Raw genomic sequence first — 72,089 nt, forward strand, 5'->3', positions numbered from 1 at the left:
GTGTTGAAAGGAAATAGAGCTCAATTCATTATGTCGTGGAAGGTGAGACCAAAATGAAATTTGTTTTATTTTCTTTTAACTTATTATTTCCTAATTTTAATTAGATTTTAGCAATTCTGTTCTGTATGGTCGTAGTGGCGAGTGCACAGCACCACTACAGCTACAGTCATGGTCATGGACATGATGACCATCATGAAGATGAACACGATCATGGTCCTGCGCATTATGAATTTCATTATTCTGTGAAGGATCCTAAAACGAAGGACATTAAGAGTCAAAAGGAATCTCGTAAGGATCACAAAGTCGAAGGTTATTATGAACTAATCGATTCCGATGGACATCATCGTATTGTGCATTACAAAGCAGACAAAAAGACAGGATTTGAAGCTACGGTTGAACGTAAACCAACCAATATCAAGGTGCCAATTCCCAAGATCTCCTATGAACATCACGATGATCATCACTATGATCACCATGATAACCATCATGATGACCATCACGGAGATAATCACCATCACTATTACTCGCATCATTGAGAACATATTTAGAGAAAGTTTGAATAACCGATCATCTCGTTTTTCACACAACTACACATTTGTACATAATTCATTTTGTAATGGTTAAGTTAAGAAAATATTAAGGATATGAAGCTGTGTTAGAAGTGCACCAGCAGTTCTTCTAATCAACTTTTGAAATCGGTACAAACCGTTCTTTTTGGATTTTTTTGTTTATATATATAGATTTTAAGTGTTAATTTTATATAATAAATTCTTGTGCAGAATTAAACTGTAACACAAATATTTTCTTTTCTATCGATTTTAAGCATAGTTTATAATTATTTAACGCAACTATCTTAAAATATAGACTTTCGATACCTTATTGGATTTACTAGACATGATTTACTATTTTATGTGCACGGTACATTTGATTTGTATTTAATGAAGTTGGAATGTACTATATTTACTATTATATATAAGACACTATGCTGTATTAAATACACAGATCATGCGCGTTTTCTAGTACACACATAAATATATTTCATTATATATTTCATTGGGATATAACACAAAGATATATCATTGGATTTCTTTGAGATAATTTTCTGTGAGTCGGCATATAGTTGGTAATAGGTCGGCCAAAACTTTATGAATGTTCGTCAAGCTGATTCAAAGTGTTCAAAGCTTGAGGATTGTCCGCATAAAAACGAACGTTAGCGACCTCACAAAATCCAATATTAATGTTTTATGTTTGAGGATTGTCTACATAAAAGCGATCCTTACCGACTCCACAAAAAAAGATCCAATGATATTTTATTATTATATTCGTGTTTGTTTTTGTTTTTTAAAGAAGCTTTAAAACATTTTCGCTAACTAACAGAGATGCGAAATCTCTGAATCGACTTATAATAGCATTGCTCTATTAGATTTTTTGCTATAGCTTTATTTTAGTCAGTTTCTGTTGATATTTTTACTTAATTAATTAACATATACCATATTCTGTCAACTTTTACAGTACATCTATGACTTCTTATGGCATCATTATTACTTCAATATTATTTGCGAGGATAGAGTATTTTTATTGTAGATCATTGTGGAATTGTGTCTGAATTGTATTTTAGTCTACAAGAGCGTGTTTCTACTTCTTAATACGACCAGTGCATATATGTACTTATACGATTGTGTGGTGGTCTCTTTCCAATTCTATATCGCCAAATTGTCCATATTTACAAAAGATCGAGCTACAATGCCAATACATGGTTAGTCAAATTACTTTATAGTAATATTTCTACTCTAACAACATGCCTTCAATGAATAGTTTATAGACTTACGAATAAAACAGTACAGCTAAATGATTATTCCATTAAAAAAGTGGAACTCATCTGATACTCTCTACTGATCTTCAAATTAATGGAATATTTTATCTCGGTATTTTGCATTTAATTTGCTTAAATTTTAACTTTATGTGGGATGTGGTGTTATTGCTCCTCAGCATTGGGATATTCTGTCAACCGAATCCTTATACGATAGCCGAAGTTGTTGAGAATTATTTTTATTTTGATCTCCCACACTCTGTTATGGATAATTACGATAGTTAATATAACAATTCTTGCAAGTATGATGTTAGTACTGTACTTTTGTTCAAAGTCCCGAGTAGTATTTTATTTCCCATTTACTTTTCATTGTGCGCATCCACACCCGTATAAACAGGCATCTTTACACAGAACACAAGAGATTCCTTGGAAGTTGTTGTCGTTATAAGCCCAATATAAAATGATATCAATAAAACGGTTGAAGATCGATATAATCTATCTCCCAGATACATATATATATGTTTATATATATGTATATATATATATATATAAATATATATTTATTTGATCCCAGATATAATCATCAAATAAAGCCAAATAGAAAATAGCAAAAGTAGAGCCTATAATGCTACTTATTTGGTTGATTTATCAAGTTGAAACTTTAAGAAACAGTTAATTTAAAATGGATAATATTTCACTAACACTCGAAAAAAACAATTTTTTATTACAGTTTGATCCGCAAAAGAATTTATTATTTATAATTAACTTTCAAAATTTATATACAAAAAAGAAAGCATCGAGAAAATCAGTTTTGTAGCTACAAATAGATAGATCTGTTGTTGGAAAATACTTAACAATTTTCTAATATTTACTAAAAATAGAGAGAAGTGATTATGTACAAATGTGTAGTGGTATTAAGAATAAGACATATTTGACAAAGCCAAATATAACTAATGTGAATAGTAATGATGGTGATCGTTATGATTTTCGTGATGATCGTGATGGTCTTCATGATGTTCATAGGTAATCTTGGGAATTGGTACTTTTATTTTGGTTGGTTTACGTTCAACCGTAGCTTCAAATCCTGTCTTTTTGTCTGCTTTGTAATGCACAATACGATGATGTCCATCGGAGTCGATTAGTTCATAATAACCTTCGACTTTGTGATCCTTACGAGATTCCTTTTGACTTTTAATGTCCTTCGTTTTAGGATCTTTCACAGAATAATGAAATTCATAATGTGCAGGACCATGATCGTGTTCATCTTCGTGATGGTCATCATGTCCATGACCATGACTGTAGCTGTAGTGGTGCTGTGCACTCGCCACTACGACAATGCAGATCAGGAGCGCTAAAACCTAATATTGAAATAAGGATACATTGAGTTAAACGAAAAAATAATTTCATTTTAAACTCACCTTCCACGACATGATGTATTAAACTCCGTTTCTCCGTGTGAAGTGAATTCCTACTCTAACTTGAGTTCAATTTATATAAAAATTTGTTTAAGGTTTCCAGACAAGCCACCAGGTGCCCAAAATTTAAATTAATACTAACGCCTACAAACACAATTAATCCAGTTCAGTGTCTTTAGTATGGATCATACATGCACATACCTTCTCTAATTTACGTATAATAACTTTCAATACTTGTGATTTGAAACATTTGTGAGTTGCACAATGAAATGAAGGTGAAAATTAGATTTAGTGTACCATATGTCTATGTTTAGGTTTTGTCATTTCAGGAGTGCAATCGTATAAGTGCTTAGCATGGGTTACATGTAAGACATGAACTCAAGCTAACAGTGTTCTGCAGCGCTATTTACTTTAGTAACAATTTTTCATGTTTAGCAACTATTTAATTTAAGAAATTTAATTTAAGAAAAATGTCTGTTACTTTGCTGTTTGTTGCTGAAAACTGACGGTTGGATCTTAGTGCATTTGTTGAAATTTGGTGGCTGTCTTTCTCATATAAATTGCTTATAGATACCGAAACAAAAAAAGGATATATTAAAAAGATTTCCTGTTGTTCTTAACTATTTTTTTTACCAATTTTATACGACTACTATATAGAAACTTTAATACGAAATTAAATACAAGAAATGGAAATCCTAATCCCTTTTTTGTTAATCGATATGCTAAAACTGTGATGCTTGGTGTGATGCTTCCTATTTTTGCGGTAAATTGGCAAGGAAAATGCATCAAATAATTTTACCGTCCAGTTATCCAATAAACGTTTCAACTTGATATAAAGTTAAAATTCACTTAGGATCAAGTTATACTTACATAGTTTAGTATGACATAGTCATAGTTATAGTTTCTCAGCGCTAGGTTCGAAGTTGGGCTATATTTGGAAATTAAAATTTCCTGGCAAAATGATACATTTAACTCAAGTACCGAGTCAGAAACTATAGTAATTCTTAAGTGGATTTTAAGTTTATGGAAGATTTGAGATCGTTCTTAAAATTACGTTTGAAATGAAATTTGAGATAACTCTTAGATTAAGCATGAAACAGGCTAGAGTTCATTGCAAGTTAGCACTGGATTCTAAGCTTCTTTCAAAAGTAAATTGAAATTTCCTAGGGATTTTTTGCACTGTATTTATTGACACTTATTTATTGCAATTATTTATTATTTTTCTGTTAAAAGTTCTCAAATTTATTTATTTTATAAAATTTTCACAATGGTAATACCTAATTTATCTTATTTTTACCTAATTTACCCCACTCGATATTCTGGTAAATACCAACATTCGCTGCCATACTAACACAATTTACCATCAATTTACTCGTACTCACACACGGTATTCAATAGATGTAGAAAACATATGATGCTCTACAAATGTTCTAACTAGAGATCCATCGTTTATGAATATGTTCAGAATTACTTATGGAGAATTGCACGTCTATATTTTAATCAATAGGTATCACATCGTAGACACCGAGAGCTTTACTAACTTAGGAAGTATACTATCGGTAGATGGGGATGCTAAAAAGGACATCAATAGCCGCATTCAAAAAGCGCGAGTATCATTTGCTAGATTGCATAACATATGGCGGACGTACAATATACGTACCAATACCAAGGTAAAAATTTTAATTCATGTGTCAAATCGGTATGCCTATATGGATCGGAAACCTGGCTTGCTAACTCCGAAATCGAAAGAACACTGCACATATGTCTGGAATCCTTCTGTTACAAAAGAACTTTAATTTTTTAATTCAAGCCCCTCAATATCTTGTTGTTTTTTCATGGTAATTCGTTTTTAGGGTCGGATCTTAACAATTTCAGTATACTATATTGTTTTATTGTCTTTCTCTAACAATAACTAACTCACAGATCATTTCGCACTGCGACTTATCGATCAAATATCTCGTTTTAAATATTGAAAAAATCTTGTTGCAAGTACTTTATCGAGAATAGAAATCATGAAAAACCTAGGTGCTATCTGTCTCAACAACATGAGTGTCTAAAGAGATATCTCCGGTACCATTGCAAAGACAACACAAATTAGAAACACTTTTTTGAAGACTATTAACAGTGTAAGCGAAACAAATATTATTATATTTGGTTTCAGCTCAAGCTATCTTTAATATTACGAAAATTCATTGGATATATATATAAGCTAATGATAATTGATTGGTTTACGCGATGGTGCCAAAAAGATCAATTAAACGTCTTCTTGATCACTTAAAAAACTCGTTCGAACCATTCTATATGGCTTCTTACAAAGTACTAAATTGTATAAGCGATCACTGATTCAAGATAGATTTAATGGTAAAGAGCAGAATATATCTATAGAGAAATTGAATCTGGAGTGTTCTTTGGAGTATTATCAAAGCATTGAAATATTGTAAGATATTTAAAATTAAAACTGGGAACTCAATAAATCATATGTGGTGAAACTAAGATGAAGTGCGCCACAAATTAAGTTAGGTTATGGTAACAACAAAGATACTTCGGCTTCCGAAACGACAAATGTCGCTAGAGGTCGTGATTAATGTATATGAAAACAGATTTTATACGAAAAAAATAATAAAATACTTGAGACTGAACTTGGATACCAAGACTAATGACAAACGTTGGCGGCCCAACGTAAAGCAACGAAAATTGTTGATATCAACAGTTAACTCGGCCGTACTATACGGAGGCGAAATATAAGCTGATAAGCTGAAAGTAGAACAGAAACATATGACATATGGTACAAATTTGAGCGCCATCTGTCAATTAGTGTGTTTACAGCAGCTGTTAATGTGAGAGTACCTCAAGTGCATTTAGCGATTTTTACTATGAAAAATTCTTATTGTACGCGATTTTTTGACCAGACACTGCACCACTGTCATCGCTCAGACACCATATTCGCCAGATCTGGATCCGTGCGACTTTTTCCTGTTCCCGAAACTCAAATTGCCCCTTCGTGGTTGGTGTTTTGAGTCGATTGAGTCGGTAAAAATAAATTCGCTGTTCCTTCAGCCATAAAAGCCATAACTTCATGGGCCTCCGAAAAGTGTGTGGAAAATTGGGTTAAGCGTTGGCATTGTGTATCGCTTCAGAAGGAGCATATTTTGAAGAAGATAAAATAAATTTGGAATAAAATTTAAATTTGTGTTTTATTTACAAAATCCGAGTACTTTTTGAGCAGAAGGTATCTCTCATAAATTAATTTTTTTAATTGATTAAACTTTAACTGGATGGAGGCTTTCCTCCAATATGCTACACTCATGTATCAAATGGTCGTTTAGAGTAGATCGACAGGTCAAGGCAGCTATTAAAATATATTTTAATTATAAGTGAAAAAAGTTTATACATTTTTCTTACCAAAACGACAATTTATTAAAAAACATGATTTGGAGAGATTAGTATAACTAATTTTCTATAAAAAAAAACAATCAATGAACTACATTAATAACACACAAATATTAATATTGTGTTTAGGAACTTCAAATATTATAGTTTGAAGTCATGAATTATAACAAAATATATTAATTTTATTAAATATTTTTTACAATATTGCAAAAGCACTTGTAACAAGTGTCGTTGGTAGCCCACTATATATTTCGAAAGTGTGACAAGTTTTCTCAAAATCACACATAAAGTATTTATTAAACTCAATATTTTTTTGATCATTAAACCAAAGTTGTAAGACAACATTTTTTAATTTTAATAATTAATTATGTTTTTTAATTTTCTTAAGATAATATCCTTTGAATTTAAATTAAGCATTTCATGTCAATTTCTAATACATGTATGTATGTATACTTGGCTTAAATGTCGTCAAAGTCCAAGAACCTGTAAGAACACAAAATTTCATTGAAGCAAAATACTTATATATTCACGAGCGTAGCCAGCAAGTGGGACATAAAGGCTCCAAGAATTCAATGCTAAAGTGAAAAGAGAATCGTACCGAAATAAATATATATCGGTTTAGCATCATACAATTTAATACCTGGAGTGTATAAATTACATATTCATTGAATATTTCTGTGGGCATGTGTGAATGAAGATCACCCTATTGCAGAAGACCAGTATGAACTATAACAAAACGACAACGAGGAAAGAACAGTCGGCGGACGCCGTGATTCGCGATAGTCATATTCATCTACCAATGTATTTTAATCTTTAATAATTCAATATATTAAATGAAATAGTAAAAGAAGTATTAAGCATCTTTAATATTTACTTTGCACATGTTATACAGACAGTCATATGACTAATGGTCACGACAATTGTATGCTCTTTTAGGTCATAACCAAAAGACATGTATCTGCACAGAGAGGCATATCATACTTGTCAATTGCTGTTATTATTGCTTTGGTAATTTTTTTATTTCTAAATTTAAAATATATTTACTTTTATTTGTATATAAAAATACAAATCCTATTTACTTCTAAAAGGCGCAAATTCTGATATTTTTAACTGAACAACATTATTTGGATCAACATAACGAGGCACACAAGGCCTTGTGACCGTGAACAAATTTAAATCGACATTTCCATAATTCTCTCCTTTTTAAGTTACGTTGAAAACAACAACAATTTTAAATTTGATGTGCCCATGACTTTCTGTATAATTCTATTCTCTAATTCTAATTCTATCTCTAATTCTAGCTCTAATTCTATTTGAGTACTTACAACACTGGATTATTTAGAGATTATTTTGTGGCAGCATACTGTTGAAACCATATATTTTCCACATCCAAATTTTCACTTTCACCCACAATGTACTCATTTTATACACTATATACCATAATTCGCCGACATGTTAGTTGAATTTTGTTGGGACTCAACTATATGCCATAATGTTAATTGAGATAACCACAAATGCTATGCATTAGTTTTAATATTCCTTAAAGTTGTCAGTAAGAACATCAATACTTTAAGCCAAGCATGCGTTTCGATGATGACTAGGTCTTAACATATTTGTTATTCAAATTTTTTAATAGTTTTGCCTATAGTTAGTACAAATATACGATTCTGTCAGCCATTTGTAGTACTTAGTACACAAAATAAACCTTATAATAATAATAATTTATAAAGTATAATAAGTTTTTACAAATTTAACATTTTCAAAAGTTGTGAAATGGACCATATTGTAGAATTACAAGCATATAGCACATAATGCCTCATATAAGACTTCCTCAACCACAGTTGCTGTCTATTTGCAACATCGGTCCATACAATATTATATTTTCGTCTTTGGTCTTATTTTTGTGAAGATATTGGTACTTCTTTATGCCCAATACATAGAACACTTTTACGAAACTGTAGTATGTTTTGGCTTGAGAAACAATTCTCTTGGATGACAAATCAGGTCCACGAAATGAATAATCATTTACTAGCTAACCTTTCATTTAAAGATATGTATAAAACAGAAAAATAACATTGCTTTATCGTTGTGTGTAGTAAAGTTGAATAAGAAAACTTTTTGAGTCTTCGACATTTTCTTCACTGCACTACAAACAATTTGATATGCAGTACAAGAGTACTGCCATAATGGTGTCAACTAATGGTGGTATCATCAATTTAAAACCGTTTAAGTTTGAAAATCATGCAGATGGTTTGAAAGATATATTCTTACGGAAGAGGCAATAAAACTCTGTAAAGTAGGTTCTATACTACTTTTTATTGAAGCAACAGGGCTTAGAGACCTACTCTAAACCCAGAAGAGGGCACAATAGACCCGAAGGTCGCAGTTCCCTTTCCCCTAACAATAATAATAATAATAGTTAGTGTCTATGTTAAAGTTTGTAAGCTATGTTCATTATCTCGAATTTTGTTACATTCCCTCTCTGGCGCCCCTGCTATACCACATACCTAACTAATGAGACCAAATTTTCTGTAATAACGTTTCATACACTATTACAATTATAAGGTTTTGTATTTTTCTTAGATTTTAAGCGTTTGATAAATAATTAAAAAATTAAAAACTAAATAAGCAAAAAATTAACTGATAACACCGTGACCAAGTTCGGGCAAAGTAGGTGCCGCACGATATACATATGTACATATGTATATCGTGCACGCTTACTTCAGCGGGTACTAAGTATAGCACATAGTATAGCATGTCGTCTCCCGGGTTAAGGAACTCGTTTTCGGCGTTCACTCATGTCTGATGTTGCAGTTTTATGCCGCAACAAAAACTAATGCAACATTGGTGTTTTCAGTCTTCTAAACATTTGCATAGTTTGTTTTATTTTTAGACTTTGCTTAAAGCTTTTCATATTTCTGCAACATGCCCAAGCAGTTGTGTACAGAAAACGCAATGATCATAAATTTTTAGCTAATTTAAATTAAGCCAGCCGATTCATTTAACACAAAAAAATAGTATATGAGTATCAAATATATAAATAATTTAGTTAATAGAGATTATTGGGTAGTAGGCAGCTTACAAGGTTGCATACACGCACTAGATGACTAGGACCGCAAAACGAACTTGCGGAATTCTTTATGCATTTATAAAAAAAAATTTTTTTTTTATTTGTAAATTACTGATATTACTTACATTTTTTATGTAAACTAGTTCAATTTTTTTATTAAATTAATTTTGACTAAACTTTTTGTAAACAAAAATTTATGCCGACTAGACACTCTTGCAAATGTTACGTCAACAAACAACTGTGGCTAAATATTTACGAATGTGGCAATCGATAGGCTAAAGAATTGTGGACTTTACACTGTTTATACTTATCGATTATATATATGTTTGTACTGTGTGTACACTTAAGTTCCATTTGTAGGCAGTTACCTTAATGTACATACTCATGTACGTATATATTGATAAATTGTGTAGAAATTAATTCGAATTTCACTGTATCATGACATATTCAGTGTTGGACCACTATTCGAAATTAACCTAATGCCACAAAATAAGTGTAGTTGAGATCGTTAATTACAGAAGTTAAAAAAAAATGTGTTTCTGAAACTATAACTAATTTACCTATACCTTCAGACACAGACACAGGTCTCGCGATTCAAACTAACATAGCACCCGAGGCACATAGCTTTTCAGTGTCCTACTTAAAATATGTTTCAATGTGATATATAAAATAAAATCCTTTTATGACCTTTCGACATTCTTCAGCTATACCTAATTACAGTAAATACAATAAATACTAAATTATTTAAAAATTATTCAAACATTATTCAAAAATGTGATATATAGAATAACATTCTTCTTAATAACATTTTGACATTCTTCAGCTAGTGGGCTTCACTGCATGATAGACCCATTTACTAACTACACCCAATACCTAACTATAGTAAATATTACATTATTTAAAAATTATTCAAACATTATTCAAAAATGTGATATATAGAATAACATTCTTCTTAATAACATTTTGACACTCTTCAGCTAGTAGGTTCCACTGTTTATTAGACTCATTTGATAACTGCATTCAATACATAATTATAGTAAATATTAAATTGTCTAAAAATAATTCAAATATTTTTTATAAAAAAAAAAATAACTGTATGAAATATACAGTTGTGAAAGTGGTACATTGTCCAAGTCGAAGTGTGTAGTGTATAAATTTAATTTTTAATAAAAGTATTTAACTTTAAATAAAATTATTTAATTTTCAAAAAAATATATTTTATTTTTATTTAACAGAAAAATTTATTTACCGAATAGTATTGTAATTTAACAATTAAAAATAAAAAATATAATTAATTAATTCAATTATTCTACAGCTGGGTTACGATTTCGTTTCAATATAAACACAACAAGTGAATTTGTTAATTAAACTTTTACAGCAAATTAACAAAACTCCAGAAAAATGTGCGAACATAAAAAGTCAAGTACGGCTTTGGGTCAGTTGGTTAGGGAGCACTGACTCTAAGCATCCAATTTGGCAGGGCACCTTCAAAAGATTTACGAATTATTAAATACAAGAATTATTTCCAACGCCACTGATAATGAGTATTCACCTCCTTATTTTTATTTATTATTATATTAGTAAACAAAATATTAACACTATTTAATAATTATAAGATATATTATTTCAACTGGTTCGTCCTATTAAGTCATCACTCTTTTATTCTTTGCTTTAGAATGACTCTTTAGATTTTTATGACAAATGATTTAAGTTATTTTTGAAAGATTAATGATTAGATTAACGAATCGAATTATGGTTTCTAAAATTCATATGAATCTTCCAGAAGCATTCTTATCTGCATCCAATAGGATTGGAACTTTTATTTTCTAAAGTACCTAGTAAGTAACTTTAGCTTTTGCGTAGGCGTTTGATGATATTTTAATATGCAATATCTAGATGCGCATTCTGAAGATTTAAAAATGTTAAAAGTTGGCACAGGGTCGTTATATTATTTTTGGGTTTTAACTTGAATATCTTTATTTTCAATCATTAAGTATCAATTTATTAGTGAAATAAACGTTTTTAAACTAAATTTTCATTAAAGGTCCTTTTCAGCGTTATATTTTTTATGAAGAACTAATCTGAACCATACATGAAGTTTGTTTACCAATTTAACTTGTCAACAAGCCTAACAATTTTAGTGCTGTACAGTTTTCTAGTACACCTACATTTCTCCTGTTATGCCGCCAAAATTTTGTTTTGAAGTATCTCGAACTCACAAATGATCTGTCCAGGGATAAACAACATTATCCACCCCTCTTTCCGTATGCCTATAAAGTACTAATTTTAGGAGTATGGAACTTTTAAATGCTCAACCTAAACCGCTAAGTCGTAAGGTTAAATGTTTTTGCAATAAGCCCAATTTGGTCTATATTTAGTTCTGCATTAATAAAAAATATTTTCTTACGCAGTCTTAAGCATTCTTAAGTCCTTTATGATTGTATAAATTATAAACGTATACCTCACGGCAATCACTTTTCTAATATCCTTGTATAATCCAAAACTTAAATTAATCGCATTAACGAATACCTAATTTCACGCCTCTGATGTTATCTCATCCAACTACATGATCACACTTTTGACGTTCATAACACTACCACCATTCTTAAAGATTGAACTCAACCGGTTAGGTACAAGCCTTCGATCCACTTGTTTTTCTTCAATAACTTGCAAGCAGTTTCTTGTATCATCTTACTTTATATCGTAGTTTTGTGACACCTATGCCAAAATCTATACATATTAATCTGCCAATGATTTTTAGAATTCCCCTACCTTATCATCACAACATTCGCACTTAGGCTTCAATGCTAAATGTTAAGCCTGTTAACTTTTATTTTTCTCTTCAATGATGTAATGCGGCTCTCAGAACTTTAACCCCTCCGGTCCAACGGCTGAAATCTTTTTACGCTTTTTATCTGCCGTGAAAAAATATATAAAATAAACGAATTTTTGTATGATAGTCGTAGAGCCAGGACAACAATTTCACAATTCAAATGAGACCAGCTAGGTTTGTGAGTATTTAGTTTCTCTCATTATGATTTTATTCAACAATTTTAAATTTAATATTGATATTTATTATTGTTAGCAGAAAACTGTTTAAAATTTTGTTGAAACATCTGCAGCTTGACAGACTATATGATTTATAAGAATTTATAGGGTTATCACTTTGGTACCTCTTAAAGTACACTTAAATAAAACACTATAAACTTGCAATTTCCATCATATTTTTACTTCAATATATTGTTTGGTACTTGCTATTAGGTTTGAACCTTATAACATCACTAAAATGTTACTCAAGGGACATCTGTAAATAACAAACTCTTTTCTTGATTCTTTTCGATGACTTGTCGGCATGCTGCTGGCAATAGATTAGCAAATAACTTGGTAGATATATATTTTCAAGTGTCAAAAGTTTAAAGAGTTTCCCCATACACACGTTCCTTTGAGTGCCAAATAGCATGATCTATCACCAATTTATATAAACGAAATATAAAATCACATATCCGAAAAATTTCTAGCACAACAAAACTAAACAGAACGTATTGTATACCTTGTAGCACCCTTCTGTTGAAACCACTTACCTTTCACATCCATAACTTCAATTTCACGCCAATTAATTTTAATAATTATATGAGGGTTATAGCGAACAGAATTGATTTTCAAAAAAAGTATGGGCTATATCACTTCCAGATCAAATTCCACACCTTAAAGTTGCTTATTGTGTATGCAATGGTCTTTCGATAGTTACTTGTTAATTTTCACTGCCATAGATAAAATATACCATTTGTTTGTTAACATATACGAAACTCAACTGTCATCCAACTCTTCATAACTATAGTTGAAGGTCTACTAATATACTATATGAATCGTGTAAGAATAGTTGTACGTGTTCAAATTTTTTAAAAACTGACCTTCATTAAAACTTTAAATCTAAGCAAAAAAGAACCTCTCCATTAAAGAATACTATATTAATAATGTATGTTACCTGTGATAGAATCACGTACAGCGGTTCTTGAACTATCCATATTTTAAAATAACAAACCTTAAATGACACATATGAAATGTTGCTTGACAGTTTTGTTTTACATGTGTCATTGAAACAGTGCTCCCAGATCAAGATCAAGAAATGGATAACTTATTATTTATAGAACGTTTTCAAACATATTTCTATATAAATGTTGTGTAAGTTTCAAGTTAATTGTCAATCGCAAAAATTGTACTTTGGTATATTAAAAAATGTTAAAACAATTATAAAAAACAACAAAATTATAAACAATATAAATTATTTTCTCATTACCTTTATTTGTTACTGAGTTTGCTACTGACTCTAAATAATACTCAAACCGTTCAAAGTTCGGGTGTAAAAGAACAACTATCCATCACGACACTTTGTAAGAATTTGGATCGAAACTTCTATAAGGGTCTACTCACTTAAAGGTTATTGTCTGCAAACCAAAAATACGCACATAGTAACAATATTGACTCACTTGACTCAGTTCCTGCTATCCCTTCGTTCCACAACATGTTTTCGTGATGTCATTTACTATTTACCTTCGCACAATTCCTACTCAAGTTTATTTAAGTTTGAAATATTTCACTTAACTTAAATACATATGTATGTATGAAAGGAAACATTATCAACATGCGTGGATAGAAGCAGGAGCTTTGATATGTAACGTATGATGCAATGTTTATCGACAAGCACTAAGAAATTAAATAGATTTTTTCAAATTTGCGCTAAAAAATAAAAATAATATGAACATCTGTTGCAAATATTGATTTCGTGTAGGTAATGCAAAATTTTAAAATACGAAAATAATTTTTTATAATTTATAATTTATAATAATAATTTATGATATAATTTCGAAGTTTTAATACAAATCATTTTGTTATATTAAATTTAATACGAACTAGAACCGAACGAAAACCGAATATAGTCAACCATAAAACTAACATATCTAATCAAAATATTACTTCTATATTTAATTCTAACAAGTACTAAAATTAATTTTACTTTTAATAAATAACTGACAGCACTGAAGAAACCTACTCCAACCATAAAGACTACACTGCTCTGAAATACGAACGCACATGTTCCAAACCCAATATATATGATACTATGTATATGTATATCACTTATTACATATATCACATTTATCACATTTATCACTTATCATGCATTTACTCTAATTTGACTCAAAACCCAAACTAAGATCTGCCTTTTGTTATTTTGCGCCAAATTTTATTAAAAAAAACGTGTGACAATATTATAAAAAAGCACGTGAGAGTTCATAACAATTAGAAGAACCCAAATGTCGTTATAGTGTCGTTTCTCAGTACTATCAAAATTTTATTTTTTAATTAAATTTGGTATAACTTTTAGCGATACTTATTACTTCCGTTTATAAAAATCGTGCCATTGAAACTTTTTTGTTAATCTTGATGAATTTCGTAGAACAGATATAACAATTAAAAAGTTTGAGAGGCCGATACAAATTGCAACTCATACTTCTGACAGTATCGAAATGACTTTCCCAGTATTTGCATTAACTTTCGCATTGCTTACAATAAGTATTAACGATGTTTTGGGTCTAAGACAGCTAACAAGCGCCGATAGCATACCCGACCTTCACCAAAGACAAGACTCAATGTTGACACCAAAATCGAGATTTAACAAAACTCACAATGAGTCTAATATAGAGTGGCCGTCAAGGGAGTTAAGGAATGAAATAAAACAGCATGATGCTGTGACATATGATCTTGGCACTCCAAAATATGAAATATTAAATCCAGATGATTTACCAGAAATAATCACTTCTAATCACCCTAATTATTACGAGTATCTTAAAAAGTACGGACAATTAACACCAGATGATGAAGTACAAATTGCCGCTAAAGAAAATAAAGCTCCAGTGGATAAGAATAAAGACGACAAAAATTCCAATTTATCCTTAACGGATGAATATAATAAAGGAGACATTGGTAAGGAAATTTCGAATACCAAAGTAGAGTTTATTATAGTAAAAACGAAACCATTAAAGATGGAAAGAGACAGAGGTGAAACGTACCCAAGTATTCCTGCAACTAGAAAAACGCTTGTCAAACATGCCAAATATGTGAGAGAAGTGGAAGGTGATGTGAAAAAAAAAGTATTTCAAGATTTGAATAAGCAGAAAAATATTAACAAAAATGACAACCATTTGTTTCTAAAATCCTATGATCAATACAGTGTACAAACACAACAACATAGAACAAAATATCCTCATAAAAAAAATAGGAATCATGACTATATCAGCCAGATGCCATCTTCAAAACTTCCAGTAAGTTATACACAATTCAATCACTACGCACATACTTCAGAATATGACCAACCACCAATAAAACAAGACATAGGAGAAATAAATAAATATAACAACGTCCAAGAGAAAAAAAGCAATATATATTCAGAGATGCCGGAGAACCAGCAAATATCAAATATACCAAATGACACACAAGGTCAACACAAAAAATATGTTCAAAATATGAACTTTAAATTAAAAGAGCAACGAAAACAATATAAAGACATCAAGCCTCATAAACAAAATGTTGAAAAAAAAGAGAGCAGTCATTTTCAGCAAGACGTTTTAAACAATTTTCAATACTTTGGCTTACCTAATCCCGAGAGCGCATCACAGAAATTGGAGAACTACAAATTAATAAAAGATCTACCATCTTTTGGGCACAGCCTAAGTATACTGACTGCAGGTTCTGATGTACCTATATCGCAAGATGTATCTCCAACACAGTTACAAGATAGCGTACACGGGAGTCTTCCAAATAAAATGAATCAACCTGATTTACACGTTTCTTCCAACCTTGGCAATGAACCTGCGACCGTGCTTTCAAACGCTGAAAATCAATATCAAAATCCTTATAATTTAAATGAAAACTATGCTCTTAAGCGTGATGAACAGTATATATCACCTAACCCACTTCTCTCGCAACAAAATCGATTCCTTTGAAACGCTACTGATTGCTACATATATGTTACATATAATAAGTTTACCTGATAAATATCAATAACGAGTGTATGTGTAAATGAATATCGTTGAAGGTGTTCAAATTATATATTTTTAAAATAAAAAAATTTTATGTTTTAATACAATACTTAAAAACTACTTAAATGTGTTAATTTTTTACATATAAAATTAAATTTTCTTATAAAGATTCCCAGACCGCCATAAATGTTTAGTAATTGGGATCCAACTTCATTTTTGATTTTAATTCCAAAACTTTTTTTTTGTTTTTATAGATTTTAAGTGTAATGTCCATGGCATTAATAATATTACTTATATTAACAATAACAATAATAAATAGAAATTCTTGAATTTATCCGTCTAACTTACTTTACTATAACAATATCACTTGCATTCATACTCTCCAAAAGGGATAAACACTCCACTAAATTGTGATTGGATTAGATTAGATTATTTGATATATATTAATTAATTATATATTAAATAATATATATTATTTAATATATAGTATATATAATGTATACTTAATACATACAGCATCAGTACAATGAGAATAGTTCAATAAAAAAGATTTTAAATCTGGGAGAACACCTGAAACCTTCAAGTTACATTTCTTACAATCACAAATCAGTGCCACAACTTTAAGTACTTTATTGATATATGATATAAACAACGAAATATGCATAAATATATAATAGATATTGCTATGAAAAATTCTTTCTATTGGCATACATGCACAAACATATCCGAGTGGATTATCAAATCTGAGGTCTTTGTTTCACATATTCACATATAATATACCTATATACAGAAACACCATGATTATGATGTGGCATTTGGTTTGGAGGTATGATAGGTCAACAGACTTTTGAAAATTGCAATGGTGTGAATTAAGCTGTGGTAATGGATGACATGTTGTCTATATGGGCCGTTGTCACAAGTCACATAACACATCCTAATTTAGTTTTGTTGCGTTAGAAATTTTCCCGATACGTTGTTTTAGGTTTGATTGATGGAAATTGGTCATTGAACATTTGAATGGTTTTATATTTTATACCTAGTGATAAGATCTAAACAATATATTGAAATAAAAATCTGAATAAAGTCTCAATCACGAAGTGTGCTTTATTGACATTATGTTTCAGAATAACATAATGGTGACAAAGTCCAGCACAAATTCCTTCTACCATTTATGCGCAAATGCACAGTTTTTTAATACCAAGAGAAGCTGCTTGTGAATATATTATATATTTTAACCTTTTATTCATAGGTGGAACTTAGGTCTGCATGATTTTAAATACGTGTTTCATCTTGTTTGATCGAGATTTAAGCTACTCGAGATCGAAATTCTTCTAATAATTGTAATTGCGGAGCTATCACTTATGACAAAAAATAACTATTCTAACTATATGTAATATTTCAAGAAATTTGTATTTCGTAAGTGTTTGTTTATAAACTATTTAACCCATTGAAGTTTGTATGTTTTATAGGCAATCAAAATAAGTTTGAGTTGGGCAAAGCAATATTGCTTTCATGATCACAGCCAGAATGTGTGACCGACATAAAATTTCAGAAGAAAATAGGGCTAATGGAGAAATTCGTTCTTATATCCTCTAAAATGTTTTACTTATACCGAAAGTATTAGCATGAGTATTTGCAGTCAATCATAAGTAATAATTGATTATAATTTCCAATGTTATGACTTTTAGAGAGATATTAGAGAGATATAGATTTATTAAAACAAGTTATATATGGATTTTTCTTTTAGTGTTTATTATAAAAAAAAATTCTTTGCATGTGAGTCACCTATTCTTTGCTATTCCCATGGCGTTTCAATTCTAATAATGTTTGTAGTACTATCTACTTCTTCAAGTGCATTATGTTGTTTTGTTTTGTGAAGTAACAAGTTTATTAGTATTATGTAAGCGGGGGGACTGACAAACAAATTTTCAAAAGTTGCATGTTAACTTTGAGTACTGTTTAATCTAATACATATTAAAGTCAGAAGTGTCTATCCTGTGTAAACTTTGAGTACTGTTTAATCTAATACATATTAAGGTCAGAAGTGTACACAGGATAGTATGTTTTAAGTAGGAGAAAGTTAAGGAATATAATGTTATCTCAGCATAAAACTAAGACACACTAACTAAAGAGCCGCTTTTACTGCATTTTAACACTAAAATACTACTTAAATATATATTTTATTCTCTATTTTAAAGAAAGGAAACTTTCTTTAGTTAAATTTATATGTTACTGCTAGACAAGGCTAACTAAACATATCATAATTACCATTTTCTTTAAAAAATCTGGTTTAAAGCACTTTTAAGGTTCCCTCCCCTATAAGCCCCATTAACTACGGTCATGATCAAAGCACAAAATAATATATAATTTTAACCTATAATGTTTGATCTGTATTATTGATTGTCTAAACATTAACTGATTAATTATGACATTTTCTACAGACATATTAAAGTATACAAATATCTAAAATAACAAAAACCTTGGAATATAATATAATATTAGATATATATAATAATAAAAAATGATAAAAAGTATAAATATTTGTCTTTTTATCATTAGCGGAACTTTTCGCATACTGAGAAGAATTCCAATTTTTTAAAATACCAGAAACGATACAATATTCAGCGTAAAAAGCGTATGCAGGGTACGCATATTATGTCAGCAAGTCTATTGGCTCATAAATATCTGAGATGTCTACAACATGAACTACGACCGGTCCAATACAATATTTTTAAGTTAATATTCTTATAACGACATCACATGACCCACATTATCTGTCACGAGAAATTATCATTAACCACGTGATTTCTGTGTGCTTTGTCAATCAACTGGGTGTGGGAACCACATATACATAATTTTTTTTCTATTTTTTACTCTAAATATAAGCAAATTTATTTTTTTGTCAATTTTGAATATATATACTTGATAGATAAGATGAAATGTACATATTACTACCGTTTGCAGATAGAGACTTAATAGTAGTGCGCTCTTATAAATCACGCCGGAAACATAGGTGACACAACATATCAGAATAAAAAGTCAAGCTGTAGAGACGTTGCTATTGGCTAGATGGAGTTTTCAGTGAAGAACGAATTTGTTTCTACATCTGTTTTTATAAAAAACAATTTGGCATGCAGCAATATTATACTCTATGTTTTTTTTTCTAAATTTCATATTTTTTTTTAGATGTTATACTGTTAAACAGAATAATACAAAAATTAAATATTTTTTTAAGAAAATCTGATGTTAATATATGAGACATTGGATATTCATGTATAAAAGGGAAATTTAATTTAAATGTTACATTGATTTCAATGATCATAGGAACATGATCTTGTGAAACTATAGTTCATTAAAAGAAGACACCTACGTTCATAGTATGAGGAAACGAACGAATCAAGTAAAATTTCAGATAAAAAGAATTTTTACCCAAATTTCTGCACATATGTACGTGCTTTTGGTTACACTTCCGCACTGATCAGACAAAAAGTTCTGCAGCTTGACACCCAAACATTTCTAAGATCGTATATCTTTAGCTAAAAACTTGTGAATTTTTATAAATGTCTTTAAATGCCAATTAAAGCAAAAGATAAACAAAATGTTTTTAAATTTTGTTTTTATGTTTTCTATAAAAATAAGTGGGTTATAGTTGAATCAATTTAGAGTGCATTTAGTTGTATCACGCGCTTAGCTGCGTCGATTTCTGCATAATATAAGATTGTTACTTAACTGTTCCTAAATACAAAAAGATATTATTACATATATACTTCTGGTTGCTCAAATTACAAATAACGAATTAAGCATAAAATGATGGGAAAGGTAATTGCTAAAAAAAATTAGTGTAAAAAAACTGCTATATTAAGGTAAACCGGCTTTAACAGTTTTCGTTTCGCTGAGTTATGCCTTACTTCATTTCACTGGCACTATTGTGCCCCATATACATACATATGTACCTTAACAAAATTTAACCTCATTGCCTCTTTCATATATACCATATATTCGTACTATTTTTCAATATTTTTTCTTATTATTTATTTTTTGTAACTTTTTGTAAATTTGTAATTAATTATGTTTTATAACTGGAACTTTTGCAATTTTTAATATGTAGGTTACTTGGAATTTTTTCATACTTGCAATATTTGCGTTTACGGCATGTTTAGCGCATTTTCCAGAATTTTGTTCGGAATGTGAGGAGGAAGTATGGGAAGAAGTACCATGCGATGCAATGCCAACAACATACACAACTATTACAACCTCAACAACTTCTACAACTGCTATACCACCAACAACAACAACTGCAATCTCTTCAACTACAGTTCCAACAACCACCACAACAATAGAAACATCAACTCCAACACCAATTATTACTACAACTGAAATGCCCACAACAACTATAAATACAACAAGTAGGCCATATAAAATTTATGGAACCAAGAGAACAACGACCTCTACTACGCCATCGACTTTACCGCCATCGACTTTACCGCCTACAACAGCTACTCCAGATGCTTTCAAGAAATGCTATTGTGAGTGCAAAGTAGGTTGCAAAGAATTCTGTCGTAAGGTCATCATTAACTCGGACCCACGAAAACAGATTACACAAATCACTAAAACCGCACAGCGTGTACCGGAAGGTCATGTAGAAATCCAACATGTTCATCAGCGAAAATTTGTTCCAAATTATGGTAATTACAGACCTGGATACGGATACAACAGTGGTACTAGTTCCAGTAGCAGCATAGGTGGAACTAACTATGACTCAACTTGCTCTTGCGACAAATCCTCTTATTCACCTCCATCTTTATATCCGATTGAAACATCCGTTCAGGAAAAGAATTCGTATTTACCTTCACCGCTTAATTATCCACTCATTCATACAACCGAAAGAAATACAAACTATTTCAATAAAGATACTATGAACATTAATAGTTATGATGTTGATGAACTTGCGAAATTATTTCAACCAAATATATACAACACCGATTACAATAATAGAAATCGAATATACAAAGAACCTAATTATTATGACAAGAGGAACTACAAAAATTATTATAATGATGAAAACAATATCAATGATTACCTCAATCAAATAAACTCAAATAATTACGTCTACAACTATAAAAATCAGAAACCTAATGCTTATGATGTTGCATCCGGGTCAGTTTATTATACTGCATCTTTTGGAAATAATTATCTATATGGTCAACCGACACTACCTCCGAAGTATATGCCAAGAACACCAAGAACCACAATACGAACTACATCCACACCAGCCACAATTCCACAAACTTCTCCATCAACAACATCTACTACAACCAAACGCAATTATCATGTAAAAGAAATATGCATAGATAGTTATGGAAATGTTGAAAAAGAACCTGAGAAATCATATATGCCTTTAATGACAAGGCCTTCAAAAAGCAGTACCGCTCACTCAACGTATGCTTATGGGGAACTAAATCCACATTCGAAATATGAACCATACGAGCAAAGTAATTACGACCCTTTTTATTCATATAGCTCAGTACCTTCATCCCATAATCCTCAACAGCAAAATACAGAATCGCTTAATCCAAATCCATCGTTTGGTTTAGCATTAGATAATTACCTTAATAAATATATCTATTCACAAGCACCAGCAGACACAGTATCTTCATCAGGTTATTCATCACATCAGCTCCCATATTCATACAACTTTAGATAATAGCTTTAGATATGCGTTTTTTATAATTAGGAATTTTTATACTTTTATAAATTTTTACAAAATAATTTTTTAGTGTGTAAGTATAACAATACAATAATAAATTTCAATTAAATATGTAAACCTATATTAGTTTTTTATTTATTCCATTTTGTAGGACACCAAAACTAATAAAATAATTAAATAAATTAAAAGATATGTTATAAATGATGAAATGAGTTCAAATCAAACAATATTACTTACTTTTTTGGCCATAAGAACTCGTTACCGAGTTTCGATCTGACGCAGCATGTCTCTTCAGGCACCTTCTTCATTCTCGTACATCAAGTCCGGTTAGTACTCCGTCTACTTGGTCACTTCACCGGAGATACGGTCTGCCTCTACACTTTCTTCCTCCAACTAATGCTTCAATCACCTTTTTCGCTGGAGTATCAAACAATCTATTGTCATAATTTTAACCTGTACTGAAACAGAAGTCCCATTTCATCTGTATACATGAAGTATTTCTAACTCCAACTGGCATTCTAACAATTTCACCATATTTACAGTTTATTAAGATTGCGAGTAATATATATTACTTCGTTGTTCCATTAGTAGCAAATACAAAACTTGAATGTAATGCTTGAATATAGCAGCTTGGAATAGATTCAATATTAATTTTTTTGGTACTATGGTATATAAAATTGTTCACTGACAATATTTTAAAAGATTACACTTTAAAAGACATTTCAATTGTCAAGGTTTCTAGAAATGTCCGCTATCCTTTTAAACTTCTTTAAATTTTTAATTATTTTTATTATTTTATTATTTATTTTTATTAAATTTTTAATTATTATTAAATTATCTTTTTAATTATTGTTGTCTTTAAATGGTCTTACTGTAATACAAATAAAAATTTACACAGTTTCTCTATCGCAAAATAATTGCAGGTTTTTTCATGAACTTGTTTCTGTATATTTAAGATCCCAATGTGTTGTTTTTCGCACCCCAAAATTTATATTCTTACTCACATAATTCTGAGACATCTGCAATCCATTGATCGGAAGGAACAGTATGTATATAAAGGTTTACACAGGTTATGTAGGTAATTTATCTTCGCAATATTTAATTTATCGATCATTTCGGATTTAAATAATTAAATGTGTATACTTCCTGGGGCCCTATGCTCCACTAGGAAAACAGGACATCTTTGCGGCACATTTTACCTGATGGAAAACAGAGTTTCTACTTTTGAGAAATATCATTGTTCCTTACTTCTACCAGTTAATAAATTTAATTTACGTTTAACTTATCTCAAATAAAAATTTTGAAATAACAGATTATAATTCATCTATAAAGATTTCCATAGTATTATTTTAAATATAATTTTTTATTTTAAATATACCATAAATTTTATATAAAATATGTAAAAGAGGTTTTTCGAGCAGTAGTGAACTATAACAACAAAATTTAAGTTTACATTATTTTTAATTAATTGAATTCTTGGTTGACTATACAGCTATTTCGCGTATTCTCAAATTCCCATCATCTGTGGTCTTGGAAATAATTCGTGTTTTTAATAATTCGTAAATAATTTTTTGAAACTTCAAGTACCAGGAATCAACTCGTGCCCTGCCAAATATGAAGCTCAGAATTAGCGCATCTTAATCAACTGACCCAAAGCCGTACTTGACTTTTATGTTCGGATATTTTTCTAAAGTTTTTTTAATTTGTTGTTAAAGTTTAATTAACAAACTGGTCACCTTGTAAAATTAAGTCTTAAATTAAGCTTAATGTTAAATTTGCAATTGATTATTATTTTCAAAGATCTGTAATCCAATCACATTATTGTTCAAACTATAAGCAGTATCAAATTGCTAATTATATATATGGTTAAAACCAGTGACGACTGCTCTAAGGTGCGGAGGTGTGCGGTGAACACCCTAATATAATTTGCAAAATGTTAAATAACATAGGTATATAAATTTATTAAGTATCTTTACATCAAGAATTATTATTATTTATTACATTTCCATATAAATATATATTTTTAAAGTTTTAGCAAAAACAATTAAATATAATTGTCTATGAAAACTCAATTAATTTGCTTCTGTTAGCCGCTATACTTGTTAGTTGTGCTCATATATTTGCAGCTCAAATCACAGAACATTTCTATTATATTTCGTCTCTCCCCTTTGTGTGCAAAGAAGTTGGCCGCACATTCATACGTTACATATGAACAAAATAATGCGCGTGTGCTCCCGTTCGTAATATCAGAAATAGAGATTTATATAGTGGGAATTGTATGAGAGTAATTTTCTGTTCTATTCGAATATCAACTGTATGCATACGAATCCAACATGATGATTTGCCAAAGTGGTTGCATGAGCGGCTGAAGTTTGCAGCTCATCTCACCATACATTTTTATCACATTTCGTCTCTCCCCTTTTAACAGCAGCACCCACGAATTTCTGTTCTTATTGTGCGGGGTACTTGTGCGCACATTGCAAGTGGTTTCGATTTTGTTTGATCACTGCACAAACATGTATGTTTCTAAGTACAAACTCTTTTGTTTGAAAAAATTTGGTTTGATGTTACGAGAATTATGTAAAAAGTTTTGTTTCTTCCATATTGATATAATATTAAACTTGTATATAAATTATTAATTTAATTTGTTTAATATGTTATTTTGTTAATGAATTGTTAATATAATATTGCGCGAATATATTGTTGCCTTATATAAAATAGTTATTATTAATAAAAGATCTCATATATTTTAATATAAGTGGTACATGTAAAAACAACATTAAAGAAGGGCCGCACACCCTTCCAGATAGGGCACGCGTCGTCACTGGTTAAAACGTAGGTCAGTTACATTAACTACAAATTTTACCCAATGTCGCGTTTAAAAAAGATAAAGTAGTATTTTTATTACACTGCTTATTAACATTAAATTTAGCATATCCTATTATATTAAAAAATAAAAAAATAATAATAATAATAGTATGTTGTATATTTGCATGAACACTAAAAAAAATATAAACTTTTACTTTTAAAAACATATTAAAGTTAAGTTCACAATTGCATTAACCAGATTTCCAAGTGGCAATAATTTAATTACAACCTAAGCTTAGCTTCATATAAACCGTCTGTCCGTCCACAAAAATTTCCGCAAATGTGTGTTGGAATTAAGCCAAGGAGGTTGTTAATTGTTACTATGATTGGAAATAGTTATACCGACGTTTTGTACGACTTTTGAAGTCATTTACTTTTATAAAACGGGTTGTACTAAATATCTAATATAATAATATTAACATACTAATATAAGCTTGAAATTACGCTTTTAATTATTCTGTTTTTTTTTTATATATTTTGAAACATTAAATATACATTATTTATAATATTTCCTATTACAACAACTAGTCATATATAGCCAACAGGCTGTTTAAATTTAGTAAATTGAGATTTCCAATAATAATATATTCAAGATAATATTATTGTGTTATCACCACCTGTTATAAGGGATTAGTACATAGTAATCGTCTTCGTTGGTTACTTGTAACAAGAAACTTATATACTTCTTCATCTGTATGCAGCTGGAGTCTTGCATGTTGATAACCAGCCAAATTTGATTTTTCCGCAGTCATAGTAGATCCATTGAGATCGCGGTGAAGATCACGATGAATATCGCTGTTTCGAGTGTACCAGTAGGCGTTTACTATACTACGAAGAGCTTTGTTTTAAAAACGTCGAATCACATCTACATATAATACTTTTACTGGCACAACCCTTAAGCTGTGTTTTATATTGAGTATTATAGAAGTTCAGTAAAGTTACTTTATAAATAAAATACAATCGAATATATGTAAACTTAAAAAATAAACAAATATTCTTAGCTTTAAATCATTTTACATAAGGCATCATATGTTTATTTGATGGTTTGTTATTTCACAGTACCGGTCATTTAATCGATCTTTTGATCTTGCATCTTATGAGTCTTATTTTTGCTTATTGAATATATCAATAAAATCCATCAATCACAATAACCCTTGCATTCACAAAAAGTCGTTCTATAGTGCGGCTTTGGTCTGAAGGTTTGATAAACTACTACATTTTCAAAGATGACAAAGAAATGACACAAATACTCAATTTTGAGCTACAGCTACTTGATTATAGATATGAAAAACACGTGGTTTCAATAGAATAATGTCATAAACCACATAACATTAATTTCATTGTTTCTCTGATATAATATGGATACTGGGTTCATGCGATTTATCAACACTGGAGTTTTTTTAGTAAGACTGAATAAAGAATTTGGTTGATATAGATAACCCACAATCCTTATACTCGGAGTTGTGATAACGTAGATTTGTTAAGTTATTGCCAAACTGTTGTCAGCTTCGCGCCAACAAGTCACCGACTACTACTTCAAGAGGGTTTAATACTGTACGATATTCCGTGAAGGATACTTAAATAATATTACATCTAATGGCAATAATTATGCAATATGCTAGAAAAAAATATGATCAAAATCTCAATCACAAGTGCAACTTAATTTCGTTTGTTTTAAGAACCATAAAATGAATAACCCTGTATATATGTGAAAAGTCTTTAGTGTTCTGCTAAACTTACGGATCTCAGTCATGGCTTCTGTAAGCACTTTGAAATATCAAAAGATTTTTGGTAAAATATGTAACTTCCTTGAGTTTTCAATACTATGTCAATGTAATAATAAGATATTGAATGCTTAGTTTATTACTTTATTAATTAGCAAAATTTTTCAAAACATTTTGCAAGATGCAAAGAGTGTGTTAATTGCGACACATTTGCTGCAAGATATATGATAATAAAATAAGACCATTTATTTGGTCAACTAATGATTTCAAAATCAAAGTAAGGCAACTCAAGACAAGTATACACATTTAGTGACAATATCTTGCAACACTAAGTGAACCGAAATGGACTTATTCATACACATGTGCTAAGTTACTCACACCGAGAGATGCAAATTTTCAATAACGTGAAAGCTTTATATATTAAAAAAAAAAAAGAAATATCTATTGGGTATTTTGGCAGAGTAGCCTAACTGGCTATTAGTAAGTTAAAATTTAGGTGGGTTTATTGCAAATAATATGGAAAAAGAAATTCTAAATAAAAAATGTGTCAACTTAACACACTTGTAGGCTTAGGTTTTGAAAACATATAAAAGTTAGCCACTAATTCCTACTGATTATAGTCTTTAGCAGGAGCTTCATGTGCCACTTTATAAAAAGACAATCTGCTTGTACCAAATTTATAACATATAACTTAAACATGGTAAGCAAAAATTTTGTGTCAATACGTACTGTAGTTCCCTAATCAAAATTTATTATTTTTTATTTATCAATGGATTTTCTCACTCTCTCTATGGTTGCAGGTAATTACTTTCTTCTTGATTCTTTTGAGCACAGCATACGCTATTGAACTGGATGGGCATATCTATCATGCTGGCCCTTCTTCGCTATACAAGCCGTCTTTCGTTAAAACAGTTGAAACAGAAAAACCAGCACATTATGGATTTTCCTATTCAGTTCATGATGATCACACAGGTGATGTAAAAAGCCTGCAGGAATCACGCAAAGATGATATTGTAAAAGGCCAATATAGCCTCATAGATTCTGATGGTTACTTACGTACAGTTGATTATACATCTGACAAGCATAGCGGTTTTAATGCTGTTGTACGTCGGGAGCCACTAGGGACTAAATACCCAAAATATCCCGTACCTAAGGCACACGAACCAAAATTAAACTATGACAGCTATAGTTATGATCACTGAAGTACTTTGAACCTAATGCAAATGTTCACAATTATAGCCTGGATCTTATCTTTTTCACATATTTTTGGTAATCTAAAGTATTTAACAAGGCTAAATCATTTCAATTAATTTTTACCTTTCTTGTACGAATATGACTGAAATAAAAAAACTATTTAAATTGATAATTAGTAAAATAAAGATATATTAAAATAAATCAATTAATATTACATACTTTTCTATATACCTTTCACACTTTTTAAAATAAAAAAATTCGCTTTTCTTGAGTTGAACTCAGGATACAACCAAGGCACAAACCGAAATCAAAGAAATTAAAAGAAATCAACGTAGAATCGGTGACTATAACTAGAAATTGTTAGTTGCGCTAATGTAATGACGAAGGTCGGACAGAGAGAGAGAAAAAGAGAGAGACCGTAAATTCTTACCCAACATAACCCATTAATCTCAATCTGTTCCCTGCATAAATTGGACAAAAGCAAACAAAGTGCTCTGTATTATACATATACTTGACATAGATGAACAAATAGAATCTCCCGATTTCTATATGAGATTTCCGTAACTGAATTGAAATAAAAAGACTTATAGGTCTAAAGAAGTAAAAGCCCACAAATAACTAAAAGTTTTAACATCAGAACTTGCAAATCTTGAGTGGCTTTAAAGCAACCACAGCAAGTGATACTAACATTAATATATTGTTTTCAATTAAATTAATTTATTAATTTATTGTTGAACACCAATAAATAATAATTCATTTCGTGGTTCTGACTTAGTATCACTATTTTACAACTGAGGATTTTTTGTTTCTAATATTTTGCAGTGATGAGCCTTATTTTCCACTTGCTAGATACGTCAGCAAAGTCCAATGTCAAAAAACCCTTGTATTTATAAAAAACTACTGGATGGTGTGTATATAGTCTGAAACTCTGATGTGCCCGTACTGTGTCAATTCTAACCGTTGCATTCACATGATTACCAACTTTTTTGTTGTGAAATCTCACGAATGTGAAATATATATGCCTTCAATTGGACAGTTCCACAACAGAAGCCACTCAACGAATTTGTTGTGTGAGAAATTTTACGGTTTGGTGATATAAGTTGGGCACCAATATCATGCGATTTGTCATCACTGGACTTTTGTTTGGGGTTAGGAACAGGACTACATATTTGGTTAAGTTATGGCCGAACTGTTATTAGTTTCCACCAATAAACGTTACTAACTAATTTTTTAGAAGTATCGTTTTCCATTTTCATTCATTATCTATAGAATACGCACTATTAAAACTTAAAATGAAATATGTATATAAATGTGTATATTTGGCAAAAAAGTAAATATTCGATTGCACATGCAACGTTTTATAATGTAAGTATGAATTTATTTATGTAATTTTATTTTCCTGATGAAACACACATGAGCACATCTGTCATTGTGATTGTCATAAAATTCTTTCTTTAGTTAGTATTTTCAGTTGACTTCTCTGGATTATTTTTGGATCCTACGTCATTTGTACTTACTTCGCAGTTGCTCATATGTTTAGGAGGAATATAAAACCACCAAGCACCAAAGAAAAATATCGTCGAGAATAATTTGGCAATAAACGCAAGCCACAGCATGTACCTGATAGAAAACGATATAGGTTAAAAATATATGTGTACATATATACGAAATATATAGTAAGCTATTAAAAATTATAAAAGCATCAAAATATCGCTTTAGAGTTATAAATCTGAATATAAGTAGGTTTTGTTAAATTATATCTTTTATCTTACTTTAAAATACTACATTTAAATACTTAAATATTATTATTTTTATGATGCAATAGGATCTATTTTATGTAAACTAAATAAATTCGTAAACATACTGACACCGATAGTCATGCTCACTCGATAACCTAATGTACGAAAACAATCAGTATTCCATTCGAGAAAAAAAACACAGTGAATAGCACAATTAACTTTGGTCTATACTACTGCTTGTTAGCAAGCGGTCCAACGCTCATCCTGATGGCCAAGTCAGAGTAAAAATGGCTTATATGTATAATATATCGGATATGAAGATATAACACATATTTTGTGGAAATAAATAATGATATGGCCATATTGTCATTAAAGTGGATTGATGACTCTTTTTGTACGAATGTTACTGCCGGTCCTCGGGTGTATTGATGACGTCGGTTGTGTTACTGATTGTTTGTGAAAAATACAGTTGATCCAATAGCGTAAACACTAGGTTGCAGTATTCACTACATTATTGACACACTCAGGATGTATTTCATGCAGTACTTTCGTAGAAATTCTACATACTTTTGTTTTTTGATTTTTTTAAAAACAAAGATTTAATCGTTGGGTACCGGTTGAGGATCCTTGTTGAAATAAAATCAACATTAAATATATTTTTCGTAATTAAACTTTAGGTATTTAATGATTTTTAATATTTAGCTATTTAGAAGTTTTTCAGCTATTTTAGAATTTAAAGTATTCTAAGAAATTTTACTAATTTTAGATATAGGAATCTGCTAGCAACATTACGTAGGGTATGGGCTTTTCATTACAAGGTTATTGCTGTCGGTCCATGCTAGTTGCAGGGATATAGATTGTGTTATGGTTTTAATGTGTTTATAAGAAGAAAGATAAATTTGAACAGGTGTACCATCTGCTCAAAAAGTACTCGGGTTTTGTAAATAAAACATACAAATTTAAATTTTATTTCAAAGGGCTATTACTTAAGGAGTTGTTAACAAACAATAAAATCCGGATACTTTTTGAGCAGATGGTACTTAAAACTTAGGAATTTTTCAGATTATTAGTTTTTAATTCATATCCATGATTAAAATTACACTCTGTACGAAATATTCAAAGAATTGAATTATTCTTGATATAATTTCTGAGTTATTCTCATAAACTTAAAACTCTAAATAGATATTTTGACAATAGTTTGATTATAACCTGAATAAAAAATAGGTTGAATAATACATTTTTTGTAAAGATCTTAAACTATTTTTGATAAATGATTCATAATAAACTATTTATTAATTTTTTTTTTTAAAAAATACAAGATTTACTTTAATTTTTTTCATCTAACAATAGTATTTTTTTATTTTTTTGACGAGAGTCTGACATAATAGTCGATTACTAATAGAAATTTTTCATATGATCATTTATGTTTTTTCACATATGTATAAAAATGCAGTTATGCATATACAAGGTGAGATGAAAAAACTGCAACAAAGTAAAACGCCATAATTTTTTCATTTTTTTTAAATTTTATTGAATGAAAGCAAAAAATGTCGGAAATAACATCAAATTTGAGAATCGGTTTAGAATTGTTCGAATTGGCCACCTTTGGCACGAACTATGGCCTTCAAACGGCCAATGAAACCATCACACGCTGCCCGAAAGTGGCTCTGTGGTATTTTGTCCCATTCTCGGCGAAGCGCTTGCTTGAGATGATCGACACTTTGGTATTTTTTAGTGCCAACCTTGCTTTCCAAAATACCCCAGGCACAATAGTCCAACGGATTGGCATCCGGAGATTTTGGTGGCCATTGTGCGGTGGAAATGAAGCGAGGAACCTCATTTCTTAACCATTCTTGGGTGGCGCGTGCTGAGTGCGATAGTGCTGAGTCCTGTTGGAATGTTCAAGGTCTGCGGCCGAAATGTTTGCGTGCCCAGGGCTTCAGAACTCCCTCCAAAATATTTTCGCGATAGATTTGCGCATTGATTTTGACCCCACGGTCGATGAATACGAGCGGCGAGCGACCATCGGCTGTTATGGCGGCCCACACCATCACCATGGCCGGCTTTTGAGTTGTGGTGGCCAACAGAAGTTGCAAATTTTCAGCTGACCTCTCTGGCAAGTAAACACGATCATTTTGTTTGTTTACAAACTGCTGGATAACGAATGGTTTCTCATCGGAGAAAACCAAATTCGGCAGTTCACCACTTTCGGCCAAGCGAAGCAACTCTTTAGCTTTTTCGAGTCTAACTTTTTTTTGCGCATCAGTAAGATCTTGCACTTTTTGGAACTTCAATGGCTTTAGTCCAAGCTCATTTTTCAATATTTGCTGAATGGCATATTGCGATATGTTCAGCTCACGAGCCATTTTTCGTCCACTGCGACGCGGATTTCGTTCAATTCGCTTCTTCACTTTTCGAACCATTTCTGCCGATGTTGCTGTTTTTTTTCGTCCACTTCCTTGACGTTACCAGTATCATGGTAACGAGCGATGGTACGAGACACAAAACATTTATTCACTTTTAAATGCTGGAGGGCTCTAACGATAGCCACTTGTGGTTTTCCAGCCAAATGGAAAGCAATCACACTATCACGCTTGAATTCCATCACAAATAACTTTTTTTCTGAAAAATTCCCACCAAAATGCTTTTGTGCGCTTGTAAACAATATAATGAGCTGTCACTAGAATCTGACAGCTGTGGGACGAGCGGTTTAGAAATGACAGCAGTCTGAAGTTGGTTGCAGTTTTTTCATCTCACCTTGTATATAACCGAAAAAGTTCAAAATGCTGCAATTCTAGAACCTGTAAGTCTCAAGATTTACTAACTCTTGTGAATAAGAAATCAAAATCGAATTTATGTATTTATAATTTTTTTAAGTGAGTTTTGTAACATCCTATGATACATATATCTTTTATAATTGATTTCATATAATAATGGGATCAATTGAAGTTATCAAGGATCTACTGTAAAATACTTAACTAATATTTTGGCAGTCATTTTTTTATCGAAAATTGAAAATTTTATTGAAAATCTGTATGTGGGAGATTTTTGTATGGAGTTGTAAGGTATGTCTACGGTTTGAAAGAATACATGTGACTTTAGGCCAACAAACGATTTGTAAATCTTATTATTTATAAGCAGGAGATAAACACGAATTTTACTTACGTACGCTTTAAAAACTTAGGATTATCCCCATTTGTGTACTTTAACAGCAACACAAATCTTTACAGTTATGATAAATTCTTCACTGGTAACGTACGAGGGGTACGATTATAATGGCGAACCTAAGAATCTAGTAAAAACTAGTAGTAATATAGTATTCTTTTTATTTTGCAAATTTATTCTACGTTAATTTTTGCAAATAAACTGAAATTTAAAAATTTGTTCTTACAACTTAAATTCCTATATTCCGGAATAAGTAATAAACGAATATTTCTATATTCTCCGTCAAAAAAAAACTTAAGTAAACTTATTTCGACTTAATGTTGTAATTAATTTTTGTGAACACAAAATAAATTTAAAATTAATACATGATAAACTATTCATACTCCAAGTTTAAAGAAAAGGTTTCTCATAAAATCATAAAAATTTTAAATAAAAATATATAGGTATCTATATTAAAGAATCTTAATATTTTAAATTTTTCCTTACGTGCTCATATGTTTATTATCATAAACCAAGCATGCACCCGTTTCCAATAAATCGGAGTTAATCTTTTGCCAAAGTATGCAGCTCTTATCAATTAAGGTGCCAAAAATCATCGGTGCTGGAATTGTGCCTAATAAACGCACCTTGATCCATTGGATACCAAGTGCAAAAGATCGTTGATCATCATGAACACATCTACCAAGAAAATTAACTAATAAAAAACGACTTTAAAACTAGAAGTCTATATGAACTAACCTTAAAGTAGCAGAGAGTGCTGGCATTGAGGCTAGAAAAGTAAATAACATAAGCACGGTACAGAGCGCTGAAAAGTGCATTAAATAATCACATTTCGATTTGCACATTACATTTGTTGCTGCTGGCATTAAGGAACTATTATAATTATTAAATTCTGTATTAATACAACTGCATTCAGTATATGCCTTTGTGTGGTTTACGTCATGCTCTTCTTTACAACCAGCATAGCATGGACTAAAATACATCATGCCATCAATACCACAGATCGGTTCATAGTCAAATCGATTACATCCACAATTCACGTTACATGCAGCATTCAGTTTATCAAGATATAGATCTGAGTTATTTTCCGTTTTTGCCTTTTTGATTGTATCTGCTTCGTTCAAATTTATAAAATAACTAGAGGTGACTCCCGCAAATTTTAAATTAGGGCATGTGAAAAGGAAGCAGGTCGTAAAAAATATAGCCAATAACGTGACCAGTAAACATAACTTTATAATTCCTGCACAAGTCAAATTAAGCTTTTTTACTAAATATCCTCCGAGATATGTGCCACCACCGCCAGCTGGAACTGTAATAAGACCCATTATTAGCGCAGCCCATACTGGAGATATACTGAATTGGTTTTCTATTTGTTTTGGTAAAAATGCTGCGAATCCAGCTATTAGTAATCCCTCTGAGGCACCAGCTAAATTTAAAAAAACGAATGTTGGATTACGCAGAAGTGATAAAAGTGCCACTGGAAGTTGTTTAAACTTTGTAAACTTTTGTTCTTTCTTTAGTACATCATCAGCATTATAAGCCTCTGAAACCTTTTCAGATTGTAATTTTTCAGCGCCTGGAAGCGATTTCGGATATCCGAAAATTGGTACTGCAATCAAAACGCATATCAAAGCCGAAAATACAAATCCGATCCACCAAGCTCCTATCCACACATTACTCCGAAAATTTACCCCAATTCTATAAAATAGTATTATTAGTGTATATCAAATTCTTTGAACATAATGCAAACATTTTGAACTAAATAAACAAAATAAACTATTAAATTAATAAAAGTGCAAGGACTGAGTTCAGTATAAAGTTATATATAATGGAGTTCTTATTAAACAGGATTTAAAAAAAAAAATATTTAAGTTGGTGCCAGCTATTTGCAATTGCAAGCATAGATCTTTGGTGGATGGGGTCGCAAGTCCATGGAAACGATTACATCAAGTTTCGCGTCTGATCGCATTTAACTTTGTAATGACAACGCAATGCTCTTCGTGCGGAACTTAATATAGCGGTGAGGATGTGGCGCCCCCAAGAGTTTTACTTTGAGTAACGTATTTGACAGTCATCATTTAAAATCAGCCATTAGCCACCAAGGAAATACTTAAAAAATATCAAATATTGACAAAGTCTGCAAACAAAATAAAAGTTATGCACCTAAATATTCAGGCCATTTATAGAGATGGTGCATCTTTTCAACTGAAAGAAGTTGTACACAATTGTCAAGGTGGACAACACATCTATATAGGAATGACTGCAGAGTGCAGAATGACTGCTCTATATCAGTAAACTGAAATAACTATTACTAGAGTTGCCATATAAATGAGCGTGATTTTGGGTGCAGTCCTGTTAGTTAAAGATTCAAGCAAGTGGGCAAAAAACTTGCTATTATTCGCAACGAAGAATCATTTTTTAATATAATTAGGTATGCACACTGACATATAAAAAGACAATATCATCAATGATATTTTCTGCGCAATATTCGAGCGCTATTCTGGTCCCTGTAGATGCCCAACCATGATAATCGCTGCCTTGCATTCAATAGCTATTCAAATCGTGTACGAACAGTATCAGTTTTTCTTCCATTATAATCATCATTTATTTAAATTCCTTTGAAATTTTTTATATAAATAAAAATGAAAATTTGTTAATAATACATATTGATATACTGAGTTTTTTAAATACTCACTGTTCAGCATCCACGCTCATAAAGTCTGTGTAGATAAGTAAAAGCTGTCCACCTAAAACATAGCCCACAGCAGGTCCAATTATAGCCATTGTGTAATAAATTCCTACATTAAATAAAGTTAATAATCCTTATCAATTTATTACTTTAACTGTTTTTGTTGTATTTATTTAATAGAATTGACCTTGGCAGCCCCTGCTCTATATACTGTCAAAGCGCAAATAATTCAATTATTTAAGTACCTAATAAGGGATTAAAACTTAAGAGGATAACAGCTAACTAATGGGAGAAAATATTTTGGGAATTATGGAAACACGCGATTTATATAAAATGGCCGATAACTTTTTTTAAAGAACAAATTTAAGGTGGAGCCAACCAATCTCCACTGATTGCAATCAATTTCAAACAATGATCAAGTAAGATCGATCTGATGCTGATTATATATATTAAATTTTGATATCTTACAAATTAAATTAATATAAAATTTCTAATAAAAATTTAGTTTTCAAGTCTACTTAATATATACGTTTTAATATTTTGGCAATGATGTATCAAAACTCTCATTTTTTATACGAGACGTTGATAATTTTGAATAGGTGGCACCTAACAGTATGGGCCGAAAGGTATACTTCAATATTATTAGCTACACTTCGTTTAAAAATTTATTTAAATTTAAAAAAATAGAAAGATAAGAAACTTTTAGGCTCTTGAAAAATGTTAGTGTATTTAAATCTTTATATTTTTTTTTGTTTTTTTTTTTTAATTTTAAGTAATATATTGAACAAAAAATATCTTTTAAACTTTTCAAATTAAAAACATGGATCTTGTATTAGGAACTAAGTTTTAGAATCAATGTATTGCCATCTAATATAATTTAGAAATATATTTCATATTTATATAAAGCAAATACCTAAGTTATATATTAGTGGAAAATCAATTCAACAATTCAATTATACTTGGAAACATCTACAAACTTCATAACATTTTTAAGAAATAAGATATTTTTTACATCATTTCAAGGATACAATAACTAGAAGATTTTGTGATATGTTTCAGTTATGATGTGAAGATGACCTTGCGACAAAATTCAATACATGGTAGATGAATATGGTGCTTGCTACATATATATAAAGAAAAAACAGTTGAAATTATCATCATAGGTAAAAGAACTTTAATTGTTTTCATTGATAAAGGACGTTATAGTTCCAATTAGTTTTCTAAAAGTTTGTACCGCGTTACTATAATTCCTTACACATTATCAAAAACAGTTGTCACAGCGGACGTATTATAAATTGAGAAATACTTATCACAATTGGGTAATAACGCTTACACGATCTTTCTCTATTACCAATTAATGTCAAATCAGCTAACATAATCGATATTTAGGACCTCCATTATAGATTTTGCAAATTGGAAAACAAGGAAAAAATTTCAAATGTCATGAGCTTATAGTAATGGATTTACACCAGCTTTTATATAATAAATTTATTGTATAGTAGATGATAATCTATAATATGTTTTGTATGAAGTTATTAATTGATATTTTTGTTGTTAAACTATTTTTGCGAGCTGTTAGCAGAGATATATTCTTACGACGATGTCAAAATTTACTCACAAAAAACAGGTTGAGTAATATACAAGAGTTATATAAATATGTCAGGATATATAGGAATATCTAAAGATGTGAGTTCAGCAAACATTAAATAGAAATTCACTTGCATGTTCAAATCAGTGTAATATAGAAAGCAGGGGCACAGCTGATTTGTATTAAAAGTGTTATAGAAGTTGAAGAAATTGAATAAGATTAGAATAAAAATATTAGATTTATTATGCTTAGAACTATGACGAAATAAAACATTTATTAATAATTTAACTAGCTTATGAAATTTTGTAATATAAATAATTTTTTAATTTTGTAATTTTTTATTTATCATATGACAAATATTCATCTTTTATCCTAACGATATATTTTTTCGTCAGTTATTAATTGCATTTTTTGATTGTCTTTCATTATCTTAATTCTTTGAACAGTATCTTCATTTGAGCTAATTTAATAATCACAAGCACATTTATGACTATTGTTACATTTCAAACGCAAACGCAATTGAAAATAAGTTAAATTTGCAACAACAATGATGGTGTGTTGTGTGCTATAAAAGCTTGTTTTTTTATGTTAAACTCATTTGAGCAGATAGTGCAAAATACTGAGCTATGACTGAAAATAAACAATTTCAATGCCGGATTTATTCACATTAGTAAATAATATTGTAACGCAATATTTATGTATGGTATATGCATTTTATTGTCTAAAGCACTGTTTTGCTAAACCATTGGGAGAAAATTAAAGCAATAAATTTTGTTGTCAGCAATATGAAAACTCTATCTTATTAACTTACACATCCACCCTCATCTTTAAACTTTGAATAATCGCAATATGACATGCAACCCTCTCAACCATATCGTAAATGCCAATACATCTGCGATAATGAATGAAAAAAATTGTGGAATCATCTTGCAGAATCAGCAATTTTCAGTCACATCTTTTTTATTTAACTTTCAAGTACTAAAAACAAAATTAATATCTCGAAAGGCATAGGGATAGTATAGAATGTAGAACGCATATTGTGCAAATGCCATCACAAATGCCTCTTATTTTACATTTTTGCTTTAAATCAAATCAAAAAACTTAGTACAATCACAACAGACAACAAAGTGAAATTCGTATTACTATGGTCTTTAATATACATGAAGTTTAAACAGAATCCATGTTATTATATTTATAGAATAAACTTCTTTGAAAGAACGAAAACACTGCATATATTAAAGTACTGTTTCCATTAGTAACAGTAATACGGATGAGCTATATCTCAGACATATAAATATAAACTTTTTTTATTCGACAATGTTATTTGTTATTACTTTTTTTAAAATTTAACAATTTGACGACTCTTCTATAAGCTCTTGATTTGCAAAGAAACATACTATTAAAATGACTGATGCAATTCTTTTACAATTTCAGCTATGTTCTATCAATGTCAATATCACAGCTTAACAAAAGATGTGGTATACTTTATTAATTGTTTGATTGAAATAGTAAATGCCATATAAGTAAATCTTCACATATAAATATTAAGAAGCTGCAAATAAACACCAAACTTACCTAAATATACAGATGACATTTTCTTCGAAACATTTTCATCTATATATGTAACACCTAAAGTAAAAAGTGGGGATGCGCCAGCTCCATGCAACAGTTGAGCGAAGAAAAATAACCAAACTGTCCATGTGAGGTTTTCAGCATCGGTGGAAATTTCATGATTTCTATTATTCGTAGTCGCATTTGACTAAAAAATTAATAATTTTAATAGTAGTCACACAATTAAATTTGGGTTGGTGTACTTACTTCTGTCTGAGAAAAATTTGATGTGACCTTGTCTACACATGTGTCAATATTCAGTAAAGTAGCACGATAATTGTCGACTAAAAAATGCGGCAATGCAAACACAAAAGAGCCTAATCCCATGAGCACGATACCTAATGAAATTATTTTCGGTTTAGAAGTACCGAAACGCCCGCCGTAATAGGTGACGGGCACAAGACAAATAAATGAGGCTATATCATAGCCACTGGCAATAATTCCAGTCTGACTTGAGCGAAGACCAAACCGTCTTTCGATTGTAGTAATTACCACATTAATAAATCCATTAACAATTAACCCTGCAAATACACAAGTAATTTTTATTTTTCTAAAAAAATTTTTTCTTTATTTTACTTATATAAAAAGTATTGAAAAAAAAATTAATTAATTTAGAAAATATTAAAATAAATCTTAAAATACAGAAAACCAAAACACAAAAATTAAATCTATTTTCATACTCATGTTTTCAAAATTGCTTCGTTTAACATTTAACGGTGCTTCGTTCAAGCACTTTTTTAAAATAATTTACTATAAAAAGAACTTTATTTGTATATTGTAATGTATTCATTTTAATATAAATATTACTATAATCAGTGCTCCTAATCTGATAGATACTATAAATTTTATAATATAACTCGTATGGATTTTACTGCATATTTCCTGGTCTACACTCATTGAAAACTTCATTTTTAATTTGTTTAAATATCACTTGAGCCACCTTAGTAGTGCATGTGTAGATTTATTTAAAGTATCTATTATGACGATTGACGCTGGTGTGGAAATTAATTATTTTTTTTTGTTTGTGCCTCATTCCGACAGATTTGAAGAAAAATATGTACCATTCGTTACCATTATTAACGATGTCAGCAAACAAACTTTGCATAAAATTATTCATTTAGCGTCATACAACATCGCTAATAAGTAGCAACAGATAACGACACCAAACACCAAGCAACTATAAATCTTCATAAGTGATTTCGTTACAGCTAAGTGCACGTTTTTATTAAAAGGCACGTGACCGAAAATATTAATCAGTTAGGATGGATTTGCATGATTTATGGCCAAATGGTGTTACTTTACTGTGGCCGATAAAAATCTACATACGACCCCAATTTCCACTGCCCGAAGAGTTCAAAAACGTTTTGAAGAAAAGTAATTATGCAGTTTTGTTGAAAATCTTTTTTATTAATATATCACCCAAAAAATTACTTACTTCTATATAATATTAAAAATTATTCACGAAAAATCAAAAAAATAAATGTTGAAAAAAGTTTACATACAACTCACTCCCATGTGACGAATTACATGGATGTATGAATTATAACGGGGAAGAATCGTTTTTTTTTTTTAAATCTACTTTTTGTACTTTCTTTTTTTAGAATTGGTATAAATTGTGTGAATTGAAGGATTATTGATTTCAAGGAGTATTTATTTATGTTAATGGGCCCGGGAAAAGAGATGGGAAGTGCTGTATAAAATTGTAGAAAAAAACACAAGTAGAAAAAAACGTTTAGTATACTATACTGGTATACTATACTACTGGTATATTATGACTGTTGTTTTAATGAAAAATAATACTTCAAGGCCTACTAAATAACTTTTAAAACCAGGTAGTGACTGTTTAAATAAACTACTTTACACAGAATACCGTAAAAATGATTAAAGATATAAAATATCAAGACTTAAAGATTGTTCGTATCGACACGATACTTAATGCAACTACATTAAAACTACAAGTCCATGACTTTTTCTCATAACAAATCAAAAAGAAGATGTGGTGAGGCCATATATATCTTTTACATTCATATCTTTAATTTCACACCAAAAGAAATTTAATTGAATTAAACCGATCGGAATAGATGATTTGTATCACACATTTGTTGATTTCAAAAAAGTAACTTTTTGTCTTTTTGTAAATGAAATGATCTTGTGATTTAATCTGACATATCACATCATGTAAATTGTTTATTGACATATCAATCAGAAAAAAGAGCCGTATCACTGAAGAAAGTAACACTGCGATTTAGTAACATTAGAACTATGCCCTGAAATAAACCACGATATGGATGAATCCTTATATAAATATATATTTAAATTTATTATTTGCATTTTAACAAATTAAAAAAACTGAAAACTTAAAATTCCTATTTAACACGTTAAAGACCGCATGCCAACCGTTGGGTTACTCCGAAACAACATTACCGGCCCGCGTGCGGATGGGCACCCATGTTTTACATGGGGATTCTGGACAAAATCAAAGCTAGAATGTGGAAGACAAACTGACTCACCGGTGGGCATGCGGTTTACGAGAGTAAATGCACATGTTGAGACCGGGTAATCGCCCGTGGGCACTTTAATTGATATAAATCTAGGGGTTAAATTATGTCTACCTCAAATTATTGTACACTAAAAATATATTTAAAAAATGATATACGTAATTAACAATAAAAATACCGAAGTCCCTATGTGAGAAATAAGATTTTTCAATGCGGTCTTCAACGTGTTAAATAATTCTTAAAAGTGTATCTTAACAGAGCCCTGGTTTTTATTGTTTGAAGAAGCTTTGATTTCAGTTTTCCTGGACGCTACATTAAAATGTCAATAAGAAACTAGTTTCACATAGTTTTGCTTACTTTCAGATTTAAAATGTTGAACTGCTTTTGGGGCGATTGAAAACAAAAATGAATCAGTACTTTTATTTTTTTGTTCTTCTTCTTCCACATTCACAGCAAAGCAAGTTTTCAATGCCTAGAATTCATCCAGTGTGATCTTGCGCAAAAATTATTCCAGCACAATTAATTCTCAAATATCACTCCAGTGTGACTAAGACCAATTGGAAGAATTCTGTATTTTAAAAACAAAACAGTAGTCCTTCACAATGTACCAGCTTTGCAATGTTCGATTAGGTCGAGTGTATTGAAATTCGAGTATTTGTTTCGTACAATTAAATGTACGTAAATATTAATCCTTTTAAAAATAAAATTAAAATTGGTTGATTTTAGATAAGTAAATTTTCGAGTTTTTCGTAGTTTACTCTTGTCAATAAACTATTTGAAATTACTTTTATTTTTTTTAAAAAATCACAGGTGAATTTAATTCGAAAGATATTGGACAATATATTGGACTATTTTTACCTTATATATTTACTTTTTTGCATTTTTCTAAACATTTATAATTAAAATTTTAATTTTCAATAACAAAAGTTTAGTTTTGTATACAAAGAGATAATATTGAGAAATTAGTAAATTAGTAAATTTTCTGATACCATTCAACTATTTTGGATACCACCGAATATCCGTCAACAATGATCTTTGAAAGCATACATGAGTTTCATTGTTCGTATAATATTTTTGGACTGACAAATTTGAATAGTAGAGTCGCGTCTTAACACACAAAGCCAACATACAATCACACTTGCTGTACCACTTTTAGAACTACCACATAACCCAAATCTCTACAAATCAGCTTAACTATTATAAAGTGTTGTTCTATTAAATTTAAACACTATAATTTACTCAATATTTATTGCTCAGATATTTACACTGCGACAAATCCTGGAAAAAGCCCACCACCTTTTTGTCGATTATAAAGCAACTTTCTATTCCCCATAAGGAATCGCGTTTACGCCGCAATGTCTGAGCTCGATATCCCTGCAAAGTTAATGCAACTCTGCGGAATGATCTTGAGCAATACCAGTAATTCCGTCAAGGCAGGATCTCTCTGAACCTTTTAATACCGTGCGAGGCTTCAGACAAGGTAATCCCTTATCATGTGATCTTTTCAATTTCGTTATGGCAGTGATCATGCGCAGGTGTCCAAAAACTGTCATCACTCGCAAAAATATTAAAAAGTACATCAAATAGAATAAAAGTATAATCAAAAAAATACTATATATATGGCTGAGGCTACGAGCGTTTAGATATAATAAAGTCTTCGCGCATTGGAAGCAGCGTTTATTGGCTTTGAAATAAAAATCAAATACAATCACTTAAATATTTTTAACAGTTTGTTAGAACCACCACACTATAGCGACCAGAGAGTAATCAAAACCGCGAGTTATAAAATACGAGAGCCCCGAAAAAATGGCGATTGGAAATGTCATGATAATTATTAAATGACATAATAGAAGCTAATGTAACAGAACTGGAAAAATGTACACGTATTCCGAAAGAAAAAATCATCAAAAAATAAAAAATATCAATTTAAAAAAAAAATTTCATTGTAATTCATTGCTATTTAATAAGTTTCTTAACTGCATGAAATTATTGTTTTACAATGGATCGTTTTATACTTTGGTATTTGACATAATTAAAGTTCTTGAATTAGAAGAAGTTGCAATCAAATCCACTTATTCACCAATTATAGTCCAAGTGCCAAAACCAGAGTTAACTTTTGTTAAATAAAGATTTTATGTTTTTCATAGTTTGGTATATTAAAATACATCATGAAGTGCACAATATCTAGATTTCATATAATATTCTAATAATATACTAATTTTTGATTTCCACCAATATGTAAAAAGGAAGAAACATTGTACAACAAAAACAATTTTAACTTTTTTCTAATATTATAAAATAGCTATGTAATATTTTTAGTTTTATATAATAGATTGGGGTTAGTATATTAATATAATAGTTTCCAGTTAGTATACTTCTTTCAAACTAAAATAGTTACCTTGCATAGCTCCACCCCAGCATAACCAGAACAGCGCCCATTTTGCACTGCAAAACCTTTGCAAACATTTCGGTTTAATTTTGCCCCATCCAATTGTTTGTATCGAATAATCTTCCTTATTATGGACATCCATATTTACAAAATCGACGGCTATATTCTCGGCTTGACTAGATTTGGCGCTGTTATTATTATTTTGAATAAAAGTACCTTTGCTACATAAAGTGTTGTCTGTGGTCCATAACGACGGTAAAGTCACTTCTACATTGAAATTGCTGTTTTCGTGATTCACAGATACATTTAAATCTTTTCTAACATCAATATTAGAATCTATTGACTGCATCGAGCTAAATGAATTAAAAAAATAAATCACGTTATATGTATATGTACATAAATCATCCGTAAAATGTACATATTAAGATTCACTGAGATAAGTATAAAGTTCGATTTTTTAAATTTTTATAAGTTTTGTTCAGAAAGTAAGCTCGTTTTTCCTAATAGGCAATTGAAATCTATTTTTTCATCCTATTTCAGACTTAAATATTGTTGCTATTACAAAGTATTTCCCAACAAAGTTCCATAAATAAGGGAGATGAATGCTTGATGTAAGGACCCAAAAAAAAAATTGTATCTTAAGTGTAGACTTGTTTCCAATATTTACCAAGATTATAATGGTTTCATTTATATAAAATTTTCTTTGACACTCTATATCTCAATAAATGTTTTAAAGAATTGGACGAGATTAAGGCAAATCGTTTTCTCAACCTTTCAACCGATTTTTTTTGTTTCTGGAGATAAGGAATAACCTACTGCATTTGTAATATATAGCTGGGAAACATCCCTTATATATATTTTCACAGCTCATATATAAAGACTTGTTACGAAAAGAGTTCATATGTTTTCGTAAACAATTCGGAAAGCTAAATGTAGCATTTTGGAAATATTTTACCTTTTTCCCCATTATCAGAAAGAAACGAAACCATTGAAACAAGAAAATAATTACTAAATTTGTGTGAATTGCAAAATTTCAAATCAGTGATTTTCATAATAAAGACGCACCACGTTTTCGGAGGCTAGTTGACAATTCCTAGGATTACTGAGATAGTAAATTAATTGACTGCAACGGTTCGCGTACGTGGTCACAAACCGTTTCGTGATCTTGATTTAATTTTGGAACTTTATTTTTTTGATGAATTGTTAAGATCTGAATTAAATAAAATAAGGTCTATTATAATTATTATTATTTCAAAAGACTATATATGAGTTTCAAAAGTTCTTACAAAAAAAGCATTACTCCATCGAATTATCGTCTAAGATTTCCTTTCCAAATGTGATGTAAATTATAAATTTTTGAGGTGAATCATCACTGAAAACGAGAAGTGAATGAATGTTGAAATAGATGAGTCGACTGACATCGAAAGTTAATTTTCATCAAAAAGATGTGATACTGTCTGTTTGATGGGATTTCTAGTGAATCATTTGTTTACGGTTCCTTTCAAAATACTCATTAACAGAATAAATTGAACTCTTAACTTAATCAAAAACGTCATTACTTGTCAATAAAAGAAATTTTCTGTTCAACACAATAATACAAGGGTTTTCTGACACCCCATATCTTGTTAAATATCAAAAATGGAACACCCCCCGGCTATGAAATAAAGGATCATTTACGGGGTGTTTCCAGAAATTCTGTACCGATAATTTAATAACTGTTAAATTATTTTGAAAACAAATTAAATATTCACATTTACCAAACACATTTGCTATTAATGTCTACTAAAATAACTATGTATGGAATAATTTGTTATTTAAAAATACTTTATAACAAAATTTCTTTCATTGTTTTTCTTATCTATATTTATTTTTCATATTTCTCATACGACTTATCGTAAAATATCCAATATATTTTATTTTTTTATATATAAGGGAATATATGTACATATCTAATATTAATTTATTTTTATTAACTGTTTCTTTATCAATATTTAAATATCAAAAAGTATTTTTTTAATATTATTTTTAATATAATATTGAAATTAAAAATTAATATCACATTTAGAGTATGCATATAATGTATTTTGTTTATACATATTTATAATCATTTTGAAAGAAGTTAAATTATTTATTTTTTAAATTCAAAATTTAACCGTCAAAATTTTAATTTGAAACTGGAAATCAACTACGAACACTCACAACCGTAAATATCTGTAAAACCCTCCTACGCAGCTAAGAGGCAAAATACAACTAAACGCAAAGAACATTTTGTAATAATAATTTCAAGTTCTTCTATTGCAAATAACAGAAAATCCCTCACACACAACACACAACACACAACATAAACAATCATCTAATAAAAATTCTGTTAAAAATGGATAGCATAGAAATGTTGCATACTAACATTGTTTCAACAAAATCAACCACCCAATCTCCCGCCCATTAATTCAATATGCAGTCAATTTAAGCGATTTACACGATAAGATGAGCATCTCCGGTAGAAGTAAATCATATTTCAGGCATGCTTCTGTTAAACCACTGTTAACATTTGTCTTTAACATGAAGCGTTTATTACTTTGTAAGGAAAGATTTAATGCAGTGAATTGATGACTCCGGATTTAACTTACTAACATTTATTTTAGATGCTGTAACACTTTTTTGTTTCTACAAATGAACTATTTATATTAATAATAATATTAAAAGTAATTAATATACATCCTACTTATTTTTTATTTGGTAAATACTATACATTTCAACGAAACATACACAAAAATATATGATGTTTGTACAATTAAGAATATGTGGTACCTTTTGAAAAAACTACAGAATAAAAAAAAATTAATAATTAATTGACAAAAAAAAAATAATAAAAGTAGATATTCTTAATATGTAAAAAATTTTTAACGAGTACGGATGTAGATTATAAAAATGGAAAGAAGACAGAAACAGTGAAATACTTCTTCTGCAACGGTCCGGTTCTAGCTAGATGCAGGACGAATTTTTCAAACAAACAGATCTTTAGCTCTCTTGCAGAAGTGTCCATCGGTAAAGTTAAAAAAAATTTCAAGAGTCTCAAAAAATTTCCATAAGTAATACTGTTGAGGTGCCTTGTTGAGCAATGGGATTGCAATCAATTCGTAGGATCTGAGTAAGTTGATCAACTATACCGTTTGCCGCATGAATCTAACATTACCTACAAATTTAGATTATAAATATAACTCTGAATTTTTATTAAAAAACAAAAAAAAAATATTAAGAATCATATTGTAATATTGGGATTTAGAAATCACTGTCCATGATTTGTAAGGCACTTACTTCCTACATGATTCACTGGATCAATGTTATTTTCGATTACCAAGTAACATCTAAAAAACACATCTAAAGAATTAATATTAATTTAGGATATTTTTTCATTAATTACATATTCAGATGTGAATTCTTTCTGTTAAAAAAATCTGTCAATTGTCTTTTGACAAATGATTTTTTTCTTTTTAGCCATTCAAATTTAGAATATATCAAACATGATAACTGGACACATTATCGATAAACTACTTTTTATTATTATTATAGACATAGTAGATTCACATAGCTTCTCTGTTGCGCACAATGGCCACTGTTCTCTGCCAAATTAAGTTCGGCCTGCCACTACTTCTTAACTACTTGAAATTAATGATCGTCATATAAAATCTTTGTATTTTTAAAGGTACTAATAGTCGTTTTTTTTAAACAATTTTTTCGCTCTTCTAAAAACTATTGAAAATATTCGTTTGGGTTAAGTTATATATTTTCAATTAAACTAAAAATCAAGAAAAAAAATTGCTTTTCGAATTGATATATTATTTTACAAACTCTACAGAGTTTAAAGGCAAAAATGATATATGGGAGTTGAGAGTAACACCTGCAAAACCTTTACAAAGCCATACAAGAAAACAATTGTAAGTTTCTTAGTTCTGGTGTTTCAACATACTGACTATCCAACATGAACATAATATTAATATTGATTGTTTGCTTTGTAAGAAAACAAGTTCATCACAATCTGATAACAGTGGAATAGCTTAATGAACTTTTCTTAGGTCATTCCCCAGTGTTATTGAACTACTTATCTAAACCTCGGCATTATAAGTACGTCACTGGTATAAACAATTATAAAATAGATTGAAACTATTTTCTTAAATTGTTAGAAAAAAAATCTATCCTACGTAACCTATTGAAAAGCTGAAACCGATATGAATGCGCAATTGCTCCCTTTATTCTTATAATTACACAAATTGCTGTAAGTTCCACTTCAAATCTAAAACCAGCCAACCGAAGTACGTCAGTCAATAAAGAAAAAATTGTGAAAATTAAAACAAAAAAGGAAACCGAGAAAGCTATAGCAAGTAACTAGTTCGTCGGGAATAAAAAGACAACTTCGCAAAGATATCAAAGAACTAAAAGAAATTTGTAAAAAAATAGTAAAAAAGACTTGGAAAATTCATGTGCGAAAAGCCATGTGTAAAGAATCTGCTCTTATAACACTACTTCCAAAATGCGTTTACAAACAACTCTTAAACAATTGAATTAGAACCTATATAAGAAAGCAAGTTCTCTACATAGAGACGACAAATATTATTGAGATCAAAACATTGATCATATATATAATTAAAAATAACAAATCTCGCAGATATGAAGAGTGACTGACAAAGTATTAAGAGAATTTACAGATAAAGTGTTATATTTTATATACGAAATGTTTTTAAGACCAGTAGCTAAGACAGTGGCAGTAGCTAAGACCAATAAAGATCCAACAAAACCAAATTTTTATGGACAAATATGTTTACTGGTCATCTTGTCAAAACCATTCACGAAAGTATTTATAAAACGACATGTCGTTATGCTGGAACGGAAACAAATTATCTCTAAATAACAATTTAGCTTTCATTCTAAGCACTCCACCACACAGCAAACACATCGTACTGTAAATAAGATCATGGTTGATATAGTTCTATAGAAATAATGTGTTGCGGGATACCTAATCGCAAAAGTTTTTGACTGCATTTGGTATAAATCATTGCAAATAAAACTAAAAGTCATTTCGCCATGCAGATACCATATGATGCTGAAATATTACATCGCAAACAGATATTTCTACATAAAATACCAAAATGTCTATTCTGCCATCAAACCTGTTAAGCCCGGTGATCCACAAAGCGCTATGCTTGGGTTCCTGTTTTTTTTTATTTTACACAACAAATATACCAAACCCTGATTATACAAATAACATGATAGCAATATTCTAATAGTACATTAGACATCGCAATGAGAAATTTTCAATTAACATTGGATCACATAACGTAAATAAGTATATATTTAGTATATGAAATATAAAAATGAATATTGAAAAGAGAGTGCAAGTTATATATTATATGGTATACTAATCACAAATACAACCAGAAGCTACTACTGGCAATCAACAGCATAGCTATTAAAACTGATGATAAAATAAATTACTTTTAAATAGCCATCGATTCAAAACTTAACTGGAAATACCACATACTGGCTACCAGATAAAAAATCCAAACCATACACTGAAAATAAACTGCTCATTTATACAACTATAATAATCTATATAGCTATACGCTTTGAAGTATAGGATAGTGCAAGTAACGTTAATATTGACATAATTTGAAGAACTCATTTAAAAGTTCTCCGAACTATTACCAATACATCTGGGTATATTTTAAACAGCTTTCTCTGGACCCATTCATCAAAAATAGATGTATTCAATACACAAACCGCCTACTCTGCCAAACGAATAAAGAAATAATGTAACTACCAGTGACTGGAACATTGCAACAAAAACGGATTTATGTGATCTCAATAAGTAGACTTAAACTTATATATTAAATAAAAAGTATATGTAATTTATGTAGATTACAAAAAAAATCATACTTCAGGTATAATACACCCAAATGTATAAAGTTCCTGTATTAAAGTATTCCCGATAAAGTTCCAGGGTACAAATGGTTTGGCACACGAGAGGGATTGTTTACAGTCCGTGCAAACCGAGCATACCACTATTGTGACGACATAGTGACGAAACGTTACGCATTTTTAAACCTTCTCTGCCATATATGCCAATTTTTAGTTTTCTTTATATTTAATTAATTTACACCTCCCTTTGTTAATTGTATGAACAATCTATTCTGGACTATATACAGTTTCGTCTGCATCACAACATAAATTCACTTGATAATGATATATTTGTATTTGAATGCGGAGATATATGCCAAATATCTGTGATTTTATGTTGAAACAAAAACGTTGTGTTAGCTTCAATCGCACTTATTTTGAGTGGATAAATGATTGTCAAAAGGGCAAATTAAAATTAATGAACTGAAATGTAGACATGTCACTTTTACTTTTAATCGGAGTACATCTCCAATAATTTTACTAAATAACATTCCCATACCACAAGCAGATAACATAACGTACTTAGGTATTCACATAGACAGACGACTAACTTGACGCAAGCATATTGAAGCCAAAAAATTTCAGATGAAGCTCCAAGCCTCTAAATTGCATTGGCTCATTAATAACAGATCTTCCCTGTGTCTAGAGTATAAAGTACTATAGTATAACAGCATCTTAAAATCAATATGAACTTATGGTATCGTTATTTAGTAATGCTTGTGCTTCAAATATTCAAATTATCTAAAGAGCTTAGTCAAAATACTGAGAACCGAGATCTACAAATTCCTTTAGTTAAAGTTAAATTTGACAATATAAGAAAAAAATACAATGAAAGACTGAAAAAATATGTTAACCCCTTAGCTAAAAATTTCGCACTTCTGTCCACTACTTCCCGCTTAAAAACAGTTCACCGTCCAGTCATTAATTAAAATTTAATCGCTTCAAATAAAAAGCCCACTCTTCTTTTTAGTAATCTAATAAAGTTTAATTGCTTTTCTAAAAAACCACTTAACATTTACTCCAATGAAGTTTAACCCATTGATTTGAGAAAGCTCTGTGATATACGGTTTACTTATTTTATTTTATATTTAACAATATATAGTTAAAATAAAAAATTTTTATATTATGTAATTAGTGATAAGATTTTAAAACTTATTGTAAGTCTCATTGTAAGAGAAGGTACAACACATAAATGCATGTGTTAAAAAAAAAATATTTTTGGATAACATATTAATCATTTGTCAGTAGTATATTATATATATATTATATATTATATGTATATTATATATTATATATATATAAATTTATATAAATGATATAATAATAATATATAAACATTTATATATCAATGCCCATCATATATTTAAATCAATCGGTCATCAGGTATGCCACCATATCTTTCAGATGTCATCTATGACGAATTCTCCTATTTACAACTCAGTGTCTAGTCAGTGCATATAAATAAGACATTACAAATGTTGATAATGAATTAAGTTTCACGCTTTACTCCTGCACTTTATGTTATTATTATTTCCATACTCCATTAGGAGCTTAAAGAGTCTACAAAAGTTTTCCACTGATTTTTATTTAGTGCTATTGCTCTCAACTCGTTAAACGATTTGCCGTCTCCTGCTGAATTGTCCTTCTCCAGGTCATTGCTGGTTTGCCTCTGCGCCTAGACTCCTGGGGGTTCCAAGTAAGTGCAACATGCGCGATATCTTGATAAGACTTGCGCAGTGTTTGTCCAATCCAAACATACTTTTTTCTTTAAATCTTGCTGATTATGTTTGTTTGGTGCGTTATTCTCTTGCTTTTACAAACTTGTTTAAATTTCAAGCATAAATAAAATATTCTCAAACATAACTCGAGTTTTACGCAAACCACACTAAGCCTTCATCAATAAAATAGATTTGCTCTTTAAAAATTTCCTTAACAGTCTAAATTAATAAACTTGGTTTCGTATATTGAGTTTATAGTATGGTATACTTAGTCAATGTTAAATGATCTATTAATTGTTCTTAAAAAACATAATAAATATTATTTGGTGTAAAACTGAAATATAAAATATATTGTTAGAAAAAAGAAAATTATTTCTTTTTAAATTTTCTCATATTATTTATGGTATATGTACATATGTATATACTTAATATTATGCATGCATGTAAACAGTTACACCTTTACTACCTTTAATATACTCGTATAGTCCATAAAGATTTCACACTAAATAATCTTTTACCAGCTTTGTATTTTCTTAAATCCTGACAATATTTTTCTGAACTAACTACATATACAATCACACAGACACCTCACCTCAGATTAAAGAAAGAACCAAATATATTTTATCTGCACGAGTATATAAATATAGATAGTGTGTAGCCAGAAGCACTTGTAGCAACGGCAACCAAGTGCTGGGCTCAACGCTTTTGAAATTATAAGTACTATTGCCAGAGTTACACGTTTTCAATGAATTCTTCCTCTCATTGTTGCTATTGTTGCTATTGTTGCCAATGCTGCTTTTGTTTCCATTGTTGATGGCTGATGTTTCAATTGCTGTTGCTCTTGCTGGTGATGTTGCTGTTGGTCTTTGCTGCTACGAGTATTGTGGGTAGCATGTTGCCATAGGTTGCTAATACTCATGATTGTGCATCTGATTCTCCGCGTTTATGTGTAATTTAGATAAGTAGTTGGACTTATTCGATGTCAGGTTATAATTAATGAAGAGTTTTTAATTATACCAAAATTATGCATACTAAGAGCACATAAATAAGTAGACATTTATCCAATGTGTCGAAAAGATGTGCGCAATAAAAAAACCAAAAGTATTTATTTCTACAGAACAAATAGATTGCAAGATAACTTCCAAACTTCCATCTATTGAATATGAATCTTCAAATATTATTCGAGCCTTTTGAAGCTTCGGGCATTTTGGTGTATTGTATTCAAACACTTCCTGTTATGTGTATTATACTCGTGTGTATGAAAAAAGACAATTTATGACATCGTACTTGGTAACATATTGCCCTTATAGCGGATGCATTATGGACTACATTCTTTCTTATGTTGCTCTATTATAGGAAAGTAGAGTGTAGCCAAGTCATAGCGAAACAAAATACCATTAAAAGGTCAAAAAATGCGGCATTTGGTGCATTTTCATATCAATTTTTGAAAAAGTAGAAAAAAAAATAAGGCGAAAATATTAGTTTTCAATATATGGGGTTATCTACTATATCATTCCAGAGTAAAACTTAAAAAAGGCACACTTGTTTGAACAAGTGTTTTTGTTTAGACCTTACCATTAAGTGTGAAAAACAATTTTAGAAAATAATATTCTTCATAGGAAATCTAAACGATACTGACCAGGCTTCATCGCAAAGCAAACTTCGCATTAGTGGTGCTCTCTGTATCACACCATTCATTTCGTTAGACCTAATGCTTTACTTTATGCCACTTTTTATCATTATTAAACAGTAGGCAGCATATGGAAGGCTAGTGACTATGGATATGGTCCCATTATAAAACTTCTCAATCTTACTCCAAACAATATTGACTACATCTCTTCCATTCTCAACTACAACAGAAAGTTCATTGTCTAATTCTCATCTAAAGATGGATATGGCTGTCAGGGGATTCCTCTTTAGGAGATGGTTTAATCATTTTTGCTGACGGATCAAAAACAAGTAATGGTGTGGGCAGTGGAGTTTTCTCAAAAGGTCTGAATAAATCTTCTTACTATAGGCTTCCAGAACATTGCAATGTTTTTTAGATAGAGGTGATCGCCATTAAGCTATAGCTTGTCTGGAAGTGGATGATATATTTAATAGAAATATATACATTCTATCGAACAGTCAAACTTCTTTAAAGTCTTTGCATCCAGTACAGTTTTTGAGTGCTACACATCTCCAAACGAGATGTCGACGCAGTTCAACATTTTTCAAAAATGGATTGCCGGTCATAGGGATATTTTTGGAAATTACAAAGCAGACATTTCATGTAGCTAACCCGGGTGCAACATAAAAACTTTTGAAACACTTGAAATCGTTACTGAATTCAATTTTTAATAAAATATGGAAAGACTTAATAGTATGTAGGTATCTGTACGCAATTTGAGCACGTTCCATTAAAAGGTAATCCAATACTCTCATTGAAATGTACCTTAGAGATATCTGTTTGTCACAGGTTACTGCAGAAGATTGAATCTTCCTTTCAATTATAGCTCCCACATGTTTTGTAAATGTCAGATGCGCGGCACCACCTCACCACTCTAGGAGCTTTTTTTTAGGGTCTTGGTTCACTCCAAGTCTAAAGAGAGTTAACTCTTTAATAGCATTATAAATCTTACCAAACTTTCAAAGTAGTTTTAAACCCATGATTTTTTTCTTATTTAACTTATATAGGCCTAAGTGAATCCCTTTGAATCGTCGGTTCAACCTAACCTAACCTATGGAACATCTTATAGCAACGAATCGTATATGTTTTTGTAAAGATCATAGCAATCAGAATTGACGACGGGTACCGAAGCAAACAAGGTTTCAACAAAAGTTTTATAAATTACTTCTTCTTTACCTGTCGGATATCCTATTACTTACATACATATGCTAAGGGCAATACCGGTCAATGACTACAAAACATGTTTCGAAACATTAGTTGAATATTTCTAAAACAGTGTTAAGTCGGAAGTAGGCTTCTTTCCAATCAACAAGAATACAAAATCAATGAAATAAATGCTTTGTAATATTTTTGAAACTAGTCTCAGCTGATCTGGGATACACAGTGTATTTTACATTACCGAAATTATAATTAACTTATACAAAGCCGTTTAATTCAACCGACCAACTGTGTACTAATATTGTCATTAATGCCCCGTTGGTAGCTTTTATTGCTCTCATTCCTAGTACAATGTTCCTACTATATGGGTGGTGCTGCAATATATTCTTTGGTCTATGCTCATGCTATATATTGTGAGTTTCATATGAAATCAGGATTAAGACACACACACCATACTGAGAAACAAGCAGAATGAATCCATAAACCAACAAAAATAGTCCCCCAAATTTTTAAGTGGAAAAAATATGAAAAATCTTCTTTCGACAAAAAATAAATCAAAATAAATTGCAATCAGTATCATGTTATGAGTATATAACATGTTAATTATACTCGACGGACGTCGAGTACGGCTTTTTTAGTTACGGCTTGCAAATAAAGATGTTGCATATTAATTTACACAACAATATCAAGTTATAATAAACCTCGTTTAACTAACACCTCATTGCTCGTATAACGCATATAAATGCGATAGCCATCGCCAAACTCATAGCCGACCAGAGATTTTATAAAGAACGATCTTGTAATAAAATATGATAACACTATCGTGAAACAAACACTCCAGCTCGATTTAATGTGACTGACACTAGCATAGCATAAGACTGTTATAGTTCTTATGAATAGTAAAAAGAAATTACAATCTATCACACTAGATCGAAGTTTTTAATCAAGTGCAACCTGAGGGTACAATTTGCTATGGTACAACAAGTACAAGACTAATGCCAAACATTCAAGTTATTTCATTGATCCGAAGGCAGACAAGTTCTGGCATTGGAATCAAAATTTATTATAATATATGGTGCCCCAATATGGTTCCATATACATATATGGTATATATGGTTCCATATGGTATATATATATATGGTTCCATATTCATATATATTCCATATACCATATACCTGCTACCTACCATACAATGCAATTGATAGCGACGTAGACTAGCCTTTTTAGAATATGCTATGTTTTTCGAACTGTATCTGAAGCAGCTTTACATTCCAATAGATCTACAGATTAAAAAAAGCTATGAACATGAGAGACAATAAGGCATATGAGTGTCACAACTACACTAATGAACAAAAGAGGTAAATATGGTATATACAGAGTGCCAGAATCGATGAAACATTTTAACAAAAGAGAACTGGACGTACGTTCTATCAATAAGAGTTTGGACTGCAAAGTCATACGGGACACAAAGAAATACAACACTGTTTCTTACAGTACTTGGCTGTTTTCAAATATTCTAGTCTAAATACAATCATGTCGACAATCCTTTTCGTTTGTTTTAATTGTGATGAACTGAAATAAGTATTAAACACATGCTAATAATTTACAAGATTTTCAGTTTAGCTACAGAATCATTAGAGACATTAATGACTCTGTCTATTACATGCTTTGAAGTAGTACAAACTTCATTCATTAAACTTCATTATCAAAGTAATAACGCAGAAATTGAATTATGATGTACAGAAATATTCAAAAAGCATCCAGAGTTCGGCACTGTCTTTACAAAATAATACCTAATTGACAATACCACGGTATAATACCATTAGAGCTGTGACAGAACCGTTATTAGAATTTTATCCATAATCTCACTGTTTCACGACTTTAGTGAATGAAAGAGTAAACGGTATATAAATAGTGAACGGTATAAATTTACAGCATTTTATAGAAGATTCCTTTTATAAGATGTAACATTCACCCACTGGAAACAAATGTGAATTTTTCTAGAAAACAAAACTGAAGCACCAAAACTAAACGGGACGATTTTCCGATTTAAATAAAGGGCTATAGAATAATTTATTGCTTTTATTTTTGTCAAAGTAAACTTTTAAAATACATTCAAAAAAATTTAATTTATATGAGTGCATGATGATTTCTTTTATTTATTTATTTATTTTATTAGAAAAATATTAAATAATCTATAATAAACAATAGATTCAACTAAACAGTTTTTACTTACACATAGTCTCCAAATAACGAGCTCTCAAATATATTTATTATTTTTAAATTGCTTTTTTAACATCAAATTATTAGATCATTAGAAAACTATTTCTCTTGTGTTCATTTCTATTAACATACTTCGACAAAAGTCATATACTAAACATTTTTTTCTACGTGAAATTAATTTTTCATCAATACTAAGGGCATAAATATACAAAATAAATATATAATATATATATCATAAATTTATTTAATAAAAAATGCTTTAATTAATTTATTTAATAACTTGTTTTTTACTCACAAATATTTAAATTATATATTTCATTTTTTTCTTTTATGATTTATGTCCTATATAGTAAATGCCCTAAGCTTTATAATAATATATCTCAATATAAAAAGACTATTAGCAATATATACATGTGTAGGATTCTATGAACTCGTATTGAAATAAATACATATAAAATTTAAAACAAACTCACATTTATGGTAACAAAGAAGTTGGGCCCTGATAAATTATTTATTCATATACAAAATATTTTAATAAATATTATTACTTAATTTCATTATTTTCTTGAGTACTGAATTTATGTGTTAAAAAATATAATTATTGCTTTTTAAATATGTATATATTTAATTCAATAAGCCATTTTTTCTTGAGAGCAGTATAACTTAAAGTTAAATAAAATATATAAATAACAAAATTTACAAAAGTAATACAATAATAATAATCTTATATTAGTAATAAAAAAAGATGTGCAACATGACTAAAAGCTATATATACAGTGGTGTATACCGGGACTAATTTGAGAACACATTTCTGAAAGTTCATATAAAAGCAATTCATTTAAAAGAATCCATTATATCTAGTGTAATATATTTTATTATATTTTACATTCTTTAGAGACAATGTGAACCACAAAAATCCTCTATTATTTACACCACTGTAAATATAGATTATTTATCCATTAATTAATTTAAATATTTATATAGCGAACTATTTGATTTTAAGTGTAGATTGAACATCAATATTTAATTATAACATTTGTGTAGTAAATAATTAAATATTTACAATAAATAAATGGTAGGTTCAAAATAATATTAAATATATTTAAATATAATATATTATATGTATTAAATTAAATATAAATATAAAATATATATAAAATATATTAAATATAATATATTAAATATATAAAAAATATATTAAATAATTTCAATATTCTTTTATACGTGAACCAATCCATAAATAGTTTAATAAATACTTTAGAAACAGTACAACGACAGTATTAACGATACAACAACAATTACTATGATTATGCATTGTAAGTACTTTGCTCTTAAATATACATATACAAAACACCGTAGAGTTTCTTCCACATTCTTAGAAATATATAATGGAAAAGCCATGTATTTAGTCAAAAGGTACTCATGCTCCAACAATTGAACCAGCACATCCAACGAATTTGTCGGATGCTACAAAGATAACCAACAGAATAGTATGTATGGGTGCCTAAACCCATTTCAAACTCCCTCATTATTATCTATTAATTTTTCTTTTTGCCCTAGATAAATTTAGTTTTTAATTACTTCGTCCCCTTATTTCTCTCTTATCCCTTTATTTACTGGACTGGAATTCATTTTTTAGACCAGCTCGGTTAACTACATGGATTTTTGCTCCTCTTAAACTTCTTAAACTGTGACCTTTTATTATTTTCATCCACTGCAAATAAAAAAGAGAAGCAATCACATCTTATATTCTAATCATCAAGCAAGATACTTAAGCAAAACAAATAACTCCAGAAGCCAAGGATAAAAATAAATACATGCAGTACTTTGTTATAAATATATCAACAATCACAACAAATATTGTTACAACAAATATATAATTGCTTGAAATCAGTGATGTCTACCAATTATTATTTCTAAATAGTTTTCACACCTTCCCGAAAAATCTGTACAATTACAATTGAGTTCTCAGCATTCTAAAATAAAAGGCTATCGATCGTATCCTCATTTGACAGCACTGTTCTAATGACAAATGCCAAACAAAACTGTCATTTAATATTACATTTAAACTTAAGGTTTATTATTTCACAGTATGGATCTTTTAACAACCACTAAATGAGTTAAAATTGTGATAACTTACTACAAAAATGGTGATGCTGTTAAAAGTACATTTCTGATCGAATTTTGAATATGTCAACAAACAGATTTATCGCATCTGGAACAATATTATATTCACAAGTAGGTGTCTAAAGACCATCGCATTTACAGAAAGTCAATGTAAAAGGTAACATGTAGTCTGGAGGTGTAATATATCAGTATATTTTTGACAATGATAAGGTTGTGACACGAACCATCGATTTTGATATAAAAACAAATAAAATATAATTACAACAGAACGGTCCAGCAAGCCACACAACAAATCCTGTTTTGAATTTGTTACAAAAAAAACCTCCCGTATGTAGAATTCCTAAATTCGGTAATATGAAGTGGCCACTAAAATCACGATTTATCATTACTGGACTTTTTTGGGGTTATGCAAAAGATCGTATTTATAAGGACAATTCGCAATCCTCAAAAACTCGACGTATTGATAACAAACATTACTCAAGTTATGGCCCAGCTGTTAATAGCTATGTTGTCCCCACATCAAAAATCACAATAAAGTAATGTGTATTGGCCACCAAAATCACGATTTGTCATCACTGGACTTTTTCATAGTGTTATGCAAATGATTGTGTATAGACGGACAAATCACCATTTTCAAAAAATCGAAAAGCTATTGTTAGCCGATAATCTAGTAATGTGAAATGTCTTGTGGAAAACATTTGAATAATGACTTCATATTATAAGTGTACGTATTCAACATACATTTTCTTACAGCGTACAAATGAGTACAATATAAGAAATCTATACTATTATCACACCTTTCTGTACCCTATTTCTTGCCACATAAACGGGATTACGAGTCGGTATTACCGACTCAGATATTTTTGTCCAATTTACCATAAATCGATTTCATTTATATAGTAAATTATTTTATTAATATTAAAAATTATAATTGTATCACATCAAGATATGATATCACAAAATGAGATCAAAACATAATTAAGTGTTTATATATTATATATAATCATATTTTTTATGTGTATTTTTAACCTCAACATAATAAATTAAATTAAATATATATATGCTGGAATATACGTACACTTACTTTCGGAACTTATTTTATTTACATGTTCTTGATATTCTTCTTATATAAGTGTAAGGATACTTTCTAATAATAGAATACAAATTGAGGAGGTTATCCTTGATTCAAGAAACTAGCGTATAGCAGTATCCTAGAAAAATACATATACTGTCAACTAACCATAATATCTCAAAAATGGTTCATCCAAATAATTGAAATCATATTTTTTATTTTCGACAGAAGCGCACAAATTTATTTATTTATTTATTTTATTTATATATTTATTTATTTTTGTTATCGAAAAAAAAAACTCGAATTAATTCACTTCCGAGACTGATTACAATGAAACTGAAGTAATGATTAAATCTTTCAAAAAAAAAATTATGTTGGTATATTCTTTCCAAAAAAAAAAAATGTAGACTTTTTCAAATAAATTAATTGTTAATCACCATAATTTTCAAACCCATTTAAATACAAAAAAAAACATTATTGAATATTTTATGGACCAAAAAATCACCTTCTGAAGTTATTTTAAGTTATTAAGAAAGAATTATATATAATAAATACAATAGGGATAATATGTGGAGCATTTCCAAAATAAATGATCTAAAGATTGGAGATGATTTATTGGTGCAAAAAACGAAAAAACTATAATAAGAAGGTCTATTTTAATATTAACTAAAATTTAGAAAGTCAATAAAAAATCTATGCGACTTAGTTTAATCGAATGTTATTCTCTTGATCCTAATAATATCAAATTTGTAAATTATTGAAAACAACAATAATACCAAATATGATTTGCCCATGACTGTCTGCATAACATGACTAAAATAGTACAAATAGTGCTATCAAATACAGATACTTCGAATTATAGTACGAATAAGGTTTTATCTGATATATATTCAAAAAAATTCTTGAAACTACATCAAAAAATCATATTATTTGATTTGTTTTTTGTGCTATATGATGGTATATAAAATCATTTGTTTTAGCACAAAATTTGAAAAACCAAAAAACACATAGATTTGATAAAGAATCCCATGGTGTCTTTTTTATATGTCTTCGTACTTAAATTCGAAAATTTTGGCAGTCCAAAACAAGTTCTTTTTAAATTATTTCGATGGTAATATGATTTAAATTATTTTAACAAACAAACAAGTATTAAGTTATTCGAAATTTTTTTACAGGTTGCTACTGGACTGCTTTTAACATACAACTTCACGATTATTAATGAAACTCTGCCTGCTTTACGAATTATATCATATCGAACACCTAGGAATCCACTTCGTTCCCACCTTTAGGACATTTAGTTAGGCAACACATCCTATACGTACATAAATAAATGTTATGAAAACATAAATATTATAATATGTATACATATATATGTATATATGATATTATAGTTATTTAGGCATATATTAGTATTATATGTTTAATACATATATGTAAATATAAATGTTAATATTTTCAATAAGTGTGTTTTTATTGTTGTTTCTGTTTTCATTGTTGTTGTTTTTGTAATTGTTGATATATTATATAATCATATCATAATTAAACTTTTGTGCACAATTGTAAATAATTTATATTAATTAATATATTAATAATATTAATGTCTACTTAAATACTACAAACAACCTTGAAAAACATAAAACTAAGTTGAGTAAAAAATTAGGGCTCACGTTACTAATATAATAAATATTATTACATATACATAGTATCCCATATCAAAGCAATATAAAAATATAAGGTGATTATTTCATCCAAATTACAAAAAAAAAACATTTAGTAGAATGAGAAAGAGATCCAACTCTATCAATTGAGTTGGATGCAGTAGGAGAAGTGTCTATTTGAAAAAAAAAACATTTAAACATAAAAACCTTAATGATCAAATACGATTTAATCACTAATAGAGCATAGGTATATACTAATTTTTAGCCCATTAAATATCCTTTAATTTAAAAATAATTTGCAATTTAAGTTTTTTCAAATATTCAGCCATTTTTCCAGAAAATCAGACATTTTTAAGCATAACGAAATGTTTTGTTGTCTTGTACTCGAGGTAAATATGTTATACTCTGTTATCCGGATTGTTTCCATTACTACTGCTTGCGGTGATGCTTTGCGTAGATAAAACTATAATAGCAACACCCACAGTTTCAGGAAAATCATTCATCTTAACTTTTGCGACCGTGGGTGACTCAAAATTGCTGCATGTTTTTATATGCAAGCCACATTCAGTAGCTGAATGTCTACATTGCAAAGTCCGGATTCAGATTATGTTAAGTTTCCATTGTAATTTTAGTATTTTTGCTTTATTATTTTTTTAACAATTTTTTTTTTTTTTTGATTTTGTTTTCCCTAAAACTAAATTAAAAATGTTATAATTTTTTTCTTTTTTGATTTTGGTTAATTTAATTTAATTATTTAAATCAAACAGTGGCGTCGCTAGGCGTCAGCGATGTCGGCGACCGCCGACGGCCTCGCGCCCGCAGGGGCCTCGCAAAAAGTTACCGACTGTGGATTCTAAGTACTTAATAAATATTTCGAACAATGTGGTTTGATAGTGGCATTAACCATATTTGAAGTATTCCCGAATGTTTATATAGTAACCAGATTCACGTTCACAGTTCTAGTCAGTATAGCTTCGACGGAAAGAAGCTACTCAAAGTTAAAAGACGTGATTAAGACGTACTAGAAAAGTATGAAGATCCAAGAGAGACTATCTCCATTGGAAATTCTATAAACTGAAGCAAAAATAGCAGCTGGCGCAAATTATGATATAATTTAAAAAAAAATTGAGTGAGGCTAAAAGTAGGAAAATTCATTTATTTTAATTTGATTAGCAATAAAACTTTCAACAATGTAACTTGAAAGTTTACAACTGGGTTATAAAGGGGGCTTCGCAATTCTGTGTCGCCGACGTGCAGAGTTGTTCTAGCTCCGCCACTGAAATCAAATAATAATAACTGCACTTCTCAACAAATTTTGATATTAACTTTTTTGCACATATAATATATGATAATTAGCTTTTCATGAAACCAAAAGTAAAAGAACAGCATATTCAATATACCATATATCAAAAATAGCAAGCAATGCATATAAATTACCCTACTTAATTGAATTTATATTAATTACAATTTTGCTTGCATTATTGTAAGATTATTACAAGTGTTAAATAATAGACAATAAATTCGTAAACTCACAAAGCACAGCATAAATAAATACCTACTCAATCATCCAAGTATTTTAGACAGAATGAAAGCTCACAAGTCACAAGTATGTCTAAAAATTTCTAAAAAATCCATTTACACACATTTTCACTGTCAAATTACTAGGGGATTTGTATTGAAAACATTTTGTGAAATCAGGTGAAATAAGAGACAACACAATATTTCTTTTTCAGTGGACAAATACCTACTCTAACCATAAGCAGAGCGAACTTTTACAGCAATTATATCGTATACTCTCTCACGGAACTATTTAGTGCTAAGACTAAAAGACTATTGGGATATCGAATTTTCTCCCACAATTAATGAAAATGTAAGAACTCATGTTAGTTAGTGGTATCACATTGGATTTGTAGGTTCCAGTTAGTGAAGTAAAAGGAAGATTAAGAACATCCTTCACTTAATTAGGATCTAGAAATTGTTCCACAATTAATGAAAAGTTAAGACCTCGAGTTAAGTAATGGTATCATATGGGATCTGTAGGTTTCAATTACTGAAGTAAATGGAAAATTGAGAACATCCTTCTCTTAATTAGGGTCTGGAAATTGTTCAATAATTACTAAATAAGCAATAGTATGTTTCCCACTAGCTTCGTTAGACCAGTTAACTTACTTGAGATTCAAGTAATTCAAGTAATTCAAGCAATCTCTATTACTTATGTAACTAATAAGTTAACCAAGTCATTTAGACCCCATGTGACACCATTATTTAACGCACAGCCTTATGGTATATTCCACTGACTTTGTTAGACCAGTTAACTTACATGAGATTTAAGTAATTCAAGCAACCTGAAGTAAGTTAACTGGTATAACGAAGCCAGTGGAACATACTATAAGGCTGCGTGTTAAGTAATGGTATCACGCAGGAGCTGTAGGGTCCAAGTGAGTTAGTCAACTTATATGTTACTTGAGTAGATCTTACTTAATGAACGAAGTACAATTTTTACAAAGATCTACGTTTTCTCTATTTTATGCCTATCAATTGTTTTCTCACAAAATGAAAATAAGAAGAAAATAAAAAGAATATTAAATAGGCAAAAAATTGTTATATTAAGCTATTCGAATAAAATATTTTTATAATATTTATGTTTTTATATATATATAATTTTCACAAAGACTTTTTACTTTAACTTTAACACTTTTCTTTTGTCTTTTCTTGATTTATATTCGAAAATTGTACTTTCCTATCTAATCTAATTTCCAAATATTTTATTAGTGATTTATATAAGAAAAAAAAAAAAATTTTAAGATAAAAATTTATAATTTATCAATCATTTCTAAACAGATAACGAACTATTTTTGAAAATAACGTAACCTCTTTCGAGTTAATTTTTTTTTACCACTTTATTTATGGCTAATATTAAAAGTGGACCTCACTTCTCTCTTCTCTTCATATTAATGATATAATGGTATTCTCTTTTCAGCAACAGAATATCACCTTTAATATGCATGCTACTTAAATACGGGATACAAGACATATATATATATATTATTATAAAGAGTATTTCGCATCTATATTTACTTTAACCACAAAAAAAAAATTGTAAGGAAGAAATGTCAATTTACAATATTTACCGAGATATAATATCTCATGAAAGATATATCCAAATAACTTGTGTTTATCTCCTTTGAATTTATTAAATATATTTTATTTTATAGTTAAGTCGTTTTCGTGTTTTAATTAATTCAAAACTAATGCATGTTCAACGTCGACTTTCTTTTTTAAATATTAACTCAATTTGTGCGATAGATTGTTAATCTATCTTTCAAAACCTTAGCATAATTTTCTTGAATTTCAATTATTTTCTTTAAAACATTTTCATTAAGAAATTATCCTTTTATCACTGTAATTATCCTTAAAGGCACGCACTATCCTTTGTCCATAAAACTGCACATTTTTATTCATTTAAACGCAGCAGTAGATAGGTCAATAAACTATAACAGGCTAACGATAATTGATTCCCGCCTCCCCTCCCTATCCTTCCCACCTCCTCCCTCCCTACCCCTCCCTCCACCACCAACTACTTCCCATCAACATTCCAACCCATGTAATCATCTTGTATATCCTTACATGTTACCTGGTTGCAGGTCCCAGGAGGCTCTTAAACAACAAGAATTTTATATAAAGAATTTTTGACAAAATAAAAATATCTATAAGATAATAAGTATTTAGTATTTTGAGAAAACTCGGAATATATTCGGAATTTATTCCACAACATCAACTTTGAACGAACATAATTTTGGAATTAATTTAGTACGAAGACATATTAGTTTAAACATTGAAGACCAACTCAAGCTATGTTAATACAGTCACACTTCCATAACTCGAAATCCTATAACTCGAATTTTCTATAACTCGAACTAAACAGAGTGCAACAGGGTTTTAGAGAGCAATTTACATACAATTCTGTTTTCATAACGCGAACTTTATAACTCGAATTTCTCTATAACTCAAATAAAAATATTGTCACGTGCCAATAGGAACATGGGAAAGTGCATTCTATAAGTCGAATTTTTTTTTTACGTATAAATCCAATTTGGTGTAAGGGGAAGTCCCTTTATCTAAACTAAATATTTCAATATTTTTCAAAATACATACTTAGAATTGGCATTTCTTCCGCCGAATATGACCTCTAAATTACAACCGCTTCATCAAGGAATAATTTAAATTTAAAAGTGTAACTATATCGCAACAGAATCGTAAACGCAGTACTAAAGCGTATAGAAGCAAACAAAAAGCAGTATATCACTCTTATGGATTGCGTAAATCATGTAACAAAAGCTTGAAATATTGATGTAAATAGTCAAACGATAGCGCACTGCTCTAAAAAAGCTGGATTTAGTCAATTTTCTACATGGAACGAATAGGACGACATTCCTTTAGTTTGTCTGGAATAACATAGACGATGACCATGAATTAATATGAAAGTAAAGTAAATAAAATAACTTCCAATGCTACTCTTAACGATTATATTGAGCTGAATAATGAAATTTGTATATCAAGCTTTTCTACAGATGACGATATTATTGAGCATTATAGCTCTGAATGAGTGGATCCTATTCTAAGCGCAACAAAAAGTAATGATGAGGGTTCGGTGGATGTAAGTGTTCATCAGCCTTCCAAGAATGACGTAGAAGACTCATTCAAAATTCTGCATTTATATTTGCAAACAAATGATACTACAACTGATGATCACTATAAAGCTTTGAATAAATTGGAATTTCTTTTTATTGAAAATAAGAAAAAAATTAAAGTCCCAAACCCTAATTTCTGAATATTTTCCACTATAACTTCTTTGCTTTATTTGATTGCAAATAAATAAATATCTTAAAATATAATTCTAGTTTCTTTCAAAAATAAAAAAATTCTCTAACTCTAAGTCTCCAAAAGTCGATATTTTCTTTGCAAAATTGTACTACGAGTTATGGAAGTTTGACTGTATAAGGTTTTTAAAATATTTGACGGTTTATGAAGAAGATATTTTTTGGGAAAAGCTATTTTCAACACCTCGGCAAATATTGAAAACAAATCTCCTCCCTTCCCCGTTTTTATACAATCTTATACGTTTCTTGAAATAAGGAGTCTTCTTCCGATTAGAAAGCACGTCGGTACGAAATATTAGGTATATATATCTATATGTTAATATGTAATATAATTTATAATGTCAACTTAATTTTTATAAATTTAAAACATATACGGTTTTTGAAAACATATACAAAAAATCTGTTTTGTATTATTTTATAATTTTTAAAGTATACATTTTTAAACATGATATATGTATATATAAGTATTAAACATTTACTGCTCAGATTTAACTTAAGATAAGCAAAAAATACAAAATTAGCATTAAGTATATTAACAATGACTTAGCTTTGAAATTTTACAATAGCACCGTAACATAAATTTTCTTTTCTTTTATATATATACAATAGACATATGTATGTATAAAAATGCATTTCAAAGTTATTCGGTACTTTAAGCAAAAAGAGCAAATATAAAGAAATTGCAATAAAAGTCTTAAAATGCATTTCAATTATACAAAGCAAGTAAAATAAATTAACAATGCTTCCACTTACGAGTACTTCATTTTGAGTGCTTCATTTCATTTCTAAACATTTATGTATTTGAATATATTCTGAATAAATATATTTAATTAATTTTCAATTAATTTTTTTTTTGGTAAACTTTTAAATTATGCATTCTCATGTTTGCAATTGCTCGATTATTTATAAAAAAATATTAATGACAGGTTAAGTAACATTTTAAAAAAGATTTGCTTTAATTATTTTATATGTATATATGTATATAGTATAATTTATTTACATGTGCATGAAAAATCAACTGAAGTGTTTCGATTTTTTCTTTTTCAATATATATGTATATACTTTAGTTAAGTTAATTCCATTTTAATATTAAGTGCCTTAAAAATTAATACTTATTACATTCAATATTTTCACTTTTTAACAAATAGTACGTGTTCATGGAAATGGAAACATAAACTTATAAACTTATAAACTGAAATTGTGATTTGTCTCATATAAAAAAAATGTTTTGTACGATTTTTTACTAGTGCTTCAAAGTGTTCCAAAGTAACAAATTTCGAGAGGTTCAAGTTTACGCAATTCGAATATATATACTCGAATCGAGCATTTCAAGTATTTAAAACAGCACGAGCTGTTTGTTGGAGATATTCCAACTATCTCGAGCGATAAATCTATTATCTTATACGTATATGTAATACGCTTAATAGCACAGAAATTGCTTTACGCAATACGTCTGTTCCCGTACGCGCGTGTAGTAAAAGCTTCTTAGTGCTTGGTACTAAGAAGCTACGGTGCTAAAAAGTTTGTGAGAGGGAACCATCATTTCGAATTGCACAAAACTTTGTTCAATTTTACAAATTTCTGCAATTGAAATATAGTTCGAAAAACTGATGATCACTTACCCTATGTAGCATACAGAATATGCGAAATATAAATATTAAATTTTATAGTTATAAACAAGATTAAGACTATTAAAAAATTTAGAAAACATAAATATGATCTTCTGTTCATTCTTTATTTCACCAGGCTTTTACTAAGAAGTTACTAGAATAGTTCTTATATAGTGTTTTGCTTTATAGTACATTTCATATATTTTATAACAATAGGGAGCTTGAGCAAACTATTATGTTCAAAAATTTTCGACCAGTTATCTTCAGCACAAATACATTGATTTCAGAGGTAACAACGCTGTTTACGATGCGAGATCTAAGTAGATTATTCTATGTTAAATTGATTTTTAACGTCCGTTTTCACGACAGAAATTAAATTCTTATTATAAACTACTATTATTAATAGGGACATTTTTATCGAACAGTAATCAAATAACAACAAAAATTTTTTTTATTGTTTTTAATTAATTGAATTTTTAGTTAACCATACAGCTATTTCGAGTATTGCCAAATATCCATTATATTTAATTATTTGTAAATAATTTTTTGAGACTGTAAGTACCAGAAATTGAATTGTATCCTACCAAAATTGTAGCTCAAATATTTAATTTCTCTGTTTTTCTATATATAGAAAAAGCACTGGCCACACTTTTTAGTGAAAGTGTGACAATATTTTCTTTAGATTGCATTTATTTCTTTTACTCTTACAACATGCTTTAATTTTGCTAAAGAATTACATATTCTCTTTTCGTAAATTTTTATTTATTCTCTTTACGTAAATCACACGCCTACACTAAACGCTGTTATCTAATTGAGCAAATATTTAAAATGCTTAAAGATTCGAACATTAAAATACTCGAAGCTTCGAACATCAAAATGTATGAAGATTCGAACAGTTTAATAAATATTTGAAGCACTAATGTTATACTGGATTCACACTAGAGTTTTGTTTGTAATTAAAGCTGTCAACTGTTGTTGCTTTCAATGCAAAGTGAAAAATTTTGATAGCTAAAATTATAAACAAAACTCTTGTGTGAATCCTGCAGCAATCATATACACCAAGCCTGATAAAGTCAGACAATAATAATTTACAACAGATTAATTAGTTAATTAAGGCGTTTTATATCGAATTTTATGTATTTGAAATAAACAAAAAAAAATTTTAGAAGTGATTTATATTTAAAATAAAAAATATTTCTAACGAATAATTTACAATAATATTACTGCATTTTTTCTTTTAAAAATGCTGAAACATAAAATAACTTGCTACCCGAAAAGATTTGAATAAAAGTAATATTGAAAAATAAGAAACAGTAAGTAAACAAAAAGATTTGTACCAGTTATATCTGTTATAACTGTCATTCGTAAGTCTTGAGACAACAAATTTGTTTCAAATAATATACTGAGTTGGTTTTCTCTTTACATTAACATAAATATAAGGTTTAGAATAATATTTTTGTTGAATAACATACACTTATACTAACTTAAGTTTTAGATCATATACAAAATCAAATAGTTTTGAAAGCATTGGTTTTAAAAATATAAATATATACATATAGATATATATATTTATATATATAACATATATATAGAATAGAGTGTGCATAATAAAATAATATGGAAAAAATTTTGTGTACAAAAATTTGTAATTACAAATATAAATCTAAAAAAGCATCTTTCATAAGAAACTTTACAAAAAAAAATTAATATATGTACATAATTGTAAAAAATACTACACAAAATGGTTACACAATACTAAAAATATTAATTACAAAAATTTTTAATTAAATTAGTCGTAATATACTTGTATGTTCAAATCTTTTACATTAAATTAAGTAAAACTTTAAAATTAATTAAAAGTACTTTTTTACAAATTGAATAGTTTATGCTTAACTGGCACACATTTTTATTTATATTGTGTTGTGCGTTGATTGCTCTGCAATGCCAACTTCTGCAACGTCGTCATAGGCCTCTTTACTAGTATTAATATTTGTATCGTTCGTGTGATTTTGGACATTGGTGCTATCAGTTTCGGTGGTTACTTTTACAGAATCACTGGTTTCATGTTTTGTTTCCAATTTGGGACTATCGAATGGAAAATCCAATTCAATATTGCTACTGACATCAGCAATAATTGAAGGAGAAATGTTTGCAGCAGCATGAGTATCCGATGTGTCAACAGTGTTTTCATACCAATTTTGAATATTTTGTATTGTATCTTCATGTGAACTATGTTCTGGAGATACGTATTCCTTAACTGGTACCTTTATATCAGTGGATAAGTATGTTGCATCACGTGATTCAGTGGGCTGTGAAATGATATTTTTATTAACGTTATCCGCACTGCATGCACCGCTACTACTGATTTTATTTTCCTGATTTGATGGTGAAACCGATATGCTGTCATTGACGCAGGGATTATTTTGACGAAATACTTGTTTACTGAAATCCCGTAGTTGCTTTGAAGCAGCATCTAAAAATGACATTGATTGCTCAAGCGTTGCAGCAGTAGCAGATGACACAGCAGTGTTAGCAGATTCAGCTCCTTTAACATTTAAAATATCAGCACCTAATTTGGACCAGACTGGCGCAGATGACAGCTTATGACACGTTAGTACAAGTGAATTACCTTGTTGCTGATTTAATTGCACTTTGTTTTCATCTAAAAAATTATAACAAAAAATTAATTATTTGTTTTTATTTAAAAATTGTTATTTTACATATGTATGTAATAATAACAATTTAACTGATCAGTTCTATACATTATTTCTAAATATTTATTAATAGTGTATACAAAAATCGAATCCCTCCTACGGTAGACAAGCTGTCATCAATTTACGAAAAAATGGTTAAAATCAAGATCAAAAGTAATATGATTGTGTTACTTATCTTTCGACGAAATAAACGGATCAAATAATGTTCATTTAATTCCCACCTACTTGAAATACATTCCACCTTCCCACGTCCAAACCATTCTCACTTCTAAGTAACGCCCTTCTCTCTTACACAAGCAATACCTATCCACATCCTAACCCATGTATTTTTCATTTAATTCCTTTCATGTTATCTGCTTTATAGATCCTTGCGGGCCACACCAACAACAAAATTTTTAACTAATCTGAATTCCAGATAATTTTGATATCACGGAAAACTGTGGTGTCGATAAAATGGCTCGGCTCGGCGCGGCACTACTCTTTCGATGGACATAATACTGTCAGAAATAGAAATTCCTATATCCGTTTTTAAACGTCTTATAAAACAAAACAAGATAAAATCAAGGCAATTACAGCAAAAAATATAATATTAAAGAACGCATAATTACTCAAGTTTAACAGAAAGTATTATTAATCCGAATACATGCTTATTTATAGATGGTAGTTTGAAAGATATGCTCGAGACTAAATTGGGTACGTTTAATAGACACTTCTATAGAAATTGTCAGAGTAAGGGCGTATATGAAACGATAGCACATTTGTTACTGCCCGGCTTTCAACAACATGAATGTATGATCTATAAAACAGAAACTAAATAGAAAGCCGTGTTTAGTTAAAACTACTGAAGCTGTGCTTATATAACGGTGCTTATATCTCCTAGGAAAATTCTTCTACAAAATATGGGTATTTTTATTTTAAAGAAGAAGTGAGCCAAATCAGAGATGATGAGGTCAAAAGTTCATAAAATAATGATTCATGTGGTCTATATATTTTCTTCATTTCGCTATTCCGCTTTTCCAAACATATAATTTTATGATAAGATATATATACTGTTACAAACATATTTTGAAGCTTAGCCTCATGATCAGTTCAAAACAAAATCATATATTTCTCATGTAGTTTAGTTTACTATTTATTATTAATTGATATATTTAATTACCTTTGCTTATTACATCAGTCGGTTTGGTTGTTACAACCATTTTGGATTCTGGTGATAAGCTCCTTTGCAACATGGTCACTGGATTTTGAAACAAATTACGCAGTTTATCAACAGCAGTAGGAGTCACTCTACAAGATAACTTTCTCGCACATTGTTGTGTTGCTGGTTGCGAGTTACTAATATCACCAATTGTGCTGAACGTGCTGTCTTGTACTGTTGAATTGGAATCTCTTCGTTGAATTTCTTTATCTGTTG

General features: G+C 29.7%; 6 protein-coding genes across 6 annotated transcripts in view; 3 read left to right on the forward strand and 3 right to left on the reverse strand.

The window, feature by feature from the left end:
- LOC119688106 (larval cuticle protein A2B-like) overlaps positions 1–792 on the forward strand; it is an 804-nt gene extending 12 nt beyond the window's left edge. Inside the window, exons 1-2 of the mRNA XM_038102755.1 lie at positions 1–42; positions 105–792. The exon at positions 1–42 is cut by the window's left edge and continues 12 nt beyond it. Of these exons, the coding sequence (XP_037958683.1) occupies positions 31–42; positions 105–536 (444 nt within the window). The 5' untranslated portion in view covers positions 1–30 and the 3' untranslated portion in view covers positions 537–792. The remainder of the gene's footprint in view (positions 43–104) is intronic.
- Positions 793–2,760: 1,968 nt separating this feature from the next.
- Positions 2,761–3,240, reverse strand: LOC119688382 (larval cuticle protein A2B-like). The gene is made up of 2 exons (XM_038103062.1): positions 3,229–3,240; positions 2,761–3,168 (listed from the first exon to the last, which is right to left on the reverse strand). Exons 1-2 carry the CDS (start codon positions 3,238–3,240, stop codon positions 2,761–2,763), a joined length of 420 nt encoding a protein of 139 aa, XP_037958990.1.
- Positions 3,241–20,529: 17,289 nt separating this feature from the next.
- LOC119688383 (putative uncharacterized protein DDB_G0272516) lies at positions 20,530–22,426 on the forward strand. The gene is made up of 2 exons (XM_038103063.1): positions 20,530–20,541; positions 20,831–22,426. The coding sequence occupies exons 1-2, from the start codon at positions 20,530–20,532 to the stop codon at positions 22,424–22,426; spliced, it is 1,608 nt and encodes a 535-aa protein (XP_037958991.1).
- A 5,217-nt stretch (positions 22,427–27,643) lies between these two features.
- Positions 27,644–28,420, forward strand: LOC119687341 (cuticle protein 7). The gene is made up of 2 exons (XM_038101626.1): positions 27,644–27,721; positions 27,822–28,420. The coding sequence occupies exons 1-2, from the start codon at positions 27,659–27,661 to the stop codon at positions 28,221–28,223; spliced, it is 465 nt and encodes a 154-aa protein (XP_037957554.1). The 5' UTR covers positions 27,644–27,658; the 3' UTR covers positions 28,224–28,420.
- A 1,124-nt stretch (positions 28,421–29,544) lies between these two features.
- Positions 29,545–44,221, reverse strand: LOC119689870 (solute carrier organic anion transporter family member 4A1). Its single transcript, XM_038104801.1, has 7 exons — positions 43,904–44,221; positions 39,251–39,528; positions 38,972–39,155; positions 35,815–35,917; positions 33,858–34,817; positions 33,606–33,797; positions 29,545–29,835 (listed from the first exon to the last, which is right to left on the reverse strand). The coding sequence occupies exons 1-7, from the start codon at positions 44,034–44,036 to the stop codon at positions 29,670–29,672; spliced, it is 2,016 nt and encodes a 671-aa protein (XP_037960729.1). The 5' UTR covers positions 44,037–44,221; the 3' UTR covers positions 29,545–29,669.
- A 25,513-nt stretch (positions 44,222–69,734) lies between these two features.
- LOC119687585 (mucin-5AC) overlaps positions 69,735–72,089 on the reverse strand; it is a 19,075-nt gene continuing 16,720 nt past the window's right edge. The window contains exons 6-7 of the mRNA XM_038101955.1: positions 71,835–72,089; positions 69,735–70,623 (exon numbers count right to left, since the gene is read on the reverse strand). The exon at positions 71,835–72,089 is cut by the window's right edge and continues 1,318 nt beyond it. Coding sequence (XP_037957883.1) covers positions 69,872–70,623; positions 71,835–72,089 — 1,007 coding nt within the window. The 3' untranslated portion in view covers positions 69,735–69,871. The remainder of the gene's footprint in view (positions 70,624–71,834) is intronic.

Source organism: Teleopsis dalmanni, chromosome X (genome assembly GCF_002237135.1).
Source record: "Teleopsis dalmanni isolate 2A chromosome X, ASM223713v2, whole genome shotgun sequence".
NCBI classification, from domain to species: domain Eukaryota; kingdom Metazoa; phylum Arthropoda; class Insecta; order Diptera; family Diopsidae; genus Teleopsis; species Teleopsis dalmanni.

Coding starts and splice junctions, on each gene's coding strand:
- LOC119689870 (XM_038104801.1), bottom strand. CDS start 44,036: ATGGATGTCCATAATAAGGAAGATTATTCGATACAAACAATTGGATGG. Junction 39,156..39,250: donor TACTGAATATTGACACATGT/GTAGACAAGGTC, acceptor TTAATTTTTTAG/TCAAATGCGACTACGAATAA. Junction 33,798..33,857: donor GCACTCTCTGCTACTTTAAG/GTTAGTTCATAT, acceptor TTTTCTTGGTAG/ATGTGTTCATGATGATCAAC.
- LOC119687341 (XM_038101626.1), top strand. CDS start 27,659: ATGTGCCACTTTATAAAAAGACAATCTGCTTGTACCAAATTTATAACA. Junction 27,722..27,821: donor TAACATATAACTTAAACATG/GTAAGCAAAAAT, acceptor CTATGGTTGCAG/GTAATTACTTTCTTCTTGAT.